Below are 70,528 nucleotides of genomic sequence, written 5' to 3'. Positions count from 1 at the left end.
TAGATGTGCAAAGAGGCTTTCAGGGCTTGGTGCGATGTTGAGTTTAAGAGCAAAATGGCTTTGTGAGCTGATGAACGGATATTTTGAGGTTACACAGGGTGGGGACCCAGGAAGGGAGGAGGTGGATGCAAGGGTCGTTAGAGAAGGGATCTGCAGCTACCTGGATGGAACGGCCAGCAAAAAAAAAAAAAAAAAAAAAAAAAAAATCCTTCTAGGGGAGGGCTAAGAAGTTTCTAGAAACAGTGGTGTCTGGCCTTCAGTACCTAGTTTTTCCCTGCCCCACGCCACCCAGCCAGCTTCTCCTGACCCTTGGGCAAGTTTGTTAAGCACAATAGTTTTGTGTTAATGTTGCTTTGGGGGAAGGAGAGTGGGCTGTAGTCTGAAGGTTAGACAAGAGAGGGATGAGGAGGAACAGCTGCCCCAGCCCAGGGCATGTAGGGGGTGGGGAGCAAAGAGTAAGTGGGGATCAAGAATTTCACAAGGGTAAGAATCAGAGAGCAAGTATGACCGTGAGAATATAAATAAATCTCCAAGCAGCCTCCTGGGAAATCCTGGGAGGGCTCTGGGCTCCCCATGGTAGGGGAATGGATGCTCACTCCATATTTTTTTTGGACATGAAGGCAAAGACCAGGGGGTGTGGATTCACTGAGCGATGCCTGGACAGAGGGGCTATCAGGGATGGGATGGACCTGAAAATGTATGGGGCTGCTTTAAGTCTGGTCTGAGCCCCTCATTTCACAGCTGCTTTGTGGAAGGAGCAGAGACGGCTAAGTGGGCAATCCCAGAAGCTGAAGGATTAACTTCCCGGGGTTGAAAGACAAAACTCCATCCCTTAGGGGTTCCTATATCCTAAGCACAGACCCTTCTCTGAGCAGGGGCCAGCCAGAGTCAGACGTTGGCTGAGATCTTTCTTTCTCCCTCCTTCTTCCCTACTGCCCGTAGGTCTGACCAGAGAGCATGTGTTCAATCATCTGAGGGTAGAGGCTGCCCCAGGCAAGCTTGGAGGAAGGAAGAATTGGCACTGAGTCAGGGGCCTGCCAGCCATTCATCACTGATAACTGAGCCTCTCTCTCTCTCTCTCCCCCCGCAACACACACCCCGAATGTTTCTCCACTGTGATGAAGCATCTATTTTAACTATTTTGTTTGGGCTGCACCTGCGGCACACAGAAATACCCAGACTGGGGATTGAACTCAAGCCACAGCAGTGATGACGCCAAATCCTTAACCGCTAAGCCACCAGGGAACTCCTCAGTTATTTTTAAATGTACAGTTCAGTGGCATTAATTATATTCACAGTGTTGGGCAACCGTCACCACTACCTAGTTCCAAAACCGTGTCACTACCCCAAACAGCAATTCTACCCACTCAACAGTAAATGCACATAATAAATTAACAAATAAAGAATGGGAGTTCCCATTGTGGTTCAGCACAGTGGGAACCCCACATAGTCTCCATGAGGATGCAAGTCGATCCCTGGCCTCTCTCAGTGGTGTAAGGATCCAGCGTTGCTGCAAGCTGCAGCAGAGGTCACAGAAGCCACTGGGATCTCACGTTGCTGTGGCTGTGGCGGAGGCCGGCAGCTGCAGCTCCAATTTGGTAGCTCTTATAGGTGAAACCACACACCATCTGCCCTTTTCCCTCTGTTCTATCTTACTTTAGCTTGATGCCTGCAAAGTCCATCCATGTTGTAGCTTGTGTCGAAACTTCCTTCTTTTTTATGACGGAATCCTAGCCCATCGCACACATTATTTATCCATTCTCTCTTGATGTAGATGTAAGCTGTTTCCACTCTTTGGCTGTTGTGTCAGTTTTCACTCTTACACTTAGGTCTGTGATCCACTTGAGTTAATTTGTTTAAATATGGTGCCAGGTAAGGTTCGAACTTCACTCTTTGCACGTGGATGTCCAGTTTTTCCAGCATCATTTGTTGAAAAGACTGTTGTTTTCCCCACTGGGTGGTCTTGGCTTCTTTGTCAAAGATCATTTGACCATACATTTGAAGGCTAATTTCTGGTCTCTGTGTCTGCTCCATTGGTCTTTAGGTCTGTCTTTATGCCAGTACCACACTGTTTTGATTACCATGGCCTTGTAGTAAGTTGTGAAACCAGGAAGTGAAAAATCCTTCAACTTTGTTCTTCTTTTTCAAGATTGTTATAGCTATTCAGGGTCCCTTGAGATTCGGCATGATTTTAGGATGTTTTTCTGTATGATTTTAGGATTTTTTTCCATTTCTACAAAAAAAAAAAAAGTCATTGGGATTTTGAAAGGAATTGCATGGAATCTCTAGATCATTTTGAGTAGAATTGTAATCTTAACAATATTAAGACTTCCAATCTATGAACATGCATGTCTTTCCATTTATTCATGTCTTTCTTGATTTCTTTCAGCAATGTTTTGTAGGTTTTCATGTGGAAGCCTTTTACCTCCTTGATCAAATCCCTTCCTTAGTATTCTATTTTTTTGATGCTATGGCAAATGGAAGGGTTTCCTTAATCTCTTCTTCAGATTGTCCAATGCATAAAAACACAATTGACTTTTGTTTGTTGATTTTGTATCCTGCAAGTTTGCTAAATTTGTTTGCCTTAACAATTTGTTGCGGAACGTTTAGGATTTGTGACATGTAATATGTTATCTGCAAGCCAAAATAATTTTTCTTCTGCCTTTCTAATATAGGTATCTTTTATTTCTTCTTCTTGCCTAACTGCTCTGGACAGAACTTCCAGTACCTTGTTAAATAGAAATGGTGAAAACAGATATCTCTGTCTTGTTCCTGATTTTAGAGGTAATATCTTTTTACGGCTACACCCGCGGCATATGGAGATTCCCAGGGTAAGGGTCAAATCGGAGCTACAGCGGCCAGCCTGCTCCACAACCACAGCAACACGGGATCCGAGCTGCGTCTGTGACCTACACCACAGCTCACGGCAATGCCAGAGCCTTAACCCACTGAACGAGACCAGGGATCGAACCCTCAACCTCATGGTTCCTAGTCAGATTCGTTTCCACTGTGCCACAGCGAGAACTCTGAGGGGAATCTCTTTTTACTCGAAATGGGATGCTTATACTCTGCTGTCAGAAATATAGTTTTAAAGGCACCTGCAAGGCATTTGGGGTTAAATTCATGATGACAAGAGAATGATTAATAGCAAATCCCTCCTTCGGGACAATTCTTGGAAGATTAGAATGTATGGGAACTTTGGAGAACATCCTAGCTGAAGACCCAGAGAGGTAAAGTGACTTGCCTGAGCCCACACAGCAAACTGGATCCCAAGCCAAAACCAGAACTCAGGACTTCTGACTCTCACCCAGTGCTATTTACACCACAGCACAAGGCAAAAACATGAAAGTTGGCCTCTGCAACTCTGCAAATAAGACAAGGATCTCAGGAGAAGCAGGAGGAGAACAGAAAGGGGGTGAAGCTTTCAGGGACTAAGCTGGATTTGAGGGCAAGTTCTCAGTAATTCACAATCTGACTAGGATGTACCTAGGGACAAATTAATTTGTACCATCCCTACCTGCTGAGGGTTTAGGTAAATGAATTCCCTCTCTCACTTAAAAATATAACCACGGACTTCCCGTCATGGCTCAGCAGTTAACAAACCCGACTAGCATCCATGAGGATGTGGGTTCGATCCCTGGCCTTGCTCAGTGGGTTAAGGATCTGGTGTTGCCGTGAGCTCTGGTGTAGGTCAAAGACGCGGCTCAGATCCCGCACTGCTGTGGCTGTGGCGTAGGCCAGCGACCACAGCCCTGATTCGACCCCTAACCTGGAAATCTCCATATGCCACGAGTGTGAGCCTAGAAGACAAAAAATAAAATAAAAAAATAACCAGGCCTAGGATGCATCAGGTCCTAGGAATATGACATTGAACAAAACACACCAAGTCCTTGTCCTCAGGTGCTACTCACTTCTGGTCACCTCTGTGCCAAAAGTCTTTCCTTCTTGTAATCCGTGGGGGTGAGCCGTGCCATCCAAAGTGGAAAAGTTCAGTGGAGGTCAGAGATCCTCTTAAAAGTGAGAACTTGAAAATGACAGCAAGAGCAGATACCTGAGAGTTCTTGCTGTGGTGCAAGGGGATCAGCCGCGTCTCTGGGGCACTGGGTCTGAACGTTCGATCCCCCAGCTGAAGTGCGGTAAGGACCCAGTGTTGCCACAGATGCGGTGTAGGTCACCACAGCGGCTCGCATCTGATCCCTGGCCCAGGAACTCCATACGCCCTGGGGCAGCCAAAAAAAGAAAGAAAGAAAGAAGAGCACGGCAAAGGGTGGGGGAAAGAGTGGTTACCAGCAATTTTGAGGGTCCTCTGGGGATATGAAGACTCGCTGGTGGTCTGCCCGTCCCCAAGACAAAGAGGGTTGGGGGTAAACGCACCCCAGGTGATGAGCGGTGCAGATACAGCGGATATAGCAGCAGGAGGCCCTCAGCTCTGTTCTTCTTAGGAGACCCTTGGGGGTCCCTCCCCACCCCCCAGGTTGAAGCCCCCACAGCAACCCTCTCCAGCAGCCCTGTTTCTGAGAAAGGCGCGGCCTGGATCTGAACGCCACCAAGTCCTGTCAGAGAGTCCAATCGCTGCAACTTCAGAAAAGACAAGGGCTGGAATTTTCTCCAGGCTGCCCCTTCTAGGTCTCCCCGCTCGGCCTCCCCCGGCCCTGCTGACCCTATCTCTGCCCCCGCCTCAGCCCCCAGAGGCCAACTGGGCGCAGGGACAGAAAGCCTTCAGAGGACAAGAGGTGAGTCCCCGCTGAGGTCCTGAAGAAGGCCCTTGGTGGCAAGACTCTGATTCCCAGCACATCTCTTTCTTTAGTCAGTTTGTGGTAAAAAAAAAAAAAAAAAATCTCTTTACTGCTACAGCCATTTTGTGACCATGAGGCAAAAAGCCTAAGGGCAAAAATCAATGTGCTCAAGAGTGGAAAAGTGGAGGAATCTGGGTCTCTGATGATAGCGAGCCATCGAATTATCATCCAACTCCAGAAATGAGCCCAGGACTCCTCCTTCTGTGATGAGAAACGTCGTTCTATGTAACCCCATTGAATCAAGGTCTCTGTTCCTTACTGTACTATTTCAACCAAGACACCTGCTATGCAACCAGCTACATGACAGAGATGACAATACAGTGGAGTGCGCAGGAGGGGACAAAGCGAAGGAGAGGTCAGTGGTTGAGGAGAGAAAGGAGTGAGAGTCCAGGGACAGAGGAGGAGCACCATGAGGGGCAGGGGATAATTACAGCACCTACATCCTACAAGGGGGAGAGGCAGGAAAAAACACAGCGGAATTAGGATGAGACGTGTACAGATCCATGACAGCAGCGGCAGAAGGTGGTGGGAAGGTTGGCAGGGGGTGTCTCTGTCTGTGGATTGACTGACTGACTACCTTTGTGACGGATGGCTTGTTTGACGGCTACTCCATGGCGGTCAGGACGACCCCAGTGCCCAGGACTTGGGCAGCTCTGACCCTCAGGGTGAGAAAGAAGCACAGAAGCGAGAGCCACTTGCCCAGGGCCTCTGGGGCAGAGTCTTTACAGAATGCCCCCTATTGTCCGAAGGGGAGCCCTGACACCTGGTCCAGACCTATCTTCCGTAGACAGAACATGAAACAGAGCTGAGTTTATCAGCTGTAGTCACTTTGTTGCTTTCTTGTTACCAGCGCAGGGAGTTGCAGGAGCCTCCCGTTCCCTCCTCTCTCCTCCTTCCTTCCTTCCTCCTCAGCCCTTGGATGGTGCTGAGGATCCTGCGTGCTCCCTGCCTTTGATCACAGGGTCCCTTCAATGGTGGGATCCTTCTTTCCCATTGCCTCTCTGCTTGTTAGGGTCTCCTCTTGTCCTTCAAGACTGTCACCTCCTCCAGGAAGCCCTCCCCATTGCCCCCAAGTGGAAATTCTTTCTGGCATTCAGTGTTCCCATTGCCCTTGGCTTGAACCTCTGTTTTCCTAAGCTCGGCAGAGGGAGGCCCATATTTGGGGGGCCTTTGGGGGGGCTCCTGGGAAACAGGAACATAGATCCAGAAGGAAATTCACTGGTAATTCACAAGTAAACACCAGACCTGCACACAGTCTGTCCCATGTGTGAGCAGGGGGTGCGTCCAGCGGATGCAACAATGACCCACCCCCGCCCCCTTCCCTTCTCAGATGACCTCAAGGCAGAATGACCTTGGCCGAGTAGGATGTGCACCGCTAGTCCTCCCCACCTCCAGAGGGTAAGTGACCTCACCAGCCCCCAGATAAATGTCCACTTCCTTTCGGGCCACCTCACTCCACCGGCCTCGCCCCCGGCCTGGCCTCTCTCCTGCTCGGCAGCCTTCCCTCCCGGGCTCCAGGCCCAATGTCTAGCCGCGCTCCTTCTCTTTATCATCCTCCTTCTTTATCTGCGTTGTTTCTTTCTCCGTCTGCCCACCTCTGTCAGACGCTGTCCTTGTCCTTCCTCGCCCCCTCGGCCTCCCAGACTGAAACAAAGATCCTCCGAGAGGAGCAGGTCCCATCAGCTCCTGACACACAGGGTGGCTGGGAAACTGACCCGAAGGACAGGCGGCTTCGGGGTCTAGAACCAACCCCTAGAAACCATCCATGTTCACCAGACCTGACTGGACCTTGGAGGCGAGCCGCTGGTCAGGGTCCAAGAAGCCAGGGTCGGAGATGCAGCCGGTGGCCTTGCTAGCATCTGAAACTGGTGGCGTTAACTCTTTTGAGTGTGCGCCCTGATCAGTTTTTAAAATCGAGCAGTGCCTCAATATAAACATGCCTACCCTTCCAAGTCAGACAGCACATGAAATCGTTAATTGTGACAAAGAATGGCCTCTTCTTATCCGTTTTCCATTCATCTATGGTATTGAAACCCCTAAATTTTATTTTATTTATTTTATTTCATTTATTATTTTGTTGTTGTTGTTGTTGTTGTTTTTAGGGCCATGCTTGTAGCATATGGAAGTCCCAGGCTAGGGGTCCAATCAGAGCTCCAGCTGTCAGCCTACACCACAGCCACAGCAACGTGGGATCCAAGCCTCATCTGCAGCCCTCATCACAGCTTGTGGCAACACTGGTTGCTTAACCCACTGAGCGAGGCTGGCGATCGAACCTGCGTCCTCATGGATACTAGTCAAGTTTGTTTTCGCTGACCCACAATGGGAACGCCATGAACCCCCTAAATTTTAGCTGGACACATAGCCATCCAAGATGAAGACCATATTTTGCTTGCCTGAGAAGCTAGGTTTAACCATGGAGATTAAGTTCTGGCCAGTGGAACTGGAGGGGATGCGGGGTGTAAATTCTAGAAACTGCCCCTTCTCCCCACTTCCACCAGGCTGCCCCCCAGAGCACAGACTTGGTAGCAAGACACCTTGGACCCTGTGGAGAAGGATGAGATGGAACAAAGGCGAGGCAACAGGCGAGGTGGAGCCAGGGTCCTGGACTGCCTGGGGGAGCAGAGACCTCAGGCCAACCTGGGCCACCTGCCTCTGGACACCTCCATCTAATCTGCATCCCGCTGTCCTGCGGCTGAACCCACCATGCTGTACTTTGATAAAAAGGATGTGTACATCACTTTACACACACAACATCAAGACTAGGAAAAGGATGGTATTTTCAAATAAGCTTTTTTATTTTAGAAAAGTTTAGAAACTACAGAGAATTTGTAAAGATAGTTCCTAGAGTTCCCATTTATTCCCAAATTGTTAACATCTTCCATCACTATGATAGGTCTGTTGCAACTGATGAACTAATACTGATACATGATTTTTTTTTTTTTGTCTTTTTATCTTTTCTAGGGCCACGCCTGTGGCATGTGTAGGTTCCCAGGCTAGGGGTCAAATCGGAGCTGTAGCCGCCGGCCTCCACCACAGCCACAGCGACTCAGGAGCAGAGCTGCGCCTGCAACCCACATCACAGCTCACGGTAACGCTGGATCCTTAACTCACTGAGCAAGGCCAGGGATTGAACCTGCAACCTCGTGGTTCCTAGTTGGGTTGGTTAACCACTGAGCCACGATGGGAACTCCAGATTTTTTTTTTTTTTTTTTTTTAATGGCTGCATCTGAGGCCTAGGGAAGTTCCCAGGCCAGGGGTCAAATCAGAGCTGAATCTGCCAGCCTACACCACAGCCGCCGCAGCACTGTATCCGAGCCACATCTTTAACCTACACCAAAGCTTGCAGCAACAGTAGATCCTTAACCCACTGATTGAGGCCAGGGATCAAACTCGCATCCTCATGGTTACTAGTCAGGTTCTTAACTCGGTGAGCCACAGCGGGAACTCTGATACATGATTATTTTAAAGCCCCACTTTGTAACGGTAATTTTTAAAAATAAAAATTTTTGGAGTATAGTTGACTTAGAAGGTTGTGTTCGTTTCAGGCGCACAGCGTCTTAGTCCTCTCACTCGTCGCTTAGCTCAGGAATGAGGTCCTGAGAGGGGACACCCAGGGAAGGGAGGCCCTAGAGTGTGAGTACCGAGCAGAGGCTGAGAAATGGCTGAAGTCAGCAAGGATCAGTCCAGAAAGCTTCCTGGGTTTGATCGGGAAAGACAGGAATGATGGAGAGCAGCATCTGACCCGTCCAGCCCTTGTGCAGCCCCCAGGACTGGGCAGGGAGCAGAGGTGGAGGCGCTGGCAGTGAGGCGGAATTCAGCTTGTGACAGGAGCATGGGCTGGGAGGCAGCACAGAGCTGGGCTGAGTCAGGGAGGTGGGTGGTGGGCTTGTGCCCTGGGTCTGGGGTACTCTCCTTCTCCAAGAGCCGTCTGTGGTTTATTTATTTATTAATTTTTTTGAGTTCCGAGTCTCTGTCTTTCTGCTGAACTTGTGTGTCCTGGCTCTCTGTTAAAGAGTGGGGTTTTCCTTGACCCTTGGGAGCCTGGCCATGGATCTGGAGGGCGGCCACGATCTTGGAGAAAAATCCCAGCAAGACCCCCCCCCCCTTTTCAGGACAGGCCAGGAGATAAGAGCTATGGGAGGCAGAGGGGGTGGTGGAATCAAGGGCTTTTCTGGACTCACTGCATATGCTGCACGTCCCTTACTGAGAGTTTCTGGTCAAATTCTGATTCCCAAGTCTTATGTGATGGGGCAGGGAGGATGCCTGTGGATTGAAGGAGGCTGGGAAGCAGGGCTCCTGGGGTCTTCTGCCTCTGAAGGGAAACGAGCCCACGGAGTTGTGCTGGGTCACCCAGCACCCTAGTCACCTCCTAGGTCTGGATGTAGAAACAGGCACAGGACAAAGTCTCGAGTAGTTGTGGGTGGAAGGAACATAAGGACACATGGTAATGATACTGAAATGACTTTTTTTTTTTTTTTTTCTTTTTAGGGCTGCATCTGCAGCATATGGAAGTTCCCAGGCCAGGGGTCAAATTGGAGCTACAGCTGTCGGCCTCTACCACAGCCACAGCAATGCAGGATCCCAGTCACATCTGAGACCTACACCACAGCTCACGGCAACGCCAGATCCTTAACCCACTGAGCGAGACCAGGGATCGAACCCACCTCCTCACAGACACTATATTGGGTCCTTAACCCACTGAGCCACGAGAGGAATTCCTGAAACAACTTCTTTATCTGTCTGGCCTAGAGCATCACTGCGGATGAGACTGGGTCTGTTCCTTCCGCATTTCCACATCCAGTTCAGGGCCTGGTGTGCAATATATGTGCCAAATGATGTGTCCATTCAAACACACCTCCTTCACCCGCAGGGGCCTGGGTAGCCTGAGCCATGGGCCCTGCTGTTCTTTTCGTGGCACCAAGTTACAGATTCCTCCTGGACCTCAGTTTGGCTGCTTTTTGGTTCTGCCAAGGCCTGGGGACAAGAAATGCCTAGTGTGAGGATTGGCTGGTTAATATTAAATATGACTGAACCGTGAATGTTTAGGGAGGTGGGTGATTAGAATAAGGGTTACAGTAAGAGTGTGGAAGCATTGGAGTTATGCGGGGGCGGGGGGGGGTCCATAAAAATGACGGAGGACATTAATTCCATCTTGAAGGCTTTGACTTTTATCCTCTGGGCACCATGGACGGGCTTAGTGTGATGGGTTTGAGTGGTACTGCTAGTCCTCGTGTGCGCCTTCCCTTCCACAGGAGGCTGCCTGGAGCCGGGGCTCAGCCAGGTCACAGCTGACCAGCCATGAGCGGTGGCTCTGTGGCTAGAGCTGTCTCCACTGGCCCCTCGTGCTTGCTCTTCAGCCCAGGTGAGCCACCAGAGGGCCTGGCATGGATGTACCTGGGACACAGGAATGATGCGGCTGGCGCCTCCTGATTCCCTGCCCACCTGCTGGGAGGTGATGAAGCCTATGCATCCTCTGCATCCCCGTGGCCCCATTTATTCCCCAGGGTCACATCTGGTTTTCTCTGCGTCTGTGTCCAGCAGGAGACTCTGAGCTGCAGGGAGCAAGGATGCTGGGACCTGAACAGAGATGGGGGGTGGGGGTGGTTCCCATCTCCACAAGGAACCAGGAGAAAATCACTGTGTATCTTGTGCTGAGGGTCGGGGACAGAAGGGCCAGCTCGCCCAGCAGACTTCTCTCTGTGTTGGAAGGGCAGAGCACCCCTTTTTGTCCACATGTCTAATCACATCATCCCAAATGGACCATCTCACCCTTGATCTAGGTGAGGCCATAGCTGTGTGCCGGAGGTGATGTGGGAGCTTGGGGACCAGGAGGTCAAGTACGGATGCTATGAATACGCTTGAGCCCTGGCGGGAGGATTAGACCCAGGAGGAGGAGTCGGCTTGGAGCTCCCACTAGGAGAAACCAGCTGGCTGCGTCCTTGGGAAAGGTCACCCAGATGGCCGAATGGGCAAGGGGACAGAGCTATGGGTTCCCAGGAGGTTCAGTGGACCCAGAGCAGGGGCGGGAGCGAGTCTGGAGCTGGCCCTGAACCCACTCGTCCCCTCTTCTCACTCCCACCTCCTCCCATCTCCCATTGCTCTGCTTTCCGGGCCACTAGAAAGAAGGGTCTGGGCGGGAGTGACAGCCTGAGGAAGAGGCTATGGGCAAGCTCAAGTGTCCCATTTCTGGAATCTCCTTCAACACCCTCGTAAAGATGGGCTCCAAAGCTCCGGCACGAAATTTTATTTTTAATCCAGAACAAAGCATAGCAAGTTAGCATCTTGGTAAGCCATGGCTACGTGGCACAAATACATGATTTGTCAAAGGAATGTTTAAAAGTGTTTCCTTTGTGGAAAGGTCTCTGCTCCCCACAGCAGACTGTGAGGATTCTCGTTAGGTCGCTGTCCTGTCAGTGTTGGGGACACCACCTCCCACCTGTCTACCTCTTCCCTCCTTGCAAGGTCTCCAGAGAAGCAGCCAGCAGCCCCCAGAAAGTCAGGGACCCTGGAGCTCAGCACAGCCAACTCCCATCAGCAGCCCTTTCCCAGCATCCTCCAGGCCACCCCCTCCCGCATCTCTTCTGGGCCTCTTTGCCCACATGCCGCTGGGATCCTCCGATGGAAGGCGCCTGGCAGCTCCATGGGTTTCCCAGGCAGCTGCTGCTCCCCAACTCCTAAGGGCTGCTAACCTTCACCCTGACGCAGCCATGACCCTTGGGCTTGGAACCAGAATCATCAAATTCGTTTTCCTCTTTTCCTTTGAAGGGGGATGGGATGGGCTAGTTTCTGGGAAGCAGCCAGGCAAAAGCAAGGAAGCAGCCTGGGGTTCAGCTCTCCCCGCTTCCCCGAGAAGGGCCAGCTCACTTGCCCGAGGAACATACCAGCTTTCCCTCTATCGCCCACCTATCAAAGCCTGGGGCATTGGCGCTATGGTAATAATTGGCCCCAATAATACAAAATCGCGAAGAACCCCAAATTCATTGTGTGGCTGTGGAGACCTGGATAATTCCTTTTTTTTTTTTTTTTTTTTTTTTTTTTTGTCCTGCAGCTGACTTTCCTGAATCTTTTGAATATTAAAATCTATGCATCTCATGGACAGGACAGGAATGGGGGGAAGCTGGTTCCTGCTGAGACCTGGCCTCGAATAAGTCTCAGAACCACGTGGAAATGTTTGAACGGCTGGTCTCGAGAAATCTCTTTAAAAATCACAGGAACTGGGAGTTCCTCTGGTGGCACAGTGGGTTAGGAACCCAACACAGGGTCCATGAGAATGTGGGTTTGATCCCTGGCCTCTCTCAATGGGTTAAGGATCTGGCATTGCCACAAGATGTGGTGGAGGTCACAGATGTGGCGTGGATCTAGCGTTGCCATAGCTGTGGCTGTGGTGTAGGCTGGCAGCTGCAGCTCTGATTCGACCCCTGGCCCCGGAACTTCCATATGCTGCAAGTATGGCCCTAAAAAGAAAAAAATAAAAGTCACAGGAATTGAAGAGGGCCCATTGCTATGTGTGTTCTCTGCTTTGAAGACCAAACCAGAGTTATAAAGCAGTGAGGCTGGAAGGAGTCTTGAGACCATGGACTCCGAGTCCCAACCTACATACGAGGAAGCCAGAACCGACTGGGTAGGTAGGGGCAGCTTAACCTGACAGCCCGTCTGCTCCTCCTCATAAAAACTTTGAGTCATGTGCCCTTTTACCCAGAAACCAAGGTGCTCCCCCAGCTCCCCTCACCCCCCAGCAACTCGGCTCCACACACAGATTCCTGCCCAGCTGCTATTTTTCTGCACCTGCTGGGTGTGTCCTTTTGGTGTCATTCGGTACATTTTAATGACTTATTTCCCCTATTAACCTATAAGCTCGAAGAAATCAAGTCCTACGTGTTTCTTCTTGTAAATTCCACACTATTGCTTCATGACCTAGTGGCTTCAGACTAATGGCCCCCCAACAGCCATTAGGCTGCATTTGAGCCCCCATCCAGGGTTCAAATCCTGACTCTGCTACTTTCCAGCCACATGCCTCAGGCAAATGACTAAGTCCCTCTAGAAGTGGCACCGAGGGAAGGCTCCAGTCCTCGTAATTGCCAAAGGCACCCCAAAACACACAATGTGAAAAGTAAAAACAAGGCAGAGTGGAACGCAGCTTCAGGACAAATCTCCTGGCACCACTGCAACCATACATTGAAATGATTAAGATTGGGCAGCTAAGGGAATTCCCATTATGGCTCAGCGGTAATGAACCCAGCTAGTATCCATGAGGGCTTGGGTTCAATCCCTGGTCTTGCTCAGGGGGTTAGGGATCTGGCGTTGCATGAGCTGTTGGTATAGGTCACAGACGTGGCTCAGATCTGGCGTTGCTGTGGCTGTGGTGTACACCGGCAGCTGCAGCTCAAATTCAACCCCCTAACCCAGGACTTTCCATATGTAGTGTGTGCGGCCCTAACAAGACAAAAAAAAATTGGGCAGCTGCTATCTCTCCCCAGGCTCACCATCCTCATGTGTAAAAGGGAAAAAAATGACATCTTCTGAGTTGGGGGGAGGTTCCGTGAAGACAGTCCAGGTAAAGCCCTGACCACCCAGAAGACTGTCCAGTCCACGTTAGCTCACGTGCTGACTGGGGTTAGTATGATGACAGGCAAAACCTGGTCCCTGCCCTCAAATGCTCACAGATGCTGAGAGGAGGCAGACAGGTGGCTCCATGATGAAAAGATGGATGTCGCAACAGACAGCTGGAAGGGACAATGTCACCTCAAGCCCTTGGAGGAGGTCTGGGGAGATTTCACAGAGGGGAAGATGCTACAGCAAGACTGTGCAGCATGAATAGGAGTTTCCTGGGCAGACATGTGAGTATCACACTAGCCAGAAGGAACATCCTGTGACAAGCCAGAAGCTTTCCACCTAGCGCCTCCAAGGTGTGTGAGTAACTACACGAGCACAGCAAGTGGTGGCAGACACGGAGATGGCTCCAGAGCCAGCGAGGCTTGGGTTCTGCTCACGGCCCCATCCCTGACCAGCTGTATGAGCAAAAGCCTTTACCTCTCGGAGCCTCAGGTTCCTCATCTGTGAAAAAGACACAGTAAGGAATACCTGTCACTCGGCAGGTGGCACTGCTTGGTAACCTGTGCCCATGCCCCCCGAGCTCTCCCAACTGCCAGGGCTTTGACTGGAAGCTGTGAGATTTGGGGCTGCGCAGGTGCAGGCCTCAGAGCCACGTGGAAATAGGAATCCTTCAGGAAAACGTCCGGAGGGGCTGAACCCCTAAGAGCAGGGGAGGCGGCAGATGCCCACGAAAGGAGCTGGTCAGGAGAGTCTGTGAACTCGGAGACAACATCCACAGTTTGTGAAATTTAAATGAGGTGAGTGATGAGAATAGAGATGGAGGGTGCAGACTCTACCAACTAGATTTGCGCACGCGCGTGCGCGCGTGCACACGTGTTGATGTGTGTGTGTGTGTGTGTGTGTGTGTGTATCAAAGGAAATACATGGCATTCATACTCTTGTCCTTGCTGAGGTTTCCTTGTGGGCGGAAAACGGACCCAACCCTCTCCTTTCCAGGATGAATAACCTGAGGCCCAGAGGAGCAAAGCTGGACCCCAAGACCCCAGGCAGGAATGCGGCTGGGGTGCAAATGACCAGCAGAAGGGTCGAAACAAGTATTAGGGACTCCTGGGGCCAGTGAAGCCAACGACATTGGTCCCATGGCCCTAGGTAGACATTACTGAACTTTTGGGTTTTTATTTATTTATTTATTTATTGTCTTTTTGCATTTTCTAGGGCCGCTCCTGCAGCACATGGAGGGTCCCAGGCTAGGGGTTGAATGGGAGCTGTAGCCGCTGGCCTACACCACAGCCACAGCGACGCGGGATCTGAGCCATGTCTGTGACCCACACCACAGCTCACGGCAATGCTAGATCCTTAACCCACTGAGCAAGGCCAGGGATCGAACCCGCAACCTCAGGGTTCCTAGTCAGATTCGTTAACCACTGCGCCACGACGGGAACTCCTGAACATTTTGGTTTTAAAAGCCATATTATGTGCTATTTAAATGTCTTGAGATGCTGTATCCTGCAGAAGGGGACGTGGGCCCTTTTTTGAGAGGCTAGTTGATGTCAGGGTCCAGGTTCTAAAAACCACCACCCAGTGTCTAGGAGGGTAAAACTGTCCAGAGGGCTGACTGTGACCACCCAGAGTCCTCAGTGGCAGTGGTCACACCCCAGGCAGATGTTTCTGTCCACTCCACATCACCAACCTGCACCATGACCCATGTTCCTGGGACACTGTGAGGTTCCTGCTTGGCGGGGGGCGGGGGGGGCAGGTGCATGGAGAGTGGAGAACGGAGGGGAGAGAGAGAGCACTGCTAGAAACTAGAAAGTCTTCTCCAGTGGTACCCTCAGAAGGTGGACTCTGAGGGGGAGTGAGTGTGGGGGTGGTGGGAGTGGGGTATGGGTGTCGGGGTCCTTGTACACCGGGATCAGCAGGTGAGTCCACGATCTTCCATGGGATTCTAGCCAAGCCAGAAGCATCCTTCACTTGAGGAAGATGCAGCCAGGACAGTCAGGCTGGACCCCATCCCCCTTCTGGTCCCGGGGTACAGTGTGCACCTAGAGAGGCCCCGCACCTCTCCAGCATCCCACACACAGGCTCCCCGAGCCCCACCTGCCCCTGCTCAGAGTCCCCCACCTTGCCTGTGCTGAGAGCAGGCAGCAGTACCCGGGCCTGGCAGGGCTGGCAGAGCAGGACTCTGACCCACGCCCCCACCCCGCGCTCCCTACCCTCCAGCTGTCGCCCCCCCTCCAAGCCCACCATTTGGCAGAGTGCAGCCCCACCCCCAGCCCAGTCTGGTCCAGCAGGCGCGGCTTAAGTTTCCACAGAAAATCTGACTTTCCTGGGGTTTGGAGCTGGCCGGGCAGGGAGGGAGGCGGATGGTTTCGCTGCCACTGCCGCTGTTCCAACTACTGCTGGCTTTGGGACCCCCTTTCCTCCCACGGCTTCTGGCAGGGCACGTCCCTGCCACTACAGAGGCTTGGCAAGTCCTGGCAGGAGGGGGCGGGGTGGCCTGTTGCTGGATCCTATTTCTCATTCCCTGAAACTCAGAATAGCAAGCATCCCTCTTAAGGGTCACTTTCAACTTCTCAAAGAAGTTTCTAAATTTTATTTCACTCGATCCCCATGAGTTCCCCAGGAGGCAAGCGGGATAATTAAGATTAACTGCTTTCAGTCAAAGGAGAAGCACAGACCAGAGTGGGTGAAATGACCGGCCCAAGGTCTCATGGCTGGGTTGCTGGCATTCCCCAGGCCACGTTGCACTGCCACGCCCTCTCCAGGGGGCACAGAGGTCACAGCGGAAGTGTCTTTGCACTTTTCAGGGCTTCCCTTTGCATAAAAGAACCTGGAGGTGCCCCATGTGGGGAGTACATGGAGCAGTGGAGGAAAAGTAATTCACTCTTGAGCAGCCTCGCTACGTCCAGGCACCAGAAGCCGCCCTCCTCCCTTCTCGCCCCAACTTGCTGGAAACACATGCTCTGTGATGATTTCTGTGTCCTGGGCAAATCTTTTGATCGACATGGAAACCCAGAATGAAAGATGCTTTCTCTGTGTTTTTCCATAGGCGCGGTGGGAAGCTTCAGAGGGTAATGGAAATTAGAAAGTTTAGGGAGGATGAAGGCAGAGGAGGAGCAGACACGCACGTGTGAGCGCGAGACAGGAGTTCCTGGGCTTTGACCAGGACGTGCCTGCCTCTTGGCGGTTTCGTGTGTGGACTTAGTGACTTGATCCTGCTACAGGCTTGAGAGGAGCACCCTCCCAAGGTAACAGACAACTGCCCAGCCCTGAACCACAGGACCAAAGTCACTGGGTCCAGCCTGTCCCTGAACTCTCCCAGTGGTGAGCCTGAACCCTGGTCTTGCAGGTTTCCGGAGAAGGAGGGCCTTGATCCATCCTCAGGTCTCTAGGGTCTACTTTGAGTCTAGCCTAAGCCGTTCCTGCTGCATTTTCGAAAGACCTTTGGGTCTCCGTGGAGAGAGAGCAGGCAGGGTGCCAACAGGCAGGAAATGAAATCACGAGGCCGGTCATTTGCCTCTTTCTTTCCTCTCGCCCACCCCTCCTCCGTCCCCATCACCCTGCTGCCCTTGCCCATGGGGCTCCTCGTCTGATGTTTTCACCGTGATGAGCTTGGTGCCTTTATGTGCTATAGATTTTAGCCGTGAGCCTTCAGGCTTCTCTTTGCCGCCCTGACAAGGGAAATCCCGTAATGAAGGATTTCACGGAGCTCTGCAGGCTGGGAGAGGCTTTTCTTTCCATCTGTCATCTTACTTCACGCCTTGACCTTTCTGTTCCCCTGTGAGGCGGTACCAGGAAGATGCTTGGGCTGGAGAGTGAACGTCTGGGTTGGGCCATGGATGGGGTGGTGAATGAACCACAGCAAGCAGCCTGGGGTTGGGTGACGTTGAAACGGCACATTAAGGGCGAGAGCGCTCCCTTTAGAGTGTGGAAGGAGGTGGGTGGGGTTTAAAGCAAGGAGAGAGGCTCCAATGAGAAGGGGGTCCTGCATGAAGTGGGGACCACAGAACGGTCTAGGAGCCGCAGGGTGGCCAGACACTCACCTTTACCAAAGAAGCCGAGGCTTTGGGCTCCACCAGTCTGGGTTTAAATGCTGGCTCCACCCCTTGCTCGATACAACCTTGGGCATGATGTCCTCAGGTCCCTTGATGCCCTGAGCCTCAGTTTCCTCATTGGGAAGTCAAGGGTGGGGACACAGCGTCACTGGCTGCTCTGCGGATGGAACAGGCTACTGTCCGAGCCGCAGTCGTGCACCTGCAGGGGGGCAGCACATCACCAAGGACGCTGGGCACCTGTCAGGGCCGGGGAGTTTGGAAGATGACGGAAGCCAGAAAGCCCAGAAACCCCCCCATCAGGGTCTCAGCTCCGGACAAGCAGTTGTGGGAAAGCAGCTGGAGACTTCGATGGCCACGAAGAGCCACCTTCCAACCAACTTTCCCATGTCGAGTGGAGGGGGAAGCTGGAAAAAATGCCAGTCTCCAAGACTCCACCAGCAAATACCCGCCCGGCCCTGCTTTGCAAAGGCCAAAGCCTCCGAGATGCACAAGGATTGTGATTGTTTGAAATGCTGGTAACATTTCATCTTCCCAGAGACCTTGTTCATTTATCAGGGTTCTTAAAACCCTTTTGTTCATAAGCTCGTGGTGAGTACAAAAAACATTCTATCTAATATCAGAGCACAGCTGTTCCCCAACAGACAGACCTGGGGAGAAAGCCCTTAAAAGGGGGGGAGGGGGGCCCCCACCAAACATGAGAGAAGGCAGTCGGAGCAGCCGCCTGACAAGAATACCCTGTGTGGGGATGTGTGAGAAAGTCGCCCCAGCGGCAGTGCCCCCCCACCACCACCCCCCGAGAGGGAGGCTAGGCCCTGAGTCGGGGCTCCACCTCTCCATCGAGTTCTTGGCAGCTGCACTGAGGCCCCAGCCAGGGCCCCTAAAAATGTTTGAAGTAGGTGTGGAGTCTGGAGTAACATCTTCTTAAGGGCCAGTGTGGCTGGAAAAAAAAAAAAAAAAAAGCCTAGTGGAAAACTCTGTCCATCCAAGGCCACAGAAGACCAGGAAATATTTTCTAAAAAGGGCTTTGATTGCTCCTGAAAGCACAAGACAGAGTGAGCAGGGCCAGGCCAAGGCAGGGACTCGGTGACGCTGGCCATTGGCTGGGGGAGGTGGGGGCAGACAGGTCTGGAGTCTTGGATTTCTTTTCAGCTCTTAATTATTTTGTCGGAAATCGGGTAGAACTTCACAAGTTCGGATAAAGGAGAAGCTCATCTGTGTTTATGAAATACCTGGAGAGTGGAAATTGCTTTACAAGGAATTTTCTTTCACAATCGAGCCACATTCTAAAAGGGAAAACGTGATAAAGTGAACCGAGGTGCATTTTCGACACTGAAAATACAGTCCCCTTCTTATCGATGCTAGTACATTACCGAAGGTGTGATATGCTAGCATACGACACAGGTGGGGTTAAACGTGGTGCTGGGTGGCCCCGAGAAAATGTCTCAGCCCCTCTGTGCTGGGATCCCTCAGTGGAATGAGAAAGAGGGCACCTACTTCTTAGGGTTGCTGTGAAGGTTACGTGCACTTTTCTATGAAAAATGTTTCGAAGAGGCCGAGAACCTCTTGAGCCCCCCTAAAAGTAGAGGCCATACTTTTAATGAGATGGAGGATGTCACCAGGAAACAGGTGGTCCCACCTCGACTGCGAATTGGATCCCATAAGATCTCCAGGCCTTGGTTTCCTCTGTGGGAGGCAAATGACACCTGTCTGCTCCCTATGACATGAAAGCCATGGGTCAAAGAAACTTGGGAACTGGGATCTGTAATTGTTATTTATCTGTAATTTATGGTGTAATGAATTTCCTTTCCATCGGCAAATCTTCTCATGCAAGAACTTTGAATGAATAGCTAATCATTTTACCTGATACCTGAGACCCACCCTCCATCTGGATCCTTATTCCAACACAATCTATTGCAAAGGAGACACAGAGAGACAATCGGGGAAATTTGACATTAGGGAATCATCATTCATTTCTGTTATAAATATGTCCTTGTGGGAGAATTCTTACACGGGGACACAGGGAATGTTTCTAGATGAAATTGCATGACGTTTGGGTTTGCTTTAAAATCATCTGTGCGGGAGGGCTATTTGGGGATAGGTGTAGATAAAAGAAGATTGGCCATATGTTAATAATTGTAGAAGCTGGGCGAGGGCACATGGGAGTTATTTATGTTATATTCACTATCCTTATGTTTGAAAATTTGCCATAATAACAGGGAAAAAAAAATACCAAAAAAGTCCAGAAGGGGATCAACAATGAAACACCCACTGTGACAGCTGAGCACAAGGAAGAGGGTCCTTACCAGGGACGCTCGGGTAGTTGGGCTGCCAAGAAGATGCCTAGTTAAGGGAGAAAGCTGGAAAGTGGATGGCCTGCCGCAAACAAAGCTGAAGTGACCAAGTCACTTCATTTCTCCAGGCTGCTGTGTCATCTCCTATCAAGTGAGGAGAGAAGACTCCACTGCCCCTTTCAGCTTTAACATGATGTGACTTTCGAGGATTTCAAAAAACGAAGTCCACATCACCAGATTTTTCTAAATGGAATAGACAAATCTCACTTTCAAGTGAATGCTGCCATTTCAAATGTATCAGAAATTCTCTCAATTTGAAAAAGCACTGTGGGAGACTGTCTAGCCAAGCACAAATCTTTTGGTGAAGTGTGTACCCTCTTCCCCAATTTATTTGTGGTTTCTGATGTGCTTGTTACAGTAAAAGGTCAATGGACCAAAGCCTAAAGACTTTGGAGAAGTTCTTCCAAGCTCTATTTCTGTGAGCTGCATGATGATGTGAAAAGAATCCTTTATGTTTCAATTCTCATTACAAAAAAACAAAACAAAACAAAACTCTCAAAGCCAGGCATCCACTTTCCCAGCTCAGCAAGCACGGAGAAACAAATGTCACCTTCCTAGTGATCTTGGTGAGAGGCTTCTTCTGGCTTGAGGTCACTGCTGGGCTCCAGGTCTTACCACCCAGATGTAGACAGAAGGGGGTGTGATAAAGTCCAGTCTATGTGGTTGCCTGGGCATCTTTTGGAAGATGCATTTTCAACATCAGTCTTCATATGAGATGGTTTTAGCATCTATCGCCTACAAATGGAGGACAGAAGGACAAAAGAGCAGTGAATACAGTGTTTGGGATCAGCTGAGTTGGTCAACCACTGACACAGGCTGACTTCCTGCCCGTCTCAGGTTTCTCTGTGCCCACATGTTCATTCCTAGCACTTCTGACGCCAAATACGTGGGCTTCAGCCCCACACCAGTCAATACTCCCAATCTCTGGGTGTCCTACAATTCAATTCCGACACTAACCACCTGAGTGAGCACAGACTCCAAGGTTAAGGGCTCAGACACTTAAGACTGCAGATGCTAATCATAAGACCCAGGTTGCCACCAGTACTGCTGACCTAGCGGCTACAAGAGCGGGGGTTCCCACAGAGCCTTCTCAGGTTCCACCATGGCCAGGCTGGCTCAGAGAACTCAGGACGAGTTTCCTTGCCAGGATTATAAGGACCTTATAAAGGATACACATGAACAGCCAGAGGAAGAGGTACACAGGGTGAGGTCTGAAAGGATCCCAAGCACAGGACCTTCTGTCCCTGTGGAGCTGGGACCCCCCCACCTTCCCAGGTTCAGTTGATTAAATCATCAGCCACTGGTGGGAGTTCCCGTCATGGCGCAGTGGTTAACGAATCCGACTAGGAACCATGAGGTTGCAGGTTTGGTCCCTGCCCTTGCTCAGTGGGTTAACGATCCGGCGTTGCCATGAGCTGTGGTGTAGGTTGTAGACGCGGCTCGGATCCTGCGTTGCTGTGGCTCTGGCGTAGGCCAGTGGCTACAGCTCCGATTGGACCCCTAGCCTGGGAACCTCCATATGCCGCAGGATCGGCCCAAAGAAATAGCAAAAAGACAAAAAAAAAAAAAAAATCATCAGCCACTGGTAATTGACTCCATCTCCAGCCCCTCTTCCCTCCCAGGAGGTTGGGGGATGGGGCTCAAAGTTCCAACACTCTAACCATGCCTTGGGCAGTTGGGGTGACCAGCCCCCATCCTGAAGTTATCTAGGGACCCACCGGTGGGGCTCTTTAAAACAAAAGACACACCTTTTGCTCAGGAAATTCCAAGGGCTTTGGGAACTCCATGTTAGGAACCAGAGACAAAAACCAAATATATATTTTGTATGGGGGCACAGCTACCCCACAGACTTGGAATTACAATTTTCCAGGACAGGGTTGTTAATCTCTCACTTCTCCCAAGAAGTGCCTGGTTTGGTCTTAGCAAGAACTCAACACCAGTTTGTCCTCTCGAAAGCACCTGCACTCCCTGATCACCAAAAATGCAGACTAGACACATCTTTGAACAAATCCATAGGCAATACTCTGTGCAGGCGCGAGAGGAGGTACAGAGGAGCAAGAAGGTCCCCCACAGACGGGTCGGAGATAACCCCAGACTCTGATGCCCGCCCGCGGGTCTCCACATGACACTCCATCCAGTACCGGCTGGCTCCTTAGCTGCCAAAGATGGGGGCCCCCATTCCTTCTCTGTAACATGGTGATAATAACATCAACTCGTAGGGGTTTGGGGAGGATTAAATGAGATAATGCCTGGAAATAGCGCCTGGTACAGGCTAAGTGTTCCATAAATGTCTTGTGAGCGTCTGTGAGATATATTCATGCAAGAGACTGCTAGTGCCAGGGGATGCCACAGCAGACAGGTGGCAGGACATCAGATGCCCAAGGCCAAAAAGACAGTAGGGAAGGTACGTTTGCTGTAAGAACTGAGTTATTGGTGAGAGAGGTGTGGGACTGACTGGGCTGGCTTCCAGAGTGTCTGAGGCTTCCAACACCTGAACGTCTGGTCTGAGCCTCAGCCTGCTGGGGACCCCTTCCCTGAGTGAGCATGGACTGGCCCAGACATCAGAAAGCTCTGAATTCTATGGGGCCGAAGGGGATGGCCGGTCAGGGAGGGCTTCATGGAGGAGGTGACAGTGGAACCAAGGCTTCAAAGATGGATAGGGTTTCGGGAGGTTAGGGGGCAGGGACAATGAAGAGGGCAGCTTCAGGGTGGCCCACCTTCTCTCCTTAGAGGCCCCTCCTCTGGGCAGGGTCCGACGCCACCTCTACCAGGGCTGAGCAAGGAACACCGTTAGGGACGTGTCCTTTTTTTTCTTCCTGAGGTCCCACTGCTGCTGCCCAAACAGAAACCTACTTTTTCTTGCCTGGCTCTTGGGAGAGCTGCTACAGCCCATCTCAGCTCTGAGGGCTGAGGTCATGCCAGCCCTCCCCCTGGGCTCTCTCCTCTCCCGAGGACCATGTCCTACTGGTCTCCTAGAAGCCACAGCTCATCTTGGTGCGCTGCCCAGCTCGAGGGTGCCAACCCGCCAGCGGGTTCTGAGGCCTTCCCTGGCCAAATCCCAGGCTTGTGGCTGCCGCCTCATCACCCTCCCCACCCCCCTCCACCCCCAGAGCTGCAGGGATGCGGCCGCCCCTGGCACCCCTCACCAGCTGAGCTCAGAAACTTTATTCTCAGAGTCCTGACCTCCCACCCCGGGGCTAACACAGGAGATTTCAAAGGAAAGACAAAACCCAACCTGAGGGGTGCCTTCCTATTTCATCACAAGATGTAAGTAGTGAAACATAACCCAGCTCTTCGACTTATCAGCTGGGTGAGCCTGGGCAAATGCCATCCCCGGCCCCCCGTCTCGGTTTCCCACCTGTTAAACAGTGATGACCGTCCTGGAGTTCCCACTGTGGCTCAACAGTAACAAACCCACCTAGTATCCATGAGGACGTGGGTTCCATCCCTGGCCTCGCTCAGTGGGTTAAGAATCCGGCGTTGCCTTGAGCTGTGGTGTAGGTCGCAGACGTGGCTCAGCTCTGGTGTTGCTGTGGCTGTAGGGTGGGCCAGAGGATGCAGCTCCAATTTGACCCCTAGCCTGGGAACCTCCATATGCCTCGGGTGCAGCCCTAAAAAAAAAAAAAGAAAAGAAAAAAAAACAAACAGGGATGGCGGTCCCTGTATTAATCACCTACGTGGACTGAACCAGTCATTTATAAAAGAAGTATCTGAATGGTGCCTTGCGCAGAGGGAGGGCACGACTCGTATTACACTGTGGTTATGACTATGCTTACGGGGGCAGGGGACTGAATCAGACATCACTGGAGACATTGCTTAACCTCCGTGAGCTCCGGTTCCTGCATCTTCTTACAATGGGAAGAACCACTGCACCTACTTCATTGACCGTTGGAGGACAAAGAAGATGCTGCTGCCCAACGGTTTTGCGTCAGTGAGTCATGCTGTACTTGACATGTTCTTAAGTAAGACAAAGGTTTATAGCATACAAAAAAAAAAAAAAAAAGCACGTTGCCTGCCTGACCCCCAGGAAACCAGGAAGCAAAATGATTTCCTTTCAGGATTTCCTCTATCTGCACAACACACAGACCTCTGTCCACCCTCTGGGAGGGTGGCTGCTGTGGGTACCAAGAGGGCATGGACCTGCCACGTGGCTTTGAGGGTGAGATCAGGAGCCCGGGCTTTGCTTTTGAAAGACTGTGGTTCAAGTCCCAATTCTGCCACTTACCGGCTGTGGAATTTAAGTAAATTTCCTACTTCTTCCTAGCCTCAGTTTTCCTCCTTTCTAAAATGGGATCCCTGAACACACCTCACCACGGAGGAGTGAGAAGTAAGTGAAGTATTCATAAGATGCCCAGCACACTGTCTGGTAGATATTACATGCTGGATGAGTTTGAGCCATTCTTATCCACTCTGGGTTTCTCAAATCCCTTCTGAAGACCGCAGGGCACTCTGTTCAGGAAGTATTTTTAGGGCACAATCTGCTCTCCTCTTCATTTTTCAGGGGAAGAAGGGTGCGGCCCTGGCCTGAGCCCCAAAATGCCTCTGCCCAGTGCCAGCACTGCTGACGTGTGTATCCACCATCCATGCTGCTTGGGGTCATGATCCTCCTCTGGCTGCAGTCGTCATTCTCGTCCCCATCAACACCGCTGCTTCTGCAGAGCTGTGAGCACGCTGGCGCTGCTTCTTCTGGCCAATGGCTTCTCTCTCTGGCCTGTGATTGGTACCCCCGAGATTCCAGCCCAGCCCAGGCATGCCAGCTATGTCAGCGTGACTCCGGTTGTGTGCGTCTGACATCCACATGGCTCCGTAGAAGGCAGGCTCCAGCAAACGGTTATTTGGAATGCTGCAAATATTTGATGGCTGTCAGGTTATCTTTTTGGGGTTAGGCCATTAAAGTCGCATCTAATGTTTTAGGAAATGAAGGAGAATAAACTGCACGTGGAAATTCATGGGGCACAGAGAGAATTTTTATGGAGGCAGATGCAGAGGCAGGGACAAGGAGATTTTTTCTTTTCCCCCTGAAACTTTGTAGTTTTTCTTCCACGTGGCTATTTCACTTGAACTCAAAGCAGAGACAACCCCATAAGATGAAGCAGAGAGATGCCACAGTAACAGATTCAGTAAACCTGGGGCTGCTGGGTCACTTATAAGGCACGTGGCCCGACCTACCTGGTTCCCATCATCCCATCAGAGAGCCGTTTGCTCTGTCCTTAATCTCTACTCAACCTTCAGCACACATCCGGGAAGAAAAATCCTTTTCCAGGAGTTCCCACTGTGGCACAATGGGATCGGCGGGCATCTCTGCCACACTGGCTCGATCCGCAGCCTGGCATAACAGGTTAAAGGATCCGGCATTGCTGCAGCTGCAGTGTAGGTCGCAGCTGTGGCTCAGATCTGACCCCTGGCCTGGAAACTTCCATATGCTACGTGGCAGACAGAAAAGTAAAAAAAAGAAGAAGGAGAAAAGAAAAACACTTTTCCAGACAAAGCAAAATCCCACCTGTGTGCCTTTTAGTCCCCGCCTAATCCCTCCATCCCTGTGCTGTCCGAGGTGACCAGGACCCAGAGGTTCCAGCCACAGTGGTCAGTTCTTGGCCCTCTGAGAAACCATGAGCTTCCTCACTTTAGTTCCTGGGCTATATCTCCTTTGCTCAAAGCATCCTTCCTTCCCTTTCATACCCAACACCACTCACCCAAACAAATGGCCTAACGAAGAATCCAACCAAACGACAGGCACGCCGCCAGGCTGTGATGGGAAAATGGGCAGACCAAGCATCAGAGCCTTCCTTCCTCCACACCGGGACTCAGGTGCTGCCTCCTCCAGGCAGCCTTCCCAGGCCTCCACTCAAGTGAGCCCCCCTCAGCCTCCCTCTTCCTGTACTCCCATGACACTGAGACAATTCCTATCTTCCCAAAGCTACGTGTGTGTGTGTCTACTCCCCTGTAGAGAAGGCCGTTGAGGATTGGGACCGACCTCCAGGTGTTCATTTTCTGTCCTGGACCACTTTTGAGGCTGCAAAATCAAGACCGCAAGACTCTTCTCTTCCCTGAGCGGAGGAAGGATAAAGCAAGATGAAGCCTCGGAACATTGCAAAAAAGCAAAAAAAAAAAAAAAAAAAAAAGTGGTAAAGGGAGGCGCCCAAATGCCTGTTAATTATAGGAAGTGGTTAAATTATGATACATTCTAACTATTAAAAAAAAATTCTACACTTACAATGAAAGAAGCAGCTCTATACCCAGTGGCATAGAAAGACTTCCGGGCGGGGGTGAGGGGGAGCTTCAGGAACTGTAAGAATATCTCACGAGAGAGCCCCCTCACAACCAGATAATTGATGAGACAATGGACAACAAATAGTACAACCTGATTCTTTTACAGATAAAAAAAGGAATATATTTGAGCACATATATGAGGCCTGTAGCTAAAGTGCAAGCAGAGTGTCTGGTTAAACAGTCGGGGCTCAATATACCATATTTCTTATTTTTTGAAGTGACTTATCCAAGTTATCAGCAATTGGTTACTGACCAAAGAAGATGAGAATCCATGTCTTTTAACCACCAGTGTCATTCTTTCCATTACTCTTAGCTTTTTCTTCGATGGCAGATTCAAGATGAAGGATGCCAGATAACGGCTTAAAAAAGGTGGTAAGAAAGAAAGGCTATTTAGTCTCTCTCTCCCCCAAAGCCAGGAACCCTCCTTAGAACCCAAAGTGGGGGAAACACTCATAGAAGGAAACTGTTGGAATAAACACTAGACAAGGAATTTGCAAACCAAGATTATGGATGTTGGTCTACTATTCACCAGCTCAATGATCTAACCAGATTGAGTTTACTCATCTATAAAATTAGAGATTTGGGAAAAAAATCGTCTTTGTTTCCTTCCGACCCTGAAGTGCTATGAAAGTAGGTTCTGCTATTAGCGCTGCAGTAGATTTCTTTACAAGAGAACATAATTGAGTTCTAAGGAAACTTTTATAAGGCAAAGGGCACATAAAAATTGCAAGTAAGAAAAGACATGAGAATTGGCTTCATACATTTGGAAGACTCTCTAGTCACAGAGGGGTTAGACTTACTTTGTGAGGATCCAGAGGGCAGAAATAAGAACAGGGAGTAAAAACCAACACAGGCAGTTCCTACTCAAGTGGGACTTTCTTTTTTTTTTTTTTTTTGTCTTTTTGCTATTTCTTAGGCCGCTCCCACGGCATATGGAGGTTCCCAGGCTTACACCACCACCGGCTTACACCAGAGCCACAGCAACACGGGATCCGAGCCGCGTCTGCAACCTACACCACAGCTCACGGCAATGCCGAATCGTTAACCCACTGAGCAAGGGCAGGGACCGAACCGGCAACCTCATGGTTCCTAGTCGGATTCCTTAACCACTGCGCCACGACGGGAACTCCCTAGTGGGACTTTCTTGTTTTGCTTTTTAGGGCCACACGTGCAGCGTGTGTAAGCTCCCAGACGAGGGATGGAATCGGAGCTGTAGCTGCTGGCCTAAGCCACAGCAAAGCCAGATCCAAGCCTGTCTGCGACCTACACCACAGCTCACGGAAACACCGAATCCTCAACCCACTGGGCGAGGCCAGGGTCGAACCCACATCCTCATGGACACTAGTCAGATTCTTAACCCCCTGAGCCACAACGGGAACTCCCCCAAAGACTTTTTTCCATGTATTTTGGGGGCTCATTTATTAGGGGCACATAATGTTTGTAATTGTTAGGTCTTCCAGATGAATTCACCCTTTTATCAAGTTCTTTTTTGTCTCTAGTAGCAAATCTGTCTTAAAGTCTATTTTGTCTGGTGTTAGTATAGCCACTTCTGCTCTCTTTTCATCAGTGTCTGCATGATATGCATATATATCTCTCCATCTTTTTAAATTTATTTATGTCTTTGAATTTAATGTTTTTGTCTCTTGTTGACAGCACATAGATGGATTGTGTTCTCTTTATCTATTCTACAACCACTTCCTTCTGATTGAACTGTTTAGTTCATTTGCACTTACTGCAATTACTGATAAGGTAGAATTTACATCTGCCATTTTGTTATTAGTTTTTCATATGTCTTCTGCCTTTTTTGTTATTCTGTTTTCCACTGATGGCTTGTTCTGTGTTAAATAGTATTGTCAAGAGTGCCACTTAAATTCTCTTATTGTTTCATTTCCCTTAAAAAAATTTTTTTTTTCTTGGCGGGTGTCCTGGGGCTTACAATTAACATCTTAATTTAAAACAATGGTTAACACCAACTTAATTTCAATAGCATACAGAAATTTTACTCTCACACAACATTGTTCCCATCTTATTCCTTTGCGCTGTCATGATCACACAAATCGTCTCCTTAAATGCTATAAGCGTATCAATAAAGTTTTATATTTATTGATTTATGCATTGGCTTTTAGATTAGACAGGAGAAGAAAACTGTTACCAAAAAAGAAACTGTATCTATCTTTTACATTAACCTATGTAGTTACACAGTGCTTTTCGTTCATGTAGATTTGGGTTACTATCTAGTGTCCTTTCATCTAAACCACAAGAGCTCCCTTTAGTGTTTATGATTAAAAAAAAAAAAAAAATTCTGCCAGCCACAAACTATCTCAGTTAATTTGCTTATTTTAAAATGTCTTAATTGCTCCTTCATTTTCGAAGGATAATTTTGTCAGATATAGCTTTCTTGCTTGACAGTCTTGGTTTGAACTTCAAACATGTCATCTCATTGCCCTTTGGGGTCCATGGTTTCTGATGAGAAGTTAAAATTATTATGATCATTGGATGTGATACGTTGCTTTTTTCTTGCTGTTTTTAAGATTCTCTGTCATTTGAAAGTTTAACTATTATGTGTCTAGGTGTGACTATCCTTGAGTTTATTCTAGTTAAAGTTTGTTGAGCTTTTTGAATATGTAGACTAATGACTTAAAATAAACTGGGCAGGTTTTCAGCCATCATTCTTCAAATTCTTTTGCCACTTTCTCTCTTCCCGCTTCTTCTAGAACTCCCATCACATCTATTTTGGTATACTTGATGGTGTCCCACAGGTCTCTGAGATTGTTCATTTTTTTATCCTTTTTTTTTTTTCTTTCTGTTTTTCAGACTGGATAATCTCAATTGGTTCATTTTCAGGTTAGCTTATTCCTTCTGCTAGTTCACATCTGCTATTGCGCTCCCCTCAAAGTGAAATTTTCATTTCGTTACTACACCTTTTAACTCCAGGATTTATATTTTAATTCTCTTTAATAATTTGTCTCTTTATTGATATCCTCTATTTCCTATAATTTAATTATTGAGAGAGGGTTTCCCTACTGCTTTGAGCATATTTTTATTTAACTAACTGATTTAAAATATTTGTCTAGCAAGTGCAATACTTTCTATTGATTGCTTTTTTTTTTTTTTCCTGTGTATAAGCCATACTTTTCTGTCTCCCTCTGTGTTCCATAAATTTTTATGGAAAACTAGACGTTTTAAATAACATAAGGTAGTGACTCTGAAAATCAGATCCCCCCCCCACACACACACTCTCTCTCTCTGCAGGGTTTATTGTTTTTATTGCTGCTATTGTTGCTAATGTTTGCTTACTCAGTGACTTTCCTGAGCCAATTCTATAAAATCTGTGTTCTAGGTCATGTATAACACCTAAGTCTCCATTTAGTTTGCTTCATTGTCAGCTAATGATTAGACAGAGATTTCCTTAAATACCTTGAACCAGTATGTCCCCTAGCCTTTTCCCAGAGACCCAAAGTCTGTGTGGGGGCATGCCTTCAGCAACTGGCAGGAAGTTTAAAACTGTGACTTAACTATATCAGATTCTGTTGGCACAGAATCCCAGTGTCAGCTGGTGATAAGTAATTAGGTCTTTCTCGGGTCTTTTCCATGTACATGCAGAGCTCATGGGTATCACCTTCACAGGTAGTTGAAATCTTAAACAACTGCCGCTGATTGTTTTGGGCGAACATGCTGAGGATAAAGTTGTTCACAGAGAGCAAGCTTTAAGTCAAGTCAAATAATGACAAGCCCTGAGAAAGGAGCTTTCCAGAGAACTGTTAGATAAGACAAATAATGACATTTCTCTGTCTTAAAAAGGCAGCTTGGAAAAGTGACAGAACAAAAGGAAAACCTACTTTCAGAGGCAAAAGTAACAGACAGTGGTAGTTGGCTGAAAAGCAAGGCACCCAGTCCAAAAGTTCAAGGTAGGAAAAATCATTAAAACAGAAATGACCAATAAGAAGTATCTAAAGCAAGGGAGTTCCCATTGTGGCTCTGTGGGTTAAGAACCCAACATAGTGTCCATGAGGATGTGGGTTCAATCCCTGGCCTCACTCAGTGGGTTAAGGATTCAGCATTGCCACAAGCTATGGCATAGGTCACAGATGTGGCTCAGATCTGGTGTTGCTGTGGCTGTGGTGTAGGCCTGCAGCTGCAGCTCCAATTTGACCCCTACCCCTGGAAGCTTATATGCACCACAGTTTTGGCTTTAAAAAAAAAAAAGGGGGGGGAGTTCCCGTCGTGGCGCAGTGGTTAACGAATCCGACTAGGAACCATGGGGTTGCGGGTTCCATCCCTGCCCTTGCTCAGTGGGTTAAGGATCCGGTGTTGCCGTGAGCTGTGGTATAGGTTGCAGACGCGGCTCGGATCCTGCGTTGCTGTGGCTCTGGCGTAGGCTGGTGGCTACGGCTCCGATTCGACCCCTAGCCTGGGAATCTCCATATGTCTCGGAAGCGGCCCGAGAAATAGCAAAAAAAAAAAAAAAAAAAAAAAAAAAAAGGGCATCCAAAGCCATTCGGAATTCGGAAAACAGAATCCATCTGTCCATTTGTGAGCCACAATAAAATACTGATGGAAGAAATAAGAAGAATGGGTAAATCATAATAATATAGTTTAAATGAAAAGAATTCATGCAAAGTCTTAACTTCTTTAGTTTCAGAAGTGAGAGGTGCTATTTTAGTCCCAGACTGTCACTGACAGGCTGTGTGATTACGGGGTGAGATGCTCTCCCTTAGTTTCCTAAGGAAGAATTGGAGCTTGTTTCCAAAATTTTAATAATTTGCCTACAACCTCCCAGATTTTTAAAACTCATACCTATATGTTACTTCTTCAACTTATATAATTTTTAAAAAATGGATTCCTTTTTAAACTTAAATACTGTTACAGTATTTGCAAAACTGTGAGTTGGATATATGTTACATTTTTTCCCTCATACTCATTAAAATAAACCTCAAAGCCTTTGCATAGAAAATGTTGCTCCAGGGACCAACTACTTCCCTTTGGTAATCAATGGATTCGATGTGTAAGGTTCTTTTCACTTCTATGATTGTGCAGATGGGTTTTCTCTTGTCCCTTGCACAGGCTGGATGGTTCCCAAGGTTGGAAGATTACCTCGTAATACATGTCTCTCTGAGGATGAGGTAATAGGCAGTTTAGAATGGACTGATTTGAGATAAATACATTAATAATTCCATAGACTCCTAGAGCTGCACTGATTCTGAGAGAACACAACCCAGTAGAGTTTAACAATAATAATAACGACCCCACTTAGCTTTATCTCAGTGCCTACTGCATGCCAAGACACTGTGCTAAGCACACTACACGCTCAGCTAGGTAGATGTTATTCTCCCCATCTTATAGAGAAGGACATCTAGGTTCAGAGCCAATGAGTGACCCATCAACCCTCTGTAACATCCCTAATGAGTTACTACTCTAGGTCCTTTATGTGGTCACTGAAGGTAACCCTTGCTACATCGGGGTGGACTGCAGAGGCAGCTCCTTATATGAGCAGAAGTCTTCCTCCTTCTAATGTTTTATCAGAGTCACTAGCTTTGTTCCCTGGGGCCACAGAACATAGATAAGGTAAGATCATCCGTAGTTTAATTCACCCAATTTATAGTCAAGAAAATGTAGTGCAATATAGGGTTTCATTAATAAAACCAGCCTCCAAAAAATGGAACAATCATTTTCTCTTTCCTGTCTAGTGTGTCCTGTCCTCAGTGGGACCAGGAGAGTGGGGTAAGAGCGGTAAATAACGATCCATGGCCCTAGAATTTTTTTCTCTGTCCACCTTGACCATCTGCAGGCTTCTTTCTTTTTTTTTTTACTGCCACACCTGCAGCATATGGAAGTTCCTGGGCTAGGGGTCGAATCAGAGGCACAGCTGCCAACCTACACCACAGCCACAGCAACCTCAGATCCAAGCCACATCTACCTACACCACAGCTTGTAGCAATGCCAGATCCTTAACCCATGGAGCAAGGCCAGGGACCGAACCCACATCCTCATGGACACTATGTTGGGTTCTTTACCTACTGAGCCACAACGGGAACTCCAGCAGGTTTCTGAAGTTGTTCCAAGTTGCTCTTTCTCATTGGTGACACACTGCGAAAGACACCACGCTTTGAGACAGGTATCAGTGAACTAGTCAGGATCTAGAGGCAGAGAGACCACTAGTGAGGGGCCGGCACCCAGTGAAACAGCTGAAGAGAAGTGGATGAAGGGATGGCATCCTCAAATATCTGACCGACTGTGAGCCGAAACTAGAGAGATGGCTAGTCTTGCCTTGTTCCTGTGGTCAGAGACAGCCCTTGTTGGAAGAAATTGCCAAAAAGCAGGAACTTTGGGGCCCCTAACTAGCTATATGACCTTCAGTAAGTCATTTAACCTCTCTGTCCTTCAGGATTCTAATGGCACATGGTTCTTGGGAAGATCTTATAAGAAAAAGGATCTCGCTCAGGGCCCAGGCACTCACCAACGTTGCTACGTCTAGATGCTGATGACACCTCTTGCTCAACCAGAGAAAGAACATATAAACTTAGACAATGGAAATACCTTACAAGACAGGAGTTCCTCATCAGCAGAAATGTTTGAGCAGAAACATCATCTTTATCTGTCAGGGACTCTCTAAAAGGGTTCCTCTGTGACAGATACGGGTGTGGACTGGGAGACCTGTGGAGATCCCCTGTAACCTTAAATTGTTGTCATCCCGTAAGGGTCCTGCCCCAAGCTACACAGCTTGTGGCACCAGGGGGACTAGAACCCACCTCCTCCAACCCCAAGTCCAGTGCTTTCTCCACGATGCCATACTCCACATGTAAAACAAAACCAAAACCAAAACAAACAAACAAAAAAAACCCTATATAGAACACCACCCGGAAACTCTCACAAATGTAATTGTTTATTAATTACTAGCGTTTCTCTTTTTCGGTAGCCACACTTTTAAGAAGGGACCGTGTCTACAAACACATAATTTTCCAAAGCAAATAATTTACATCTCAGTGAATTTTACTGGCGTACAAAAAACCCCAATGACTGAAATTTCTCACGCGTTCAAAGCCACGCAAAGTGGGACAGAGCGGAAAGCTTTCCTCGCTTATTGCTAGCTGTTAGGACCTGCCAGAGAGCAAGGAGAGCTGTCTTGTCTAGAAATTGCAATGCTGGGAAATTTGCTTTGCTTCCTTTTCACTGAGGGAGCCACATGATGCTCCATGTGCACCATGTAGCCTAAAACAAGCCTCACAGAGGGGGCCCACAAGGCTCTGAGCTGTCACTTAAGCTACTTAAGGAAGGAGCTGCAAGTTAGGCTTTGCTCAAAACTCTATGTCATATGTGCCTTCATGGGGGCTGTGTTTGAGTTGTAGGAATAAGCACTTGGTTAATATAACTTTGTAACCTTTTTACAATGTTATGCCAATTTCTGCCATTTGCCAAGTGACCCAGTCATACAAACATATACATTCTTATTCTCATATTATCTTCCATTACGTTCTAATGTAACTTTTCAACTGGGCTTTCCTTAGGCACCCCGGAAGATGATGGATTTCACATATTTGTACATTCTATGTAGTCTGGAAGACTGCCATCCTACTGTACTGACTTAGGACAAAGAAAGCAGCCTTCTCCATCAGCTGACAACGTGCATCAAATGCTCACCTATGTAAGAAACTGAATTTAAAAGGGTTCAACCCAAGATGAGTCAACATCTCCCAAATACCTAAAGAGTGAGACTGCACATACCTAAACCCACAATTTAAGACTTTTTATGTAAAACATAAAATCCATAAACGATGCGATAAGATATGATTCCTACTTTGATGATGACGATGGTGAAGATAAAGCTGTGGGAACTTTAAAAATTAAGGGCTGAAAGGGAACTGGATAATCCCTTACTCCAGCTAGCCAATTTTGTAGATGAGGAAGAAACGTCAGAACTGGAAATATTTAAGCTATCCCCGGGTCACATTGCTGGCTGGTGGCAGAGTAGGCAGAACACACATGTCCTGATTTCTAGCTTAATGCCATTTCACCAACATGGTGCCAATGACAAGGACAACATCTTCTGCATCAATTTTAGGAGACATCGAGGTCATAATCAGAGGTCTACATGCTGCTGTCAACATCTGGGTGACTCAGGACAAGTAAATGAGCCACTCTGATCTCAACTTCCCTAATCAAAGGAGTAAAACACTAATCAATACTCTTTCAGATTCAGGGAGGGTGCATTGAGACGAGAAACAGATGCTCTGGGAAATAACAGCGATTCCAAGAAAGGACTGCTCACAGACTGGTGGACCAATGAAGGGACTCTAGCTTTGGCAACTTTAAAAGGACCAACCGAACCACAGACATATTATCCAGACATCCAACCAACTAATTCCAAAAGATTATTGAAATGAAGAACATAATTCAAGAATAATTTAAGAACATAATTAAAAAAAAACTATACAATCCAAGAAATAATTACTTTCCTAAACTGAGTTTTAAAGAAAAGTTGAATTTCCATGCCCCAGCTTTAAGATCGGTGCTTTAGGGTGGGTAAAACATAGCATCTCATTCTATGCCTTTTGTTCTGTATTTCGGTCATTTTTTTAAAGCATTCACCAATGGGAGGCTAATTCTTTCCCAGGCTCCATCCCTGGACAAGGTGCTTGTCCAGGACAGGGACTGTATCATTCAACTCTTTTTCCTTCCTGCCTATCTCATAAAACATTTGTTTCGAGCCCACTACACAACGGTGTGGCCCCCGGGGAAAGACTCCGTTTTTTATCAGTCAAATGAAAGAATAAAACACAAAAGCCAAAGCCATTCTCCAAAAGCACAGACACCTCCGCATATTTGACACTTCCATTAAAACCATTTAAACTCTACCTTACAGATCTGAAGCGTGCCCCTGACATGCTTTGCTGTATCTGTGCAGAGACCTGCGATGTTATCAGTTTAGCACATATGTGATTGCTCAGCATGAATAACCTGGATGAATACTATATAGAATTTCAGCTGCAGACTCCCAGACACAGAAGGCACATTCTACATGGGGCCAAATGTCATGAGGGTCCACAGCCTGTTCCCCTGTTTCCAAGCAAGACTGCATGTCATCTATAGCAGAGAGCCAAGCTGAAAGAGTTCCACTCAAGGAAACAGGCAGCCTAGGTAAAGTCCTAAGTATCTAAATAGAAGATCAGACCTTGATTCCTTGAGGTACTATGTGGTTTTCATCCCAAGTGTAGCAAATTTCACTGGAGTTCGATTACTGACTTACTTAAATCATTTGCTAGATGACATGAAATTGCTGGTAATTACACTACAAAGAGTAATTATCTGAACTTTTCTTGTACAGAGGCAAGGAAATTGGAGCCTTATTCTATATTCTGTCAGGGTAATTTTTAATTAGGTATATACCACTTTACTGAAAAGAGAGAAACATTGGAAGAATATATATTCAGAAGTGGGGGGGTTAAGAAAAACTTGCTATTTGCCACTTTATTGGAATTATACAATAGGCGGTTTGCATGTTGCTGCTGCTTCAAAGAACTAAGTTTCCTGAGTTTAAATGATTTCAGGAAGATCCCACACTAAACGGCCTGTACAGATCCAATGCGTGCTCTTAGATACCGCTCTCTCAAAATATTTCTTTAAAATAATATTTCACAAAAAGAAACAAAAAGGAATAACATAATATTTCACCATCCTGAAATGAGTGGTGCTGTAAGATGCCAGATGTAAGACATTTCATCCCAAACCTAAGGAAACCCCTGCCATTTCCTCCAGGACATCTTCCTTGACACCAGGAAAAACATTTGGTCCTGAATTTGCCTTTGCCCGGCTGCTCTCAAAAATGGAAACATACGTGGGCACGATGAAGGAAAGGATTTCGAAGTTAGACAAAGGACTTTTCCTATTCCTTTTAAACCCAGTGCATTTTTTTCTTCCCTTAAATGAGCGGTATATTAAATTTTGGTGACTTTCTATTTTCAAAAGAGAAAAATTGAATGCTTCTGGTGTTATTTCCCAGGACAAAAACTTCACTTTGGAATCCATAATTTCCTTACAATCTGATGACAATTTTTAAAGAAAAATAAAGCGAAGGCTCACACACACTCATGGAAAGAGGAGACAGAGGAATTATAATTATTCATCATCACCATCATTAAATAGAGCTTGAAGGAACGCACCTCTATACACCCCAGAGGAAAAATTATTTGGTTTAGAGCTGATGGGACCACAATGAAAATGTGATTTGAGACGGCTAACAGCAGAAGTAAATTAGGATTTTCTGTTCTAATTTCCCCTTCCACAGAAACTCCTCTGCTCTGGATTTGTGCTTTTCTAAGTTGTTTACACAATGCATAGGCTCAGACTTTGTTTCAAGTTCATGTAAGAGCAGATGCCCTTACTTCATTCAGGCTGAGCAAAGAGGAAATGCTTTCCTCCTAGGCGTCTAGATCCAACCTAGCTTGGATTGTCTAGCAAACTTATACAAACTGCCTGGTTTCAGGTCAATCCTAAAATAGAAAGGACATCTCTTTCCAGAGGTGCACATTTTTGAAGAGTATAAAACTTCTGAAACAATTTATTGCACATTTCAAATTAAAAATGCCAACAAAAGACCACCAAGAAAATAATTTTAGAAACATTTTCAATCTGCCTCCTGAAATTTGTCACCAACACACACACACACACACAACCCCAAAACAAAAAAACCAAAACCACAACAAGAAAACTGTTTCTCCAGTTTTTATTAATTAGTTATAAAAAGTTTGGAGAATATGAATTCAGTATGTTGTAGAATTATGCTATAAACTGTACTAACAAATGCTGGCAATCCTTGTGTTTAAAGATTGAAAAACAAAATATAAAATAAAGACTACTTATAAGAAATATTTTATATTGCTTCAATTTGGTTGAAACAGATACTTAGCTGAATAAAGCCACAAAATCGAAAGAATATTCAATCACACCAGGAAAGTGGACATTTTAAAGACAAATGAACATTTGGACTTGGGCAAAATTAAAATGTTTAGAAAACAAATAAAAATGACTATTGCTCAAAAAAATTTTTTTTCTGGTGAGGGTAGTCTTGACATTTTACTAAGATTTTAAATCTACAGGAGTTCCCGTCGTGGCGCAGTGGTTAACGAATCCGACTAGGAACCATGAGGTTGCGGGTTCGGTCCCTGCCCTTGCTCAGTGGGTTAACGATCCGGCGTTGCCGTGAGCTGTGGTGTAGGTTGCAGACGCGGCTCGGATCCTGAGTTGCTGTGGCTCTGGCGTAGGCCGGTGGCTACAGCTCCGATTCAACCCCTAGCCTGGGAACCTCCATATGCCGCGGGAGCGGCCCAAGAAATAGCAACAACAACAACAAAACAACAACAAAAAAGACAAAAGGCAAAAAAAAAAAAAAAAAAAAAAAAAAAAAAAAAAAAAAGAAAAAAAAAAGAATAAATCTACAAAGTGCTCAATATGACCTCCTACAGCTTAAATGTCTAAAGTGAAGCAGGAGCAAAATTTAAAGGATATTTGTCTTTGGGGTTTTTTTAATACTTCTTTGGCTCTTTCCCCCCTTTTTTCCCCTTCAATAATTTATTCTATTTTTCTTCTTTTGTACACACAAACCAAGTGTCCATCAAATCAAGCACCAAAAAGCAGGAACTCTTAAACACAGTTCACTCAGATGGCTCCTCCATAGCAAGTACTGACATTTTCATTCATTTAAAACTTTTTTTTCCCTCCAGAAGAAACAAAACCAAGTCTTTTGGGTCAGATCAGCAAACATTAAACGAAAAAGAAAGAAATAAAAAGTTAAAAAGAGAGGGAATATGTTCAAACGAAGGAAGAAAGGTCAAAACCCAAGTCTGTCATCTTCGAAAAGAAACATTTCCACACTTCCTAACTGCTTCAAACAGAAAGCTTCTCCTTCACATTTGAAACAAGTAATTCTACCTCAAAAACACATTTTCAAAGAAGCCCCTAGCTTTCCGCCTCTGATTCCTGCAACAATCTCTATATACCTCATTGAAGTAAAAAGCAGTTTGCACTGACTCTTTTTCTCCCACAAGCTTCTAGTAAATTTCAGCAGAAACTCAGAATTGCCACTGTGGGTTTGAAAAATGGCACATTTCAGATCTCCCCCCCCCTTCCCGCCCCCCCCGCCGCAAGATTGAAAGATTTGGAAGACTTTGTCCAAATGTAGGGGAAATGAAGATGCATGGGCTCAGTGCTTAGCTCTTTCTGGGAATCTAGAAGGTCCTCCACAAGCACGGCCACCATAGGGGTACCCAGCGAGTGGGAGGGGCGTCGCCCTAAACGCTTGCCCATCTATTTGTATAACGCTTTTGACAAGCGTATTTCTAGATATATTTGCTCCTAATACAGTAAAATTTGTCCTATGCATTTTCCACGTGTAATTTTCACAGCATCGGCCAACCCAGCCGGTACTGAAATAGTGGGGGTGGGGCGGGGAGGAATAAGTCGCGCGTGAAAAAACTCCTTGTGTGGAAGGAAGTGCAGAACTCATTACCAAGGAACAGAAAGCGCACCCACGTTTCCCCCACTGGAGAGCTAGGTGGCGGCGCGTCGCGACCAGCAATCGCGATATTCAATCTGCCATCGCCATCGAGTGCAACGGGACTGCAACCCAAAGAAATCAGCTTTTTTCCGGAGCCAAGAGCTGCTCGCGATTTCAAAGGGAGAAAATAAGCTTCTCCGGGTGAAAGATGCAGGGGCGGGCCGCGAAGGGTCCGGAAGGGTCGCCGCGGGGATACAAGCGGGCCTGAACTGCGGGTCCCAGCCGGCCAGCGGCCGGGGGCGCGCGGCTGGAGCGCCCCCCGCGAGGTGCCGGACAAGCCGCCGCTGCCGCCCGCCCCCTCCCCCGCCGCTTCCTCTTGCTCTCCCAGCCCCTTCCCCCACGTGTGGGTGACGTCAAAATTCCGCGAAAAAGCCGCGTGGTGGCTCCCCCAGCGGAGGCGCGATTCCGCCGCCCAGCGGGCCCCTCCCGGGCGCCGGGGGGAGGGCAAAGGAGTGCGGCGGCCGGTTCCCTTTCCTCCCCGAGGCGGGGCCCAGCCGACGCCGAGGGCCAGACGCCCCCCGCCCCAAATCGTACTGGAAAATTGACTTTTATAAAGCGAATGCATTTCCAAGGCTATTTTCGGCTGTGAGGCGTGTCCTGCAGCTGAATCAGACAGGAAGAGGGGGAAAGTTCGGGTCTTTTTATTCTTTATTTTTTTTCCATGAGAGGGGGGTAAGGTGCGAGGTGGGCGAACGGACGCCAGGCGTCCCGGACCCACGCCTGCCTCATCTGCTGCCTCAGGCACTCAGCCCAGGTCCAAGCTCCGACAGGTCCAAGCTCGGACGTCGAGAGGGCGGCTTGAGTGCTCTGGCCCGCCGGTCTCTGCCCCCGCTGGGTCTGGGCGCCCCAGGGCCGCCACGGGCGGGGGGCAGCAGTGCGGCGTCCCGGAAGCGCCCTCATACCCGCAGTCGCAGTGCCGGGCCTGGGGAGCCTCCCGGCGGCTCGCGCCCACCCGCCCTCCGCCCTATGGGCTCCACTTCCCGACCTGTCCCTTTTCCCTTCGCACATTTTTCGAGTTTCTACTCCCTTCCCGTTCCCTCCCAGGTCCTCCTTCTGCACTTCCTCCGGTTCCTTCTTGGTCCTCCCGGCGCCCAGAGCCGAGACTCGGACCCTCGGCCATCTGTTTTCAAGTACCGTCGGGTTTTCGGTTTTGATTGCCCATCCATCCCTAAGTGGAGAAACACACACACATAGCTCTGCTTTTTTTTTTGGTGGTGGGGGGGGTGCTGAGTCTGAACTCAAATCTCTCCCCCCCCCCCACCCGGCCAGAGCGCCCCTAGGAGCTCCAAGCTTCGCTGACGGCGGAATCACCTCGCTGGGCGGCATCCGCCAGGTGAGCTGGGGCGTATGTGTGTTTAGCCTTACAGGTTCCTGCAGAAATGTGCCTATAAACACCCTACACCTACAGGGTTTTGTACACTTTCCAACCGAAACTCCACAACGCGAGGGGTGGCTAGCCGACCGGGGAGGGAATAAAAGTCCAATAAAACTGACGTTTGCTAAAGGTTATCACTGATCCTATAAAGAATAGGAATTTTTTTCCCCCTTGAGGGGCGAAAAGGAATAGGGATCAGCCAACATCCCCCCCCCGCCCCCACCCCACCCGCTACAGTGGCCAGTTTCGAGTTAAATGCCAGAGCACTGGAGCTTGGTTTCTTCCCTCTAAACCTAAATCTACACTCAAAGAAAATGCGCAGGTTTGCCCAGAAGGCAACGTGCTTTTCCCCGCGTGCGAGGTGGAGCGCTTTTTAACAAGCAAAATTAAAGTTTTAACACATGGTCGGAGTGGCGACCAAAAGGGAAAACTCAGTTTCCAGTCCAAGCCTCCCGGAGACATTCCTGCCAACCTCCGCACCCTCGCACGCCCCACCCCAGCGTTGGAGCCTAAACCACTGGGGGACGGATTCGCTGCGAGGTTGCTGTTTGGGAACAGTCGGTAATCGGAAGGGGAAGTGAATGGGGAACTTGAAGGGGCAGTCTGCCACGCGGGGAGCGCCCGAACTTGCGGGTCTGGGTGGTCAGAGAGGGCGGCGGGGAGAGGGGCGTCCCCCCGCGCGCCCCTCCCCTTCGCAGCCGCCTCTCCCCCACCCCTCCCCGCTGGAATTTCTTGGTAAAGCCAGACGGGGTTGGGGTTGGTGGGAGGGAAGGGGCGAGGGGGCCCCCGGCTCGCTCCGGAGACTTGAGGCCTCGCCACCCAGGCTTTTTCCCCAGGGTGGGCCGAGGCCCTGAGGACGACCACCCGCCTCTTCCCCGCCCCCGCTGCCCCTCTTTTGGGGACTTAGGGCTGGGGATGCTTTCCCCGCTGGGAGGTGGAGAAAAGACCCTGCTGGGTTAGTTATCAAGTGATGTCAAGAGGCTGGGAGCCCTCCCAGCTTCGGTCCTTGCCTGTTGGGGTAGGTTTATACTTTAAAAATACCTCTTTTGCACCTACTGCCGCCCTACCCCAGCAGCTTTCTTTGATCGCTCAAAGGTGACTGAGCTGAAGTTTAAGTAATTCCCTTAGGGGGTCTTAAAATATAAGTTAATGTATTTATCCGGAGGAACTCAAGGCCTGAGTCTGGAAGCCCACGTTGACTGAAATCAATAGGTGATTGTTAGGGACCCGCTCTGTTCGGAGGCACACCGTACTCAGCCCAAGTGTCATCCGCCGCACAGGGCTGTTTCATTTTGAGTTTGCAACTTGGGTTTTTCAGCGAGCTTTTTTTCTTCCCGAAAGCTAATGGCTTCCACAGCAATTAGACATTCTCCTCGCCCGCCCCTTCCCTCCCCTTTCTTTACATACAGTAGATTGGATACTAATTCCCGCGGCTATTGATAAGGTCGCAGGCACCCGGGCCTCTCCCCAGCCCTCGTCTGCCCCAGTCCCCGCTCTCCCTCCGCCCTCCCTTCCTTGGCTTCCTTTTGATGTAGCGGGGAACGCGTCCTACTAAAAAAAAAAAAAAAAAAAAAAAAAAAAAAGTAATCTGCCCGGTAACAATCAGCGCGCAGTAGCAGGAGACCCAGAGCTATTGGCTATGCAAATAGAGGGAGGGGAGACGGCGCCCCAAACTCTTCCTCACCCTTTTAAAGCGATATCCCCCTTCCAGCCACCCACCCACCCCTTCCGCCCCACCCTCGTGGAAAGGGGCTGGCCCCCGGGCCGGAGTTAATCGCTCGCACCTCTGGTTTATGCACTCCCCGCCCTCTTTATTCCACCTCCCCCTCCTTTCAGGGAACCGAGTTCTCTGCTCACCCTGCCCGCCCCTTCCCCCCTCCCCCTCTGCGCCCCGGCTCGGGCCCCCTTTCCGAGCGAAGGAGGTACCGAGTTGACCTCGGTGTGTCCCCAAAGCACCAACCCACGCCGCGCTGGCCGCACTTGCCAGCTACGCCAGCACGCCGGGGGCGCCGGACTCCCCCTACCTCCCCTTCCTCCGAGTGAAATAGCACAGGCGGGCAGGGTAGGGGGTGGCGGGAGGAAGGAGGTGAAGAAACGCCACCCTGTCCCCCCTAAAAGTGGCTTTGACCCAAGGATGCATTGGAGCACGTGTCATAGCCGACCGCGCTGGCCGCGTCTCCACCGTAGTCCCGCTCCCAGGGAGAAAGCCCTGGCTGCGAGTGAGGCGTGAACCCAGAGGGTCGGTGAGGATGCAGGCGAAGGACCCAGGGTGGAACTCTTGGGCCTTGGAGGAAAGGAAGGGGTGGTGTCGCTTGCGCTCGGGGAGAGAGGGGGAGCCAAAATTACCCCTCTCTCGCCCCCTCCCCTCCCCCTCCCCCTCCCTGGCTAGTTCCTAGAAAGCTGTATCAGTGTGGCCACGCTCGGCGCAGACACCTCGGGCGGCTTGTCAGCAAATACAGGGCGAGGAAGCGGGTTTTTCCTGCGTGGCCTCTGGCTGCGGCAGAACCGCTGGTAGCCCTGCCCTCGGCCTGCGGCGGTTCGGGGCGCCTCCTCGCGTCTCCCAATGGCCCCTGCGGCGCCCCAAGAATGGAATGGTTTCTGCTCCAGGGTCGCAGAAGCGCCCCCTCCCTCCAGACACGCACCCCTCCCTCCTCTTCCTCTTCCTACACAGCTGCGGGCCGTGGGGTGGGGGAAGTAGTTCTGGTCCCTTTAATCAGGTTTTGGAAACAGCCTCAAAATGATCATGAACATGAATTTCAGGGACATAACCTTTTTCTCTGGGTATGCCAAGTAGCTCTTTTCTAAAATCGCCCTCCTTCTTTCTTACATCAGAGATCTATTTCTCAGTTGCCTGAGCCCACCTCATCTTCAAGTAATCCACCCGTCATTCTTGGATCTTAAATACATGGGCAAGAGTGTTAGGATCAGTTTTGAGGAAGCCAGAGTCAGAGGGTCGTATTTTGGCATGATGCACCTACAGAATGCTCGCAATTAGAAGGAATAAGAAGGAATTGGTGGGGGGGGGGTTCCCCTCTCTGGGGCCCCTGGCTTGTGAGGCTGGATAGAGAGAGAGGGCCTTGGAGAGCTAAGGGGAGGGTGGTGGGGGGGAGGCGGGGGACCGCGTTTGAAGTTTGGTCGGGCCAGCTGCTGTTCTCCTTAATAACAAGAGGGAAAAGGAGGGAGGGAGAGACTGAAAGGAGGAGGGGAGAGCCGGGAGGGGAGGGAAGGGGAGGAGGAACCGGAGAGGGGGGTGAGGCGAGAGGGAGGAAAAGTAACTGCCCAGCCAGTTTGCGTCACTGCCCCGGAGAGCAGAGAGCGGAGCGAGCTGGGGAGAGCAGACAAGTTTGAAGGGGAGGGCAGGCAGAGTCAGCAGCCCTCGAGGCGCTCCTCTCCCACCGCCCATCCCTTTCCTCTCTTCTTCCCCAGCTTCTCTCTCAGCCTTTCACTCTTCCCCGAAAAACCCTTATTTAGCCAAAGGAAGGAGGTAAGGGGGAACCCTCTCCCCTACCCCCTTCAAAAACTCCCCAACTTTTCCAGTCCGGAGATCGCAGGGGAGCGAGTGGGCACCCAGCTGGCCATGGAGCTGCTGTGCTGCGAGGTGGACCCGGTCCGCAGGGCCGTGCCGGACGCCAACCTGCTCCACGACGACCGCGTGTTGCAGAACTTGCTGACCATCGAGGAGCGCTACCTTCCCCAGTGCTCCTACTTCAAGTGCGTGCAGAAGGATATCCAGCCCTACATGCGCAGGATGGTGGCCACCTGGATGCTGGAGGTAGGTCTGCAGCCAGGCGCTATGTCTGTCCCCACCTGGACTCCCACCCCCACGCAGGGACCCTGAACCTGGCAGAGGGCAGCCTCTGCGTCCGCCTCCCCGCTCCTGGGGGAGAGGTTACCCGGTGCCCTCTGAGAGACGCGTGGCTTCCTTTCAGTTCCTTGCGGGGTGCAGGATTCACGGGGGGAGGGGGAGAGAAGGGAGGAGGAAAATCTGGGAGAAGCGAGGCTGTCCCGGGGCGGGGGTGGGGGAGCATCCCGCGCGCGTGTGCCTGCATGTGGCTGCCTCCTCTTCCCCCCCCCCCCCGACCTGTCTTTGGCGAAGCCGAGACTGCTTTCGGTGCTTTGACGAAGGGAGTAGGAGCGGCACCCCAAAGTTAAAAAGCCTCCCCAAAGGCCAGGGCAAATTCATCCCAGCCTTAGGTCCCCGCATGTGGTCGCGACTCCGCGTTGGCACTTAAGGGGGGAGGGGGAGGGCGGAGAGAGGAGAAGAGAAACGGGGAATTCAGGAGCCCCGGAAGTCACATTGAAGCAACGTGTGTTTTCGGGGAACCCAAAAGAACCACTTCTTTCCCCTTGCCCCAAACCCTTGCCCAGCGAACTGTGTGCCCACGTCTGCACGGCTCCGGACCTGCCATGGTTTCGCCATGTTGCTTTGTAAACTCGGGGTGGAGAGGCTGGAATGCGCCGCCCGCTCCCCCTAGCCCCCCACTATCCCGACCCCCCACTTCTGATAGCGCCCTCGCCACCGACCCCCCACCCCCACCCCCGCCAAGGTTACTTACGGTTTGGCCTTCAGTTTCCTGGGTGCGGAGATCTGGGTGGGGTAGGAGGGGGGAGGAGGTGTGTTCAGGGGGGGGAATAGCGGGGGCCCCCCCCAAGGAGAGGCCGGAGCCCCCAACGCCTCTCCGGCGTCTCCTCGTCCTCATCTGTCCCCCAGCTGGTCCCCACCGTCCCCGGCCTCTGCCCTTGTGGGCCGCAGCCGGACACTCCCGCCGCCGCGCTCACCCCTGCAAGTTTCCCCTCGGGATCCAAAGCCCCAGGGGTCGCAGTCCAGACCTTCCCGGCACCCGAAATCTCCGCTGCGGGAAGCCTGGGTCCTCTCTGGGGTTTTCACGCCGAAAGGGCTTGTCTGGGATATTTTCTCGATTTTTAATTATTTTTTGAACCCGGCTCCCCTGCTCCGACTCCCGGCCGCCCAGGCTGCGCGGCGCTCGCTCCCTCCGCCCTCCCCCTCGCTTCCCCACCTCTCCCCACCCACCCCCCCAAATGCGGCGCCTGGGCCGCGCGGACCCTCCCCGACAATTTTTTCAATTGTCGGGAATGATAGAGCAGGGTCTGGGGGTCCGGATGGGGCCAAGAACGAGACCCCTGGAGCCTCCAGAATATTTTTATTGATTTTTTGAAAAGATGACGAAATCCAAAAAAGAGAGCGAGTGGAGTGAGAGCGAGCGGAGTAGTGAGCGGCCCACGGGGGCGGCAGGGCCGGCGCCGCTGCGCTTTCGGCCTTGGCCGGTGGGTCCTTAACCCACCTCTCCTTTGAGTTTTCAGGCTCCCCAGGGAGCACCCCAGCAAGGAGGGCCATTTAGATTTACCCCAATTTACTGTCTTCGTTCTTATCACTTTCTACTCCCCTCCCCCTCCCCACACGCAAATTCAGGATTTTCTGTTGTTTCCAGAGATTGTGCGGCTCCCCTTTTTTACCCTTTGCCTCATACTATGCTTTCGCCCCCCGACCCCGACCCTTGCCCACTCGTCCCTGTCGTAGGTCTGTGAGGAGCAGAAGTGTGAAGAAGAGGTCTTCCCTCTGGCCATCAATTACCTGGACCGCTTCTTGGCCGGAGTCCCAACTCCGAAGACCCATCTGCAGCTTCTGGGGGCCGTGTGCATGTTCCTGGCGTCCAAGCTCAAAGAGACCATTCCGCTGACGGCTGAGAAGTTGTGCATTTACACCGACAACTCCATCAAGCCTCAGGAGCTGCTGGTAATGACTGTCTCCTTCCTCCCTGCCTTTCTGCTCTCCCTTCTCCCCCCACCCCCAGCCTAATGCGCTTCCAGCCACTGTTACCAGGACACATCCTTTGCCCACCGCCCCCAGTTACCCACCCCTGGAATTTTCCCGCTGCTGGGAACCCTCTCCTTTAGTATGGGACTTCTTGTGTCCCTACTGTGTGCTGGGCTCTATGCTAAGTACCAAGGCTACACCCATGAATAAGATCCTCACTTAGGGAGAGTTGTGTTAGTGAAATTCATTTTCTGTGTGTTGTGTTGTGTGTGTGTGTGTGTGTGTGTGTGTGTGTGTGTGTGTGAGGAGGCATGGAACAGAGCAATGATACTTAAATTCCAAATTTTCAATCACTGAATTCTGAAAGGGTACTCAACCCCTCACACAGGTAGGAATGTGTTGTAGTGTGTCTCCGAAAAACCTGGAGTTCCAAGGTAGGTCTTAAGCATCTTAAAGTCTCAAGATACCTGCACATAGTAGCTGTTCACTAAATACCAGCTCATTGGCTTTTGAGCAGAGTCACATTGGGCCCTTTGTCAGAGGATTCAGCAGCGCCTGTGATGCTCTGACCTCTGAACAGACGCAGGGGTGCTGTCTGGACTCTGGTTTTCTGCCAGCAAAACCTTTTTCCCACCTGAGGGGGGGACCCTTTGCCCCCTGCAGCTTCATCCTGAAGATCATGTGGAAGTATCTGGCTTTGGTAGAGGGCTCCAGAGGCCCACTTTCAGTGATCCGCACACCTATCTCCCAACTGTTGGGAAAAGATCCCGCACCTCTTACCGCCCCGGCTCCCTCTCCCCCCCTCCCCCCTCCTCCCCCCTCCCCCTCCCCCTCCTTACTGGCTGGGCCTGCTCGAAGTCCACTGGGCCTGGACTGGCTGCCTGAACTGAGCTCTTTGTGAGCGGCCTTCCTTCCTGGAGCTGTGCTGCCACCTAGCGACAGACATGTGCAAGGATGGGGAGGAATCTCCGAGAATGCGGAGGGGCCTGCATGACCTCACCTTTGAACAGCTGCCAGATTTCAGCTGCTTCTGGTTTGGTCCGAGAGGCCCAAAAAGGTGCTTTCTTCTGGGAGAACTGCTTCCTTTAATAATGGTACAAGTCGAGTGGTTTATACTCACATTCCCCGGTGAGAAGGAGAGCTGGAGTTTCAAGCCATCTTGGAAGACATGGGTTGTCTAGCAGCCTCTCTGTGATTTTACCCCCAACCTCCGTAAAAATCCAAGGCGGACTTTAAAGCCGGGAAAGAAGAACTGTTAGCATTTGGGATCCACTTATCTCTCTCGGGAGACCAGGAAAACTAATCTTCCTTTTGCTTCATTGTTTTGACCTGATGGTTGTTAACCATGGGGTTCAGGACACCCCAGTTTTTCTAGGACTTGCCAAATGGATTTATATTGCTACAGACACCCCTCCCTTTACCCATTCCTGTCTCTTAAAACAGAGGTTGAGGTCTGGAGGAGTCCTTCTATTTGATCAACGAGAAAAGCCGAAGCCAGGGAAGGGGTGGGTAGGGGATCAGCCTAGACCACACAGCCAGTGGGTGCTTTGGGTGGCAGAGTGGGGGTCTGGTGAGCGGCTTAGCAAAGCGGAAGACAACTGGGTTCTCAGGGTGAATGGGGGACCACACTGGCAGGCTGGTCTCTGCCTCTCCATCTCCTGATGCTGATTGGCCCATAGGCCTCTTTTCCTTCTGACTGCACATACTATGAAGGCTTTCTCTTGGGCTTGTCTCCATTTGAGCACCATCCCCCCCACCCCACCCCCAAAGTATCCCGATAAGGAGAGAAACTTAAGTTTTTCACTAGGTGGGCTGCTGGCAAGAGGCCCCCAAGAGAAGGGTTGCCTTGTGCCAGCCATTTGGGCTGCAGGGTTCTGTGACCTTGAACAAGCACCTTCACGCTGCCCTGAATCACCTCTAGCCACAAAATGGGGTTGCCAGGGACCATCCGGTCAGTCCTTGGTGACAAAGGCGTATGAAACCTTTAAGCGGAAGGGTATTCTGTGTCTGAGTATCACTTCCCTGAGGTTTCTGCATTATGTGTCCAGGGGAGAGTTTTAGCAGCAGAGGGGAGAATGGTGCTTTCTGGCACCAACTACAAGCAAGCTAATTGGCTGCCAAGGATTTGGGCCAAGGAACCTCATTTTGAACTTTATCTGTGTACATCATTTTTCCACAAGGATAGAGAAGACGATTCATCCAGCCATAGATATACAATAAGTTCCTACCAAAGGGCCGCAACGACCTCGGCGGTATCTCCCTATGCTCAGCAGCATCTCCTGGGAGTCAGAGGTGGGTGGGGGTGGGGGAGCTGGAGAGGCAAAGAGAAAGAAGAAAGTGCCATCTTGGCAACAGCTACCTGGCTCTCATTATTTTCAGTGGAGCCTGACATTTGAAGCCTAAGAAGAGCCTGTCGCCAACTTCAAAGCTTGAGGGCCACTTTGATAAATGGACGGGCCTTCCAATCCAGCAGCGTCTTAACGAGGCGTGTAGTTACGACAGGTCTGGATCCCAAGCCCCGGTCCTGGACACCAGGTCAGCCTGTGGGTTTTATACGCTTCCCTTTTTCCCTCCCTCCCCAGGAGTGGGAGCTGGTGGTGCTGGGCAAGTTGAAGTGGAACCTGGCGGCTGTCACCCCCCACGACTTCATCGAGCACATTCTTCGCAAGCTGCCTCAGCCCAATGAGAAGCTGTCTCTGATTCGCAAGCACGCGCAGACTTTCATCGCTCTGTGCGCCACTGGTAAGAGCAACTGGAGGCGTGTGTGTGTGTGTGTGTGTGTGTGTGTGTGTGTGTGTGTGTGTGTGTGTGTGTGTCGGGGGGGGTGGGGGGCTTCGGGGGAGGAGTCAAGGGGAGGCAGACTTCCGCAGGTTGGGGGTTTAAGGGAGGGGGTTCTGAGTCATCTAGAGTCCAAGGTTTCACTCCTGGGCCGTTTTTCTCCTTCCTTTATCTCAGCTGGTATATTTTCTCTCTCTGCTAAACTCATAAATGGTTTATGAGGACAGGTGTGGTAAGGGGAAAAAAAAATAGCGCCTGTGAAAATATTCTTTATGTTGTCTGAAGTGCCCTTTGAAGATTATGTATACTGTTCTCTGGTTGTGTTTAAATCTTTAATCTCTGGAGGAAAAGGATGGCTTGCAGATAAGCCCAAGAGGAAATCTGGGGGGGGGGGGCAAATACAGGTTAAAGGAACACCGTCAAGATAAATACCGCCTGCCCTGATAAGTGCTAAGGGAGGCCGGAGGAATTCTTTTTGCTGTGGGGCATTTATGGCCTTCCGGCTGCTCCCTCTGCTGGGTAGGGGTAGACCTGTGGCCTGGCTTCCCGAGCCCGGGCTGTCATTCCCCCCCACACACACACCACGCGTCAGGGCTTTGATTTGGGCTGCTGTCCATGAGAACTCTCCAGCCACCATGTTGAGCCCACAATTGATACATAGTCTTTGTCTGCTGTGCAGTTTTCCTAATAAACTAAAGGCCGTGGCTTGGTGCTGTCTCATCACACTGAACCTCAGCCAGTTTCTGCTGTTTTTTCCCCCTAAAGGTAGTGGCCGTGGGAAAGACTCTGGCCCCGTCATTGTCTAAGGGCAGAGGCAGGAGTTCATACTGCCACAATCGGAACTGTTCAGGAAAGACGTGTTAGGGAAGAACTCCCCCCTCCCCCCCACCCCCGCTCCCGGGGGGCGGGGTGGGGTGGGGGGTGTTGGGGAGGGCAGAGTTCAGAACACATGTGCTAAGAGGATGTCCTTGACTTGCAGAGGGGGGTCTGGGGGTTGACTTCCCTCGTATGTTGTTACATGTGAGGGAGGAACCTGAGCCATCATTTGCAATAGTGTATATGCCCTGTTCACGGTCAAAAGGTCAGGTTTTGCTGCTTAGCACTGGGTGACCTCAGACCGCCGGCTTCACCTCGCTGACCCTCAGCTGCTTCTTCCGCAAAAGACTGTTGCTACACAGTGGCGGTTAGGTAAACGGACGTGCAGGGAAGCCCTTTGTCAGCCAGGCCACGTGCAGACAACGTGTATCCCCTGTAGGGACTGTGAACATGTCTCTGACTCTGACTCTTCCAGCTAAAGCGGATACAGGGGCTTTTCCATCCGAGTCCAGCAGGACACCATGCTCGGCCTTCGCCAGCTGGGATGCAGGGTCCAGCCACCCACGGTGGACGTGGGGCGGGCTCAGCCTCCCTGAGCTGTTGTAGCCCTGCCCTTCTAGATCCAGATTTTGGGGTGGGGGCAGGGGGAGCGCTTGTGGCGTGTCTGAGCCCTGGGCCCTTCCTGCAGCCCCGAGGGGACCAGAGGGGACCATTCTTCCGCCGGAGGGTCCCTGTTGCCTTGCAAACAGCAGCCATTCTTTTGCATCCTTCCCTTCTCCTGCTGTCTGGCCCCAGGCCCTAGAGGTCAGCCCCTCATTGACTTGTCATTTTGTCTCCCAGGCCTGGCTGTCCCTTCTTCTCCGCTGCCATGATTCACTGTGGAGAAGGGGTCAACCGGCCCTTTTCTCTCTGGCTCTAGGACAGCTGACCCCCGACCTGTGCTCCCCCATTGCACAGCTGTTGGTAGCCAGAGCTCTGCTTTGACCTTGTCTCTTGACGGACGTACCTTTCGGGGTCTGTCTGCCCACTCCTGCCCTCCGGTCTCTTGAGTGGGGTTGGAGGGGGGCTGGAGGGACTCAGGAGCAGATCCCCAGACTCTCCAAAGGCCCATTCTCTAAAACTGGGGATCCCATCCCCCACTCCTGGCCTTTTTGGCCAGATCCTTGGGGGAGCTGCCAAGTTTGGGGCCAGAGTAGGGAGCCTGGGATTCAGGGACTGAGGACAGAGGTTCAAGGGGAGGCAGAGGAAGTCGCGAAGACTCCCTTTAGAGAGAGGAGCCAGCTTGGGGCAGGGGGTGGGGACCCACAGGAGAAAGAACAGCTCCAGCCCATTTAAACCGCGTGACAAGTACTCCGCCCCAGGTGTGGGCTGCTCAGCACAAGGAGGGTCCCAGACCCTTCCTGAGTCTAGAAGGGCTGAGCCGGTCTCCAAAGGCATTTCTTTCCCGCATCTGCCCTTGAGCACGTCTGAATCGCTGGGTCCCAGGGCCTCCCAGCACATGGGACTTGACAGCCTTCGGCCTGATGGTGCAAAAGCCAAGGGCTGCTTTTCTTGGAGGAAGCACCTTCCGGTTAGAAGAGATGCCACATTCTGGGGCCAGGGTGTGTTCCTGGGACGGGACAAATAGCCGGCGTGAGTCATCGCAGCGCAGGTGGATGGGCCCCCTGCAGCCTCCTCCTTCCCCACACCTGGATTCCGGATGCTCTGCCTTGATGCGGGAGGGGCCTGGCAGCAGGGGGCTGGGGTCCGGAGGAGGTGGTAGCCGGCCCCCGGGCTGTGTGGCTAGTTTAGGGGAAAAGCTGCTTGTGAAATTGCTGGCAGTGGTCCCGAGGCGGCGGAGAGCGCCTGTGTGTGAAAGGGGAAGAGGCGGGAAGGGTCCGAGTGTCCATCTTCCTTTAGGGGGCCTGAGGCTTAACGTGGTGGCCAGACAGAGAGGTGTCCTCTTGCCTCCTTTGCTCAGCCCTCAACAGCGTCTGGGGCGGAGACTCTGGCTGGTCCACTTCAGAGGAGGGGATGGGGCGAGGGGGAGCGGCTCCCGGTGCTCCCTTCCCTGGCACTATGGCTGCTGGGCAGCAGACTGGACCTTGGCATCCCGCTCCCACCCCCGGTGTCGCTGTCATGGCAGAGCCCCCCAGGTCTGCCAACAAGAAGAGAGACCATTTGAGATGACTCAGGATCGCACGCCAGCGTCGGGAGATTCTTGACGCGTGATATCATCGTGCTCCACAGATGGTTCCAGTTAGTCTAGAAGAGCCAGTGGCATTGAGTTTGAACTTGGTGTGGGGCTGGGTGGAGGAGGTGCTTAACCTGCCTTACCCGTGGTGCCCGCATCCACCGCTTATTGCCGAGGAGGCCCCCACTTCAAGGTACTGCCTTCAGTTGCTGGGCGCCCCGTGGGTACCGCGTCCCCATCCTGGGGCCCGGGCCCTGGTGGCAGTGATACCCCAGGGCTTGTCTGGCCTCCTTGAGACGTCTGGTGACTCTTCATCACCCAGGTTAGAGCCAGACAGTGATGGCCAGAAAGGTTTGCCTGGGTCCAGAAAGGTTTGCCTGGGTGGTTGGGAGGCAGAATTGAAACCCCTTTCCAGCCGTGAGCCTCTGAGCTGCCTTCACCACCCAGAGGTCACAGGACTTCTGTGAGTGGGCCATCTAGCTCCCCATCGGGCGGCGAGGCGGGTGAGGAGCAGGCTGCTGGCCCTTATCCAGCCCCTTCCTCCCACTCAGGCCTCTGGGGCTAAATTGGCCATCGCGTGTCATGGCAGCCCAGCCCCACAAGGACAGGGTGCGCTGAACCTGTGCTGGGGGGGGGGCGCCACGAGGTATGTGCTGCCCAGATCCTTAGGTGGCCATTGAGTGCCCTGGGTTCTTCGGACAGCAGGTAGGATTGAGGAAGGGGAGAGAAGGGTGTCCCTGGTTTGCCTTCCTGGGAGCGAGGATCTCTCGCCCCCTAGTGGTGAACAGACGCACGGTGGCCTCTTGCCAGTCAAGGCCTCCGCCACCTTAGTCAAAACAATCAGGGCAAAGCTACCCACAGGGCCGTGTCATCTGCGGTTTCAGAGCTGCTTGGCTCAGAACGCTTCCCTCCGGGGAATTTCACTGAGTTCACGGATGTGGGGCCCATCTCCTGTCCTTGCCCAGAATAACTGGCCTAGCAGGGCCCCAGGAGGCCCTTGAGAGCAGAGCATCTGCTGCAGGGTCCCACCATCCCTGGTGCTGCAGACACAGCACGTGCCCACCTCCTGGACTCCCGAGCTGGGACTCTCTCCTTTAGGCTTTCTGCTCCCTTCTGATGGGAATAGACGACCCTGTGTTCCTAGTGGGGTGTGGGAGGCGCCCTTTTGAGTTGCTCATCCATCACCTTCTGGGGAGTCATAAAGAGCCCTGCCTGCCGGGTCCAGGCAGTTCCATCTTCAGCCCAGGCCCAGCGTCAGACGTTGGACGTGTCGCTTAACTTCTCAAGATGTCACTAATTCCCCTGTAAAAGGAAGTGTCTTGAGACAGATGAGTTTTACCTTGTTTTTGTGCGGATACCTGGCCGAGTAAGCAAGCAGCAGGAGGGCCACCCAGGCTGGGGGGTGGAGCTGGGGTTCCCCTGAATGGAGGTCAGGTCAGGGGCCCGCTCTCGACTCTGGGTGAACCACACCGGAGTGAAGACAGTCCCGCTGCTCTTTCATTCCTCGAGTGCTTGTGACGATAGTGGGGCGGTGGCGGTGGTGGCTGACGGGGATTGCTCACCGTGGGCCGGGTGCCGTTCTCTTGGTTAAATCCTCACAACGACTGGACAGGAATTCTCCGCACATCATCTTTCTATCCTCCTCGTTCCCCCGTGTGGGTGTGTGTCTGTGCATTTCCACTTAATGGATGGATGGGCGTGATCTCTCTCTCTTTTTTTTTTTTCTGGTTTCTTTAAGGCTGTACCCACTACATACGAAAGTTCCTGTGCTAGGGATCCATTCCGAGCTGCAGCAGCCGGCCTGTGCCACAGCTCACAGCAACACCAGATCCTTAGCCCACTGAACGAGGCCAGGGATCAAACCCACGTCCTCATGGATGCTAGTCAGGTGTCAGGTTCTCAACCTGCTGAGCCACAATGGGAGCTCCCTGGATGCTCGTGATCTTGATGATGGTTACACACTGATGAAGTCTGATTTTTTTCTTTTAAACCCCCCTCGACCAAGTAGATATGGTGACTATTTCTCAGTCCAGTTCCACAGCCAAAGTGTAAGCTTTCCAGAAGGGGCTGCACAGGCTGGGTGGAACTTTCGGCGGGTGAGCGTGGAAGTTCGCTAGTGAGAGCGAGTACAAGGACGCCAGCCCTCAGATGTTTTCCTCCAGTGTTTCTCGACAGTTCCTCTCCCAGTCGGGGGGGTGGGGGTTTCGGAGGGCGGCCCCGGGGGCCTCTGTGTGGAGCAGCCTGATGGAGAGAGATGCCTGGTGACTTTGCTGCCTGGTGGAGGGAAGCGGTGTTATGTTCTGGTGTCTCTTCCTCACTCTTTTTCTTGGGGGTCCTTCTTACTCCAGAGCCTTAAGTGAAAGCCAGTTGAAAGGCTTCTGGGATTTCAGCCTTTGGACCTAGGCTGTAAAGGAAGAAACAGACTTTTTAGCACAACTCCAGTGAGCTGCCAGGGTACCTCAGTTCGATACAAAAGTTGCTCAATAGAGTATTCACTCCTCCGCTTCGCTGATGACTTCCTGATACTTTCTATTCTGTTTTGTTCAGTTCAGCAACAACAAGGACAAGTGCTGGTCACGACCCATGCATGACCTGGTGCTGAGCTGCAAGTGGAAGACAGAAAAACTAGTTAGTTAGTTGATAGTTAGTTGGCCACCCTCCTCTTGGACACCTGGGATCCAGGCAGTGGCGGAAGCCTGGGGGGGGGTGCGGTCAAAGGGAAAGTGACTTGCCCTGGGTCCCCCAGGCTGGACCTGGCTTTGGACCACTCAAGTCACCTCCTTTGGACCAACCCCAAGGAGAGCTGGGCAGTGGCCGGGGGCTGGCCTGGCTTCCACAGCCTCTGCTCCTCTTGGCTGCCATGTTCAGCCACTCCCCACCCCACGCCGTGAGCCCCACGCCGTGAGCCCCAGTTCTGGGGCTACAGGGCACAGGGGTCCTGAGCATTTTCCTCACAAAACGAGAAGGGGGCTGTAGTTCTCTGGGCACCTCCAGTGCCTGCTGCTCCCCAGGACCATCCACACATGCCCCTGGCTTCTAGAAGTTAACTCACTTGCTCAAGGTTGAAGTTGGTTCTGCGGGCAGTGGGATACAGAGGTAGGCGTGTGGGGTATGCTTCCCAGGCCGAAGCGCGAGGCGGGCACCTCCTCCTGCCTTGTCCTGCCAGCTGCTCCCAGCTGGGCCTGGGTGGGCCCTGGGCCACGGGCTGGCTGGCTCCTCTGCATTATGAATGTCACAGGAGGGGCGCTAACGAGGTTATTGGGCAGAGAAACACTCCCCTGACCCCATGCGAAGAGACCTACAGCAGAGCAGGAGGCAAGGAGGCTGGCATTGCCATGGTCCAGGGGGCGGAGGAGGCTCTGAGTGGGTTAGTGGACAGCAGGCTTGGGTGGAACACATAATATCCATCCCTCAAGAGGTGGAGATGGGGAGTGGGCTAAGAAGAGAAGGCCCAGGAGTCAGCCAGCCAACCAGCCAGGCCTGCCGTGTGCATGGGATCCAGCTGGGCAGGAAGAGGGCGGGAGTCTGGTTCAGCCACCCAGCGCTGTTTCTAAGGACACCACTGACTTTATGTGGACAGTGGGGTCCCCGACAAAAGTGCTTCTGTGAAATGCACTGATGTCATAGGAAGAAGGGGAAATAGTCGGCTGAACTGTTTCCGGAGGTTCAACCTGATGCTTATGCTGAAATTTGAAGTGTGACCCGGGTCTTCCCTCCGCACTCCCAACCCTCCGTTTCTAGGTACGGTGACTTCCCTGGGGCGCCGGCCGAACTTGAGAGAGCCCTAAGGGGAAGGTTCTGTCCATCCCAGACTGCACTGAGAATGAGGGACAAAACTAAGCTCTGTCCCGCATTAGTTCTGGGCAGGGGGCAGGGCAGGGCGAGCCCAGAAGGCTCAGCCTCTTCATCCGCGGCAGGGGGGAAGGGATGGTGCACCTCACGTGGTGAACGCGTGGGCTACACGGGCTGTGGCGTTTCAGGTCCTGGGCAGGTGGGCACGTGGGAGCCGTGAGCGGCAGGAGTGGGGGTAAGAATGGGGGTCTTTCTCTCCCTTCCACGGTCAGCAGAGGCTCCCTTTGGGGGTGTTGGGGCTCCCAGGCTGGTACGGAAGAGCATCCTCTGTAGGTGCTCTTGGAGAAGCGGCAGAAGAGAAGGTTTGAGCCCCTGGACGTTACCCTCGTTTTCTCCTTCTCTCCAACAAACCGCTCTTTCTCTTTCCCAGCAAGAAAATGGGGTCTTCAGGCCCAAGAGCCATAAAATCTAAATAAACCCTGTCATCCATCTGATTAGGATGCGACAGCTCAGATTGGGCTCTGTTTGATTTCCTGTCCTCTCTCCTAATGTTCTGAGGGCCGTCGCATTGGGTCCAAGTGGGGAATTGTGTGAAACTGGCCGCCAGCTCTCCACCCGCCCTCCCTCCCACTTCCTTGCCTTGCCTTGCCTTTTCTTTCTTTCTTTTTTTTTTTTTTAATCAAATCGTCTTTTTTGTTTGGAGCCTTGTGCGTCCCTGATGCCTATCCAGAGACTACGGCAAGGCCACATCAGCACCGTCATTCTTCCTAAGATTTTATCTGCTGTACTTCCCCCTCCTGCCAACCTCTGGAGCCCTTGGCATGTCTCACCTGTGGAGCAGCTGAGCCGTCTTACCTGGTCTGGTCTCAGGCCTCCCCACTCTGCTCAGTCTCCTCCTTTTGAATCTGAACCGTCACGCCGATGGCACAGGAAGGGGGTCTTGTGAGGGGCTTAGGAAGCATCTGTGGGCTTGGGGGCCCCTTGTGCAGCTGGCCCACTGCCCCCCTACTGCCAAGGGGCTTCAGGCTCGAGAGGCCGAGGGGTGGTGCCTGCCCCCCATCTTCGTCCTGTTCCCTGACCTCCGGCCTCTCGTTCTCGCAGACTTCAAGTTCGCCATGTACCCGCCGTCGATGATTGCAACTGGAAGTGTGGGGGCCGCCATCTGCGGGCTCCAGCAGGACGAGGACGTGAGCTCGCTCACGGGTGACGCCCTGGTGGACCTGCTGGCCAGGATCACCAACACCGACGTGGTAGGTGGCCCCATCCTCTTGGCTGGGGCGGGGGGTGGGGTGGGGGGGAGACAGTCGGTTTGATGAGGATGTGTCCAGGGTTCTCTGTCGTTGGTGGGCTTTGTTTTCTAAGATCAGTACCCAGAGTTGTACGAACTTCAGCAGGTAAAAAACCTCTCTTCGGGTTTCAGATGCCCGTGTGCTATCAAATCGAGAAAAGAACTTACCAAACCGAGACAAGAGGGGAGCTGGGGGTGTTTACTGGTTTCCTTTATGGCCCGGGCTTCCCCCTGGGTCTGAATTGTCGCTCGTTTCCATTTATGTACAATCCTCAGCCGGCCTCTTCTCGTCTGCCCACACGCACTGAGGCTGGAAGGCCCGGCCAGAGTGAGGATCTCCTGCCCCAGAGGGTGTGGGAGGCGGAGGGGCCCCGCTGTGGGCACAGCATCCACCGCCACAAACCTCTCAACCCCGCCGTCTCTCACTTCCCTTTAGTTCAATGTGACGATGGATTAAAAAGCCCTTTAAAAAGAGTAAGTGCCGTGCAAATGCACGAAACTATTCTTAGCTGTAGATTTTTCCATTCCGGGTACCCTGTAGACAGTTCGGAGGCTGTAGTTTCGGTTGCCAGAATTTGAAGCTCCTTAGAAGAAGAGGGGTTTGGGGACAGCCCAGGGTCAAGTGAGGCTCTGCCGAAGCTGGTTGGCAAGTGCAGGCCTTAGAAGGTCTGAGCCTTCTTGGATGGCAGAGAGGACGGAGGTCCCGGCCGGGGGACCAGGACCTGGAGGCCCTGACCCCCAGCCTGGGAACTCTGCATTCCTTCCTTGCGGCAGCTCCTGGGATCTTTTTGTTTGATAAAGGCCTTTGGTTTCAAGCCACTCGAGAGGGGTGTCAGCTCCGAGGCCCTCTCGAATCACCATGGAGAGGCTCGAGAATGCAGGGGGGCTTCATGATGACCCCCTCTGGATGTTCCAGGAGGATTCTGAATGCCCTGCCGGGGACTCTATTGAGCAAAGGGATAATGTGGTTTCCAGGCCTGTGGCCGGTGCCTCCCCTGGGGATGCTGAACAGAGGTTAACCGTCAGAGCGCCTAAGGCTGCAGCTGGCTGCCTCCCCCCCCATACCCCCATATTTTGCCTTGGCCTCATTACCATCTCAAGGGCAGTGGCGCAGGGAGGGGTTCGCCCCTGAAACAGTTCTTAGATACGTGTTTTCAAATGCTGGCTGCAAACAGGCTTTTGAAACATGGTTTGCAAAATATAGATTGAAAAGATCCTCCAGTTCAGCTTCTCCAGGAAATGTGTTTTTCAAATCCTCTAGAGGCAGCTCTTGGGCGTTCCCATTGTGGTTCAGCAGTAACAAACCCAGCTAGTATCCATGAGGACACGGGTTTGATCCCGGGCCTCGCTCAGTGGGTTAAGGATCCGGCGTTGCCATGCGCTGTGGTGTAGGTCGCAGACATGGCTCAGATCCCACGTTGCTGTGGCTGTGGCGCAGGCCAGTGGCTACAGCTTCAATTGGACCCCTAGCCTGGGAACCTCTATATGCCGTGGGGGCAGCCCCAAGAAGATTTAAAAAAAAAACCTCTAGAGGCAAAATCTTGGGCAGAACTTAGCATTTATAGAAAGGATCCGCTTCCTTCCTTTTCTGCCTATCTCCTATTAAGGCTGCCTTGCAAAAAGGACTCCCAGCCAGCTTAAGACCAGCCCCTCCTCGACCCCCAGAGACAAAAATGTCAGTGACAAGAGCTTGACCACCCCCACCCACCTCAGCATTGTGACCGCCCGCAGGTATTTATAGACGTGTTCTGACGGGCCGATGGCCCCACCGGCTCTCCAGCTCTCTCCTGTATCTTTCTGTCAGTCTTTAGCGGCTTTGGATGGACAGAGGTGGCTCCCAGGGTCCCCTGGAGCTTCTGGGCTGTGCCTTCCTTTTCAAGACTGCAAACCAGCCTCTCCTTTCACACCGGAGAAACTGCCTGCCCTTTGCAGGCCATTCAAGTCGGCTGTCAGGCTGGGCTAACTGGATATAACACTGGCTTAGAGGCTCCTTCTAAACATGGCAGCTGTTGAATGGAGATGCCTGCTTGGGCCCTCATTCTCCCCAGGGGGCCGGAGGTCAAACATTTTAATGTTAAAAACCAAGCATACACCTGCCAGTTCTTCCAAGAACCATTGGAGACCTCAGGAAGCTCCCGGTTTACCTCTGGTCCCCAGAGCCTCGCTCACGCTCTCCCAGGGGTGTCCTTGGTGGCAAGGCTGCCTCTGGGTGCCTGACCTCTGGGCCCTGAGTCTCCTCCCACCAGTTAGCCTGGGTTCTCTGAAGAGCGGAAGCTCAGAGTGAAGGGAAACAGAGGGACAGGGATTGAGAGCACATTCGCATTTGAGGAAAGGGTGCTTCCCGGGCCCTGTTTACTGCTGCACGAATCAGGAAGTGGTCTGCTTCAAGCACTTAACTCCCCCTTCACTTTGGGAAGTGCTTACTCAAGGCCCACGTGGTGCAGCCTGTCATTGTGAGCAGGGCATAGAGACGAGCAGGTGGGAGAAGTTGGGGCGAGGGGGTGGCACCTGTCTTCAGGGAACTTTGTGATTGTCAGCAGGAAAGCCCCGAAAACCCCAGCAAATGAAGGTCAGATGAGTGGACGCCAGCATGGTAGGCTTTAAGATGTGCGTTAGGAAATCAGCCCGCAGGAAGGAGCTCTCCAGGCTTCGTGTAAAATGCAGAGTAGAAGTGGCACTTTTTCATCTCTTGGTGATAGAAAGTGTCTTTGGGCTGGAAACGTGGGAGGTACCTGCAATGGAAGCTGCAACCTTAAATAGGCCAGGCAGAAAAGGACAAATATTATGTCACTGAAATGAGGTACCTGGAGTAGTCAGATGCACACAGACAGCCGTGGAATTGAGGTTCCCAAGGGCCCAGTGGGTGGGGGCAAGAGGGAGTGATTGCTTAATGGGTAGAGAGTTTCCTTTGGGGATGGAGAGTTCTGGAGACGGACGGCCATGGTCGCACAGCACAGTGAATGGACCGGATGCTGACTGTGTACACTAACCAGTGACAAAGATAGTCCGTGTTAGCGATGTCGAAACCCGCGTGGACATAGAATGTCCCCAGGCCACACTGCGAAGTGCCCAGGGGGGTGTCAAGTGCCCAGACCCCCTTCTGCACTACGTGCCCCAGTGAACAGACAGGCAGATAGGACTGGGGAGGTGCTGGCCTTTGACCCCAGAGTCCCTGCAGTCCTTTGCTGGTCCCTTGCACCTGGAAACATCATCATCAAACTGAAGGTGTCCTCGCCCCACAGATTGTCAGGGCTCAGACGGTGGCAAGAGTGTCCCCTTGGTTCCCCCGAAACAGCCAGGCTCGTCTCTCGGGCTTCCTGGCCGATGGCGGAGTTTGGTAGGAGGGAGCCACGCGGCCCTGAGAACCCCGGTCTCCCTGGCCCACTCTGGTTGCCAAAATAAACCGGAACGCTTCATTCCAAAGAGAAAGCTGAGTGAGAAGGCTGACAGTTTTACAGGGAATAAAAGTCTCAGAGGGTGGTGTATTTTAAGTACTCTTTCCTTCCACTCATAAGTGTTGCTAAAAACAGACACCAGCCAGAGAGGCTGTTCTGGCTCGGGGGGAACTTTTACCAGGGCTTCCGTTGCCAAGGGCCAGTTTTTGTGGGGGTGGGGGGGCGACTGAGCCACTTCCCTGGCAGAACCGGGGTTCCTTTTCCATTCCCCGGGATTCTGCGTGCGCCTGGCACCAGCGTTTATCTCACTGTTCACTTGTCTATAGACTCTTTTGAACAAGACCCAACTTTGACTCAGCCCTTTCTCCGGAGCCCCTGGCAGAGTCGTTGGGAATGATGCTGGTGGCGGGGAGGGGTTTGGGGGAAGGAAGGGAGGGGCAGGGGCCAGAGGGTGGACACGTGGGCTTTGGTCCCCCCCGGTGTCTCGGAAAGCTAGATAGGTCTTAACGTGAGGGATGTGTTGGAGTCGCCTGAGTCTTACCTGACTTGACTTAGAGCGAGGCATGTCCCTTTTATGTGACATGTGGCTGGGCCATGGAAATGATTGAAGCTGTTTAACAGAACAGTATAGCACCGAGTCATCTGGTCATCAGACCTATCCTTTTCTACCTGGATTGCGCCCAAACTCTCTGTCACATCCGTAAATATCTCCCTGAGTAGATTCTAGCGTGTCCCTCCCCTGGGTCATCCTGGCAGGTTTGGGTCCTGGTTGTTGGTGAGCTATTAAAACACAATCCGCAGGCCCTCGGAAAATAGGATTTTTCTTTTTTGGCTGAGGCATACGAAGTTCCTCAGCCAGGGAAGCAGATCGGAGCTGCAGTTGTGACCTACGCCGTAGCTGCCGTAACACAGGTTCTTTAACGCACTGCGCGGGGACAGGGATTGAACTCGTGTCCTGGCGCTGCAGAGATGCTGCGGATCCCATTGGGCCACAGTGGGAACTCCGGAAGGCTGGGTTTTGACTGCATATTATTCCTGGGGTCCCTGAGCCCTCACAGCCCACCTTCTCCCAAAGACCCCTGTGTTCCCCAGGCTGTCCTTTGGACAGGAGCCTCCAGAAGGGTCGCTGCGAGGAAAGCAGGGGGGCTGGGGGGGGGGGGGGGCGGAGGAAACAGAACCCGAGGCGGATGCTTCCTGCTCCTGCCTTATTTTTTTCGCCGGCCTCATTTGGTATTCAAGGAAATAAGCCAAACAGGCTGTGCAGAAAGGCAGAATGAGATAGTTTCCTAAGTTGTCTCTGCCTGAGTTGGCCGCGGGTCTGGGGCTCATTCAGCCCTTTGTCCCCCTGTTGAGTGCAGTGCGTGTGTGGTGACAATGCCCTGATGCAGTGACACTGGGGGCTGATGCTAGGAGTTCCGCAGCCCATTCATGGAGGCAGAGGAGGGTGCAGGGCCCGGAGCTGGAGCCAGCAAGCGGAGGAAGTCGGGCCCGGGGAAGGAGCCGGCCTCACAAACGCGGCTGTCAGGGCTCCGGGCCGGGGGCGGGCGGGGAGGGGGCTGCTCCCCGTCGGGGCTGGAGGCCTGCCCGACCTCCAGCGCTGCGGAGTGCCACCTGTCCGGGCCGACAGACGAGCATTATGGCTGTCCTTTTAATCAGCTTAATTCGGGGCAGCTCGACACAATGGCTGGTGCTTTGGGGGGCTGCGGGGGAGCAGAGGGGCCAGAGCGCGTAGCATCTTTTCACGGGAGGCTCCGGGGGGGTTCCAGGCCAGTGGGGTTGGGTCTCTCGTTCTTGGAGATGCACTGCGCTGTCTTAGAGCCCGGATGAAGCAGAGGCACACAGGCAAGAGCGTTCTGGGATGGGAGACTCACCCTTTGAAGGCCTTTTAACTAGATGTGACTGGGAGACGGGGCTGCTGCTTCAGTTCACCTCTCTGGCTGTGAAGAGGGGACATCTGGCTGTTTGATCTCCAAAAGCCCTGGGGAGCCCCCAGTTCTCAGACTCAGTGTGTTGCCTCAGACCTCGGCCCCGCAGACACACTGCCACACTGCCGCGCCACTCTGCTCCAGCTTTGCCTCCTGTTCCCTCCAGGCTGTGCAACTCCCCCCACCCTTCCCTCTCTGGGCTTGGCTGCCTCCTTCCTCCAGGTCACCGCCCCCACCCCACCCCACCCCACCTTGGTCCCAGGTACTCTCCCACCCTGGAGATTGGGAGCCCTGGGCTGGGTGGGGATGCGTGTCTGCTGCGGGTAAAGGCGACAGACAGCCCACCCTCCGTCTCCCTTCACTCTGCATCAGCGCACAGGAAATCCACACGCTCTTTGGAAATCCAGGGAGGGCTCCAGCGATGCTCAAGGAAGGTGTTAAAGTGCAGGGAGTGAGCTCTGTCTTGGGCAAGGGGGTGCCGATTACCCGCCGGCAGAGTGGAATATCCAACATCCTCTATCCAAGACCAACTCTTGTCCTTTTTCATCTAAGAGGGAGAGGACCCTGCAGAACTGATGACAGCTGAGCCGTGAAGCAGTGGCGCCAGAAGAGGGTTAGGGAAGACACTGAGTGCTTTCCATAGGTGGGGGACATGATTGACACCCCCCAGCGCTCAGGCTTCCTGCTCCGTCGCAGGGGAGCCCATGGGGTTCAGGGCCCCTCATTTCTGGGGAACTGCATCTCTTGAAGTGAAGGGTATCGAACGTGATGAGCCTGCCACAGTCAGGAATGATCTAGGTTGAAATTGCAATGGGACTGAAGAAAGGAGAGGTTTCTTTAATCTGAGACCTTCCTTGATTTTATTCAGGGAAGCCCATGGTGTGTTTTTGGAGGGAAGTTACATAAACATGATGCCTGTGTTATCTTGAATTCCGAGGACTCCCTGCTGGAGTTTCTCAGAACTGTTCCTTTAGGGTCTCGGGTTGCTGGGAGGGAAGCCTGAACACTGGGAACAGTAGGAACATCCGAGGGGGACTCTGAGGCTACAACTCAAGCTCTTCAGCTCTTTGGAGCCCCCCCTCCCCTTGGGAGCACCATCTGTCTCTGATGCGGCCTAAGCTGCCTAAGGCAGTGATGATCACGGCATCCTGAGCTGGGCAGGGTAGTGGGGTGGCAGGTGTGCTGCCCCGGGTTACCCCTCCACGGGGCCAGAATTAGCCTCTCAAGGAAGGACAGTTGGACAGAATCGGCCAGGAGCTTCCTAGGGGGGCGATCCAGAGGAGTTTTGTCTCTTGTCATTTTTTGCCTTGTTAACTTTTAAGATGAATTGTTTTCTTCGCTTGTAAGGCTTTCGAGTGCTCAGATATTTTGTGCTAAGATGCAGGTGCCCTTAGAAGCATCGCCACCTTAGCCTTCAGTGCCTGGTACCTCATGAGTAGTGAGCAACCAGGAGCCTGGCCATGGGCAGAGCCAGGGGCTGGTGAGGCTTCAGCTTTGTAATCACCAGCTGGGGGTCAGGCAGGTTTGAGGACATGACCAGGCGAGGCCACAGGAAAGCTTGAGAAATGTCGCCACTGGGCTCGGTGGCCAGTCCCTGGCCCTTCCTCTGCTTGTTCGGGGTGGACGGAGAGCTTGGTGGCCAGGGTGCACCTGCCCCACTGGATACTCCTCCCGGGGGCCTATCGCAGTGCCCGCCTCACCTGTCCTGAGCAGATGTTCCATCCGTCGTACCTCGTTTCAGAGAACTCTCAGGAATTCTTTCAGCTTCCCGGACTGACTTGTTATTCATAATAAATGATTGCCGTGTGTTGAACTTAGCACTTCACCTGATGAGCTCCGTCAGTGCTCCCTCTGTGAGCGCTTCCTTAGCCTTATTTTACAAGTGGGCACACTGGGGTCAGGGAAGGAAAGTAACTTTGCCCAAAAGGCTGGTGGTCTGATAGCAAAACACCACCTCCCTCTCTTCACTCTTCCTCATTCCGGGTGCTGTTTCATCTCTGCCCTCAGTGCTGGGTTGGCTGTTGTCCCTAATCTTAATTTTCATAAAAAGCTGTAGTTTGAAATGTGGAATGGATGAGAGATAAGAAAGGAAAATGTTTTGGGGGGTCTGCAAATGTGCTCCTAGTAATTAACTTCAACTGTATTGATTTTGGCTGCACCCGCAGCACATGGACGTCCCCGGTCCAGGGGTTGAATCCGAGCCACCACTTCAGCCTACACCACAGCTGCGACCATGCTGGGCCCTTAACCCAGTGTGCCACAGTGGGAACTCTCTAACTTTATTTTAGATCTTTGGAAAATAAAGACAATGTTTTGTGCTTGGCCAGCAACAACTACTGGGCCGTGAAAGATTGCAAGGTGAAGCAAGCAAAAGGGGAAAATATGCAAAACTGGAACGACCCAGGCGGAGTGGATTATTGTCTGTGTGTACATGCTGCTTGGGAGAGCCCTTCAAGCTGATGCCCCGCTTGCTAGTGTCAGCCACAGTCCCTCCCTGGTGACACCCATGAATTGCCATTGTGTCCCATGTCCCTCAGCTCCTAGAAGCTTCTGCGTGGGGCCAACCCACTCCAAATTTTCTCTACCAAATATAGACTAATATCAAAGCAGTGCTGCAAATTTTTTTGCCTATTCCCAAATTAGAGAGCTCAAGGGCACAGACTCCTAAACGGTCTGTGTTGTGTTGTCATGCAAGTTCAACAGTTAGTAAGCAGAAAAGCAGACTGTGCCTGTTTTTAAGCATTTCCGCAGTCGCTCTCGCTCTCAGTCCATTGTCTTATCTGTCCCTCAGGGGCCACGTTGATCTGGTGCCTTCACACAGTCTCCAGGGCTGGCTTCCCCTTTTCCCTCTCACCGCCCAGCATCTCCAGGAAGGAAGCATCACTGGCCCTTTGATTACCAGGCGCAGCACGGTCATCGCTGCCCTGATTCTCTTGTGCATCCGATTCACCTGGGCTTCTGCTAAAATGCAGATTCTGATTAGACTGGTCCCGAGAGGGCTGAGGGTCTGCATTTCTAACGAGCCCCAAGGTGGCGGTGGTCCTGATGCTACTGGTCCAGGGACACCACGCCCCCATGCCCCGCCACGGAGTGGGGAGGTTCCACGGCACCAGGAGGACCCATCTCCTGTGCTTTCTGACTCCTGTGCTTTTCTACTAGAAAACAAGTGTGGGCCTAGATGAGGCTCGAACTGTGTGTGCGTTCTGCGTCTTGCTGCCCTTGCTAACAGCTCTGGTCTCTGGACCGTTCTCCTTCCAGGATTGCCTCAAAGCCTGCCAGGAGCAGATTGAGGTCGTGCTGCTCAACAGCCTGCAGCAGTACCGTCAGGACCAGGACGGATCCAAGTCGGAGGACGAGCTGGACCAAGCCAGCACCCCTACAGACGTGCGGGATATTGACCTGTGAGGATGCCGGGTGGCCCCGACGGGTCCAATCGGCTCTCTCCTTCCTTCTCTCTGGTTGTGTTTTGTTCTCTTATGTTTTAGAATGAAACTTTAAAACAAACAAAAAAACACACACACAAAAAAAACGAAAAACAAATTCTGCTCCCACCTAGATCATATTTGAAAGATCTTTTAGAAGTGAGAGATAAAGGTTCTGTAAAAACGGAATAATGCAAAGCATCTGGTGCCTATTTGAAGTACAACACAAGGGAATCTCTTAGATATGCGAACAGTTCCTGCTTGACGATGTTAAAAGTCATGGTAAAATGCTTACAGGAAAACCTACAGAGTAGCTAGGAAAATGTACGCCTGCACTATGGGAACAAATTAGAGACTTGTTTTTCATGTTATGGACTAGCACGTATACACCCCTTGTAGGATAATCTCTAGGAACGGCCGATGCCTTTTATGGCAAGATTCGATTTCAAAGCAATGAACTCGAGAAAGAATTAAGAAATAAGGAGGGGCAGGATGGGGGAGGGGGGTTGCCAAATAGTCCCCACGCAATCGAACCATTTTGGACGGAGAAGCGCCCTGGCTCCTGACCTGTTCGGTACTGAGTCGGGAGCTCTGCGGGTCACTAGTGACAACTCTTGCTGTCTACAGTAGCTGCTACCTAAAAGAGATGTTCTGCTTTGCCCATTGGACACGGGTGATTGGATCCGGGGTTTCACGGTTTTCGACATCTTGCTTCTTCCTCCAACCGTGGTTCGTTGCGGACACCGTCCGATTTTTATCCTTAGAGGCAATCTAGCCACGGGCCGGCCCCCAGGCTCCTCGGAGCTGGAGACAGACAGAGCCCGGGGGAGGGGTGGGATCTGGAGTGGAACCTTTTCTCCTGATGTGTTCAAGAGAGCCGTGTGGCCCTGGCATCCCGCATTAGGAAACAGACGAATTTTTTTGGTGCTTGATCTGGCATGGGTGGTCCACAGGTGGGCGTTGTTATAAACCATTCCATTCGAAAAGCACTTTGAAAAATTGTTCCCGAGGCGTAGATGGGATGGTTTATGCAAATCGTGCAGAGTAGACGCCCCCCGCCCCTTGTCCTGTGCCCCCTCCCCTCCTGCTCCCTGTCAGGTCGCTGTCCTGTATCTGACATTCTCTGGCCTCCCCACCGGGACTCTCAAGACACACCCTTTCCGCTGAAACTCCCATCACAACATTCCTAAAAACAGAGCTCTGCTACCATCTCGATGGCACAGAAGGATCTTCATTCCCACCTCTGTACTTCTCCTCTGGACAGGGAAAGAAACGTGACTGCTGATGCAGAGACAGATAGCGGGGTCATCAGAATGTGGCATTTCCCTCCCTTTTCCGTTTTTTTGTTGATTTCATTGCCAAGTTGCCTTCAGTGTACTTGAATTATCTTCCTCTCCACGTCTTAGAGGCATTCAGTTAGCAGAGAGGCTGGAGCACCAACTTTTTTTTTTTTTTTTTTTGCACAATTATAATTGACAGGTAATGAAGCTATTAAAATATTTGCCTTTTTTAAGTAAAAAAAAAATCAGAACAGGGCTACTTGGAAGAATTATTTTATACACAGATTCTGCCTTGTTTCATAGTATGAGGGTTTAAGATGGAGAAAAAAATCTAAGGGTCTCTTATTTTTCATTTTATTATGTTCAGTTTTTTTATTATTTTTTTTTTTGCGCTGCTAAGAAGCTCATTCATCATTATTCACATTAACAGTACCTAGCTGTAATGTTTCACCGAGTGTGCTGCTATTTTATAAACATTTTTATAATATATTATTTTACTGCTTAAATTCCAAGTCCCGAAGTAGATGGTTGAGATAGGAGTTCTTCGTACTGGAAAAGCCCTTCCATACATACTTTGTTTTCTTCTGGTAGCGTATTCATGGGTGGTTTTTTTTTTGTTTTTTTTTTTTTGTTTTTTTTTTTTTTGGTTTGTTTTTTGTTTTGGTTTGGTTTTTTTTCCTCTCTGATCACATTCTTCAAAGACAGAACATTCTTTACCTCAGGTTTACTGGACAAAATCAATAGCTACGAAAGAATGGTTCACATTTTTGTTCTCATAATACCTCACAGCCGTACAGTTTCTGCTCGGGAGCCCATTAAGTCAGGGAAGGCAAAGGGGGGAGGAGGCGGCAGCCTCTCCCAGGTGGGAGGTGGGGGCTGTGGCCCCAGGGCCCCACGCCCCGTCAAGAAGGTCATCAGGCTTCCACATTGACTCCGGTGTCCTCTTCATGATGGAAAAAATGCAATTGAACCCCAAGGGGTCTCTCCCCGCCCCCCCAAGGCCGGCATTCAGCACAGAGGTTGACGCCCTGGACCCTGGACCTGGACCAGGAAGTCACAGTTTGCGCTTGCGTCCCAGGCATCAAGAGACAGGCTCAGAGGATTCCTGCAGGCTCTTCTGAGAGCCTCTCCTTGCAGCCCTTTCTAAAGCCAGGCTCTCATCTGCTTCGGGGCCTTTCATCTGGAAAGTCCCCCCCCCCCCCCCGCTTCTCTGGCCCCTTCCCATCCCCGTTCAGGATGATCTCAGAGGGTTCTTAGGTCTGAACCTGCAGAGTGCAGGGTTGTCAGGGCAACTGCACCCATCGGGGCCCGAGGCAGGCAAGCACCCGCGAGGCCGAGGCCGGGGCCAGGTCCTCTGCTCAGTGGAACTAAAGGGTCCTCAGGTTTTAAATCGTGCATCGAATTGGCATGATTGGAAAAACGGGTCTGATGAGTATTGGCTTGGTAGTCGAAGGGAGAGAGGAAGGCTGTGGTTCCAGAGGAGTGGGTCGCCCCTGAAGTGTGCTAGGCCCGTTAGGACCTGGTGGGTTATTTCATGACCTTAAAATTCTAGGGATTTCTGGTGGACCAGAGGGTGGTGAATTCTGAGGTTTTGGAGAGGAAGGCTGCACAAGCCCAAGTTTTCTGAAAGCTCACTTTGCCAGGCTGCTCTTCTGGGCCCTGAGGGGTTCCCCAGAATGGAGGAGGCACGGGCCCCAGAGTTCTTGGGCCACATGGATTCCTTTAGCAGTGACCAGCCCTTACGCTCTCACAGGAGCAGCAAATGAGAGAAGCCGACCCGCTGTAACTCTCCCCATCTCCTGGCGTCCCAGGAGCCTCTGGGGCCTTCTAGCTTTTTCTCCTTCACACCCTCCAGGCCTAGCTGCCATATGGGCAGTGCAGGGAGCGTGCAAGCTGGCTGAGCTTTTCTGCCTGCCCCTCCTTACACAGGAAGGAACCCTGGCTTTGCTGAATTGGGTGATACCTTCTTCCTTGAATCTTCGTTTCCTTGGTAGGCGCTTCTGCCCCGCACCAGTTAGTTCTCTTTCTCTCCTCCCATAAAGGGGCACCAGACCTATTCTGGTCTTTTTCTACCTTGTTGTCTGGTCTCTTCTCTACTTCCTCCTCTTTATGGGATTTCTTTTTTTCTTTTTTGGGTTCGTTGTTTGTTTATTTGTTTTTCTCCATCAGCGGGGGCTAACTTGTTCCCCTAGCCTGCCAAATCTTGTCCCATCCCCTATTTTGGCCAAATCCCGGGGCAGGGGAGGGAGGGAATCCTTATATGCCAAAAAAATATATGCTAAGCATAATTCCGTTCCATGTGGGTTCAAAACAGCAGAGAAGCCTACAGGTGGAGGCAGGGGACAGAGCCCATGCCCCCCACCCCCGAAGGTCCCCCAATGCCAAGAGGAGGGGCTTCTGTCCAAGGAGGCTGCCCTCTGGAACTGCCCTGGCCCCACTGAGCAGCCCACTGTGTCCCCCAGCCAGGTCCCCGTTAGTCTGCGTGCAGTCCCGAGGCCCTGTCCTGCCTCCTTCACCACCCAGCTGGGGCGTGTGAGGCTGGGGGAAGCAGCCTGGCCGCAGGCGGCGAGGGCTTCCCTTCTGAGGCTGCATCTGTGCCGGGAGGCCTGGGACTGCCAGGTTAGGACAGTAGCAGGATCTGGTGACTTTCTCAAAGAGGGCCGGTGAGTTTTCTCTCCATGGGCCCCAGGGGGCAGGGCTGGGAGGAGACATCGACTTGCACCTTAGAGCATGTAAATAATGGGTTTCTAGTTCAAGAAGATAATATTGGTAGAGGGGGATGAGCGGCAGGACTGGGGAGGCAGTCCGAGTAAGCCAGCTGGCTTCGAAGCCAAAAGGATTCCTCTGTTTATCTCTGAGACAGTCCAACCCTGAGAATAGCTTTAAAAGGGAACTTAGTGCTGAGACGGTCAAGTCCCCTTCACCCTGCTGGCCGCTGCCCGCTGCCCGGTCGCTGTAGGATGGGTGCAGCCTCCTACCACGTGGGCGCCACACAGCCCACCAGCGCTGCTCACGCCGTCATCATTTGTGCAAAATAGGGCAGGAAGATTCGAGAGGATGTTTATGGCTTCCTCATCCACGTGGCTTTGCATGATTCTGGATTCTAAACAACCCAGATCGGTCCCTTCAGCCAGAACCACTCTTCTTCCTCTGTGCGTCTCTGCTTTTAGACTTGGCTGGGCTGTCAGACCCGATTCTTGGCTCAGGTTTCCAGAAGCCATCGGCAAACATACACGCGCTTGCTGTGGCTGCCACATTTATTCCTTTGCCTGCAGCCTACTTTGGGGAAAAAAGTGCCTTACTGACTGTGGCTATTGCAGTAGCCAGTGTGTTTTGACAGGTGCCTACCCTTTAAGAAAAAAAAAGTGTTCGTGTTTTTCTTTTAATTGGTTTTATTTCTTACTGCCGACCAGCTCTTAACTCCCCAGCAAATCACTGGCCATTGGATTTTTTCCATTATGTTCATTACCCTTGTACCACGTACCTCAGATCTCTCTCTCTCTCTCAGTTTCTCGCCTTGGACTTTCTTTTGTTATTATTATAATTTTTTTTTTTTTTTTTTTTTTTTTTTTTTTTTTTTTTTTTTTTGCTTTAAAACGAGTGTGACGCCATATCAAGTCAATGTTATTCTCTCACAGTGTACTCTCTAAGAGGTGTGGGTGTTCGGTCGGGATGTTAGCAGGTGCTAAAGTAGCATGATCAGTGTACATGAAAGGTTTTTAGGAAGTATGGAAAAAAATGTTTTGTTGGCTCTGATGGTGAAATGGTAAAGTCAGCCGCCTTTTAAGAGGCCCTATATGTTCAGTGTTAAGTGACTTTTTTTAAAAATAATAACCTGTTTTTCTGACTAGCTTAAAGATGGATTTGAAAATGGTTTTGGATGCAATTAGGTTATGCTGTTTGGACAATAAACTCACCTTGACCTAAATGCTC

General features: G+C 51.3%; 1 protein-coding gene and 1 long non-coding RNA gene across 3 annotated transcripts; one reads left to right on the top strand and one right to left on the bottom strand.

Annotated features, from left to right (window-relative positions):
- Positions 1–15,927: 15,927 nt before the first annotated feature.
- LOC106507534 (uncharacterized) lies at positions 15,928–44,942 on the bottom strand. 2 transcript variants are annotated; one of them, XR_002344133.2, is made up of 4 exons: positions 44,730–44,942; positions 44,507–44,538; positions 17,393–20,490; positions 15,928–17,219 (listed from the first exon to the last, which is right to left on the bottom strand). It is a non-coding gene; the product is annotated as an uncharacterized LOC106507534 (long non-coding RNA). The 2 variants fall into 2 exon arrangements; XR_014803945.1 differs by having other exon boundaries at positions 15,928–17,127.
- On the top strand, positions 43,287–65,412 carry CCND2 (cyclin D2). The gene is given in 5 exon segments (NM_214088.1): positions 43,287–43,722; positions 45,490–45,705; positions 48,309–48,468; positions 56,387–56,535; positions 65,152–65,412. Coding segments are annotated over 5 exon segments (867 nt in total). The 5' UTR covers positions 43,287–43,527; the 3' UTR covers positions 65,299–65,412.
- The last annotated feature ends 5,116 nt before the right edge of the window (positions 65,413–70,528 follow it).

The sequence above is a fragment of the Sus scrofa genome, chromosome 5 (genome assembly GCF_054392235.1).
Source record: "Sus scrofa isolate SSC_HxYL_T2T_F1_AM1 chromosome 5, Sscrofa_HxYL_maternal_Yorkshire_Landrace_v2.0, whole genome shotgun sequence".
Taxonomy (NCBI): domain Eukaryota; kingdom Metazoa; phylum Chordata; class Mammalia; order Artiodactyla; family Suidae; genus Sus; species Sus scrofa.
Note: the sequence above shows the minus strand (reverse complement) of the source record. Positions and strands in the feature narration are given on the sequence as shown.